Genomic DNA, 64,757 nt, shown 5'->3' on the forward strand with positions numbered 1-64,757 from the left:
ATCCAATAAAAAGTTGCCTTATAACAAGACTCCTTGCTTGAGTGGCACATAGTATATTCTGCAGGTATTTACAGCTCTTACCTAATAGATACAGACAACTGAAAAGGTTCCTTCCTACTTGTCCCTCCCTTCGCCACACCGTCAATGGGAGGAAAAGACGGAACTGTTATGCAGGTAAAGTCGGATGTAACATTTTCATTCAACGAAGTGTGAGGAAATTTTCTGGCTAACACATTATCATAATTACCGTGGAAGCATATGTTATTAAATATTTAATGTCGTGGAGCTATCACACTAAATAACTCCGTGGCGTGTAGCTGAGTTACGAGGCAAGCAAGGCCATTATGGACATCAACGGCATGGAGCGGTTTCCTAAGAGTACTGGGAGGTGACTATTGAAACGGACAGTGACTAAACAGCTATTCCAGATGATAAGATACTGATTTGGGACACTATTTAGATTGGTTTTGTACTCGAGAGATGCGGAGGTGGAGGAGGAGAGGCGACAAAGTATTAAGTAAGGGTTAATCTTTCGACCCCCCTGAGAAAACTCCTGGCGGCGGTGGCGGTGGTGGCGACGGTGGCGATGGTGGCGGCGGCGGCGGTCTTCTGGCGAGGTGCCCGCCGCCACCCTGGAGCCAGTCTCTCCCCCTCGTCCTCCACCTCCCTCTCACGATGTATCTTCCAGGTCTTCTTCCCAGCCATGGCACCAAGTTCTCCCCTCCCGCCTCATGACTGCCCCTCCTTCCCCTGATCCGGCTACTCTTAAAGAATGCACAGCCCGGAGCTCTCTCTGACCTCTGTGATAGGGAAACACCTCACCACACACACACACACACACACACACACACACACACGTCTTGAGGAACTGTATACATAATGAGGTACGAATATAATCATAACCATCACTATTACCATCATGATGATTTCATTATCTATTCATTCATTTATTTATCTGGTCACCCTCATTTTCATCCTCACCTTCATGATAACGACCGACCAGAACTTATAAGTAAATCAAGTGTCACGCCCACTCTCCACCTCACCCTGTCCAGCCTTTTCAACTGTCTCATACAACGCAAGGGACGGTCACCTCTTATTCAGGCCAGGTGGGTGGCACCGCCAACGGTGCTGCAGGCCGAAATGACACAGGCCGCAGCACAGCTCCCCGCTTACGCAGGTGCAACTCTACCACCACCAGCCCCCTCCCACTGGGCCACCACTGCCGCCGTTGTCAGTCAGCGTCGCCCACTCACCATCGCGCTGGTCGAAGTAGTCCCACTCCATGGAGGTGTCGCTATAGTCGTCGCCGTCCAGCTGGTCCACATTCACCTTGAGGCGAAGCACCACACTCTTCCCCGTCACGCCGCCCTCGCCTTCCCTCTCCAGCAGGAGGCTCTGACTCAGCTCACGGCAAAGGGGCGTCAGGGCCTCCTTAAGAGGTTGGTGGTGCTTGTACGGAAGCTCCACCACGTCACCCTCCACCTCTACTTGCGCCACGCCTTGCTCCAGGTGGAGGTGGTGGAGGTGCGTGGGCACGGAGGTGGTGTGGTCCCAGTGGCCGGCCACGCCCATCGAGCACAACTGGTTGTCACCGCACATGTCCAGGTCAGCAACGGACATGGTGCCACCCACGCGGGACGACCTTCGGCTGAGGCTGAGGCCCTCCGGGAAGGGGTCGTCTCCCAGCAAATCCTCGCAGCTGAAGCTGAACATGTGGCGGCGGCGCGGCGAGCCCAGCAGGTCAAGGGTAGAGGGTCGTTTAGGAGCCAACTGCTGAGACCCATTGTTGCTGCAAGACAATTTATGCAGCTCAGCGGCCACCTCAGAGGTGCTGGAGCGCAGGCACTCCCGCACCTGGCGAGTCACTTCGCTGGCTACCATCTCCGGCAGGCGGTGCAGACTGTCGGCCAACGAGTGTTCAATGGCCTGTCTGAGCAGCGCCGAGGAAAAGGGCGGAGAGGGGCCCCGCGGGGCGTCCTCCTGTCCTCCCCCAAGCTCGGTGCTCTCGTCGGTGGAGAAGTAGGCAGAGTCCCGGTGACAGTCGCGCCCCTGGGTGGCAAGGGAAGGACTGCGTCCGCCCAAGTGCTGCTCCACTTCAAAGTCTTGACCAAAAAATACGTTCTGCTGAGTGGGCGTGTTCGAGTCTCGAGCAGGTGAGGGCAGCGCAATGGCTTCAGCGGGGCTCTGGAAGGTGGGTGTGAAGGAGTACACGTTTTTAAATGGCGTGGTGTAAGAGGGCGTGTGGCAGGGCCCGGGCGAGGAAGCGTAGGGCTGGGCGTAAATGGGAGACTCTCGGCCGGAACCGTGGCTGCCGCCTTCTTCCATCTCGAACTGTACCTTCGAAGAGTTTCGAGGGACGGAGATGAAAAGCGGTGAATGCTGTGGACCATTCCTCCTGAAGGCAATATTCCGAACATTTTCTGTCTCATATTCAGAATACTGAGCGTTGGATGACCTGCCATGTTGAGGCTGAGCGTAGGGCGGCGCTGACTCCCGCTGTGCCAGCCTTCCCCGAACACTGTGTGGCGGGTGGCCGCGAGGGGGCAGAGGCGGCAGCGGTGGCCGCTGCGAGAGTACAGGACGAGGGGGCAGCGTCTGTGGTGGTTGTGCTGCCAGTGGGGACATTGGGGTGTTGGGAGTGAGGTGCAGTGTGGGAACTTGTTGCCTTGGGGGTCGTGGCAGGGTGGCCGGTACTAAAGGAGAACAGGGCAGGGAGCGGAAGCCACGACACCTGCGAGGGTAAGGTGAGTCCTGGCGGCCCTGGCCAAGGCTGCCTTTTATGCCTCCTGCAGACATGTCCTCCGGCAGGGTGAGGAGGGTGCTGGCGGGGAAACTGCCGCGCCCCTCCCTCAGTCGCGGCCACGTGAGAAGATTTTTCGGTTCGAGGGCCTCTGAACCATCGCTGGTAGGGTCGTCTGTTGGCGCTGCGCCGTTGGGCTGCGGCTCCTCATAGATGTGCTCATCGGCACTTGACTCACAGCACCAGGCAGGGGAGGAGCCGGTGGGAGTGTCGCAGGCGCGGGACTCGTCGTGGGACAGGTCTGTGGAAGAGGCGTTGCGCGAGGACTCCCTCGAGGAATCAAGCGAGGCGGGGTCAACCGGACAATGGTGCCTGGCCGTGGCGGGGGTGCTGCCGTCCTCGGGGATAAGGTCCCACACTACACAGAGGGAGCGCTGCTCGTGATGGCTGGACCGTTTCTCCTCAAGGCGTGAGTCCAGCGAGTGGCCGAACTTATCAAGTAGCTGCTCAGGCTCCGGCAGCTCGTGGTCGCCGCTAAGGTAGTAAGTGGGCACGAACTTCTTGTTGAGGCGCATCGTCATGGAGACAGCGCGGAAAGACTTGAGCAGAAAGTTTGAGGCGCGGCGTGCGAGGCCAGGGCGGGGCGAGGGCGATGCCCGAGGGCTGTTGTCGTCTCCTTGGCTTGTCGTTATGCTCTCACTCTCAGCGTCGCTACTTGTGCTGCGGTGGCGGCGGCCTCGCCAGGAGCGTCGCTGAAGAAGGTAGGCGGCGAAGTCTGCCGAATCATCGTCAGATTCCGGCGTGGCTGTCCTCGAGGCCCGGCGGGGGTGGGGTGGCGGCAGGCCCCCGCCCGATTGGCCACATCCTCTCCGCCTCGCTTGCCTGTTGGCTTTCTTATCTTCCAGGATTTTGGTCACTGCCTCCTTGAGTACACCCCTGCGTCGTCGCCGCTCCCCCAGGGGCACGGCACTGCTCTCTAGTTCCCCGTCAGTGACTGGTCTGGACCCCAGGCATGGTGAAGCCTGTAGTGTGAGCGGGGGAATGGGCGGAAGGGTGGCTGCGGGGCTCGGAGGCTCAGACTCGTCCCAGGAACAGCTGTTCACCATAGAGCGAGGCAGCTCCTCGCTGTTGGTTCGCTCGCGGGGTGTGAGGGGCCGAGGCTGAGGCGGCGACCAGTGGCCGCTGTAACGCCACTTGGCGGGAGTCTTGCAGCTTGACCCTTGGGAGAGCGGAGACTCCTCGGACTGCTGACCACCACACACGCCGTTTCCATCACCACTAGAGTCACCCTCGCCCATCGTCCGCCCGCCAAAGATACTAAGAAACCCGAGCCTGGGCATGGTGCCCCTCACCCTTGTGGCCGCGGTGGCACACGACCCCTAACACAGATCAGGGCACACCACCACAAGGTCGTGTGGTGGTCCTGTCTTGCGTAATACCCAGGGGCGGGATGCTGGGCGGATGGGTGAGGACGCGGGCAAGGTGCTGTATCTATCCTTGGCGGGAGTCACACAGACAGCGACGCGCTGTTCGTCACATCAAAGTCTCCTGAACACTAACACTCGTCCCGCAGAGTGAGCGTCGACAGTTCTGCGGTTAAGTCCTCACGAAACCTCAGCCGAGGTATCAGGCTACCTCGACCTTCCCCCGCCATACCGGTCCTTTTCAAAACAATTCGTCCTCTGTTCGTGTGCCTGGCAAGATCCCGAAGCCTTGGACGGACGGAGAAAAAAAAGGGCGCCTCAACATGCCTATCCTGGAGGGTACAATGAGGAGCACGCAAGGGCGGCGGGGGTGGTGAGGGCAATAATCGGGTGAGGTGGTGCGAAGTGCTGGGAGTGTGTAAGGGAAGACTCCCGCCAAACCCGCTGCACGGGGCTTACACACACACACACACACACACACACACACACACACACACACTCATGCACACACACACACACACACACACACACACACACACACACACACACACACACACACACTTATGTACATACAGTGGCGTTGTTGATTCCATCGGCTCGTTTCGAGAGTGAAGGGAAGAGGATTACTGTTTAACATTTTACTTTGTGTGTATCAATATACTCTAACCGAAATGAAAAATAGCAGACGTTCAAATGGAGGAAGAGGAGCAGAAACATAATGTCCTGGTGAAAGACGTTGCAAAACTATGAAAGCGGTGGCAAAGGACTAAAAGGAGAAATCTATTTACCTCCATTCATATGCCTTTTCCTGAGTGTGAGGCTCTAATAGTGTGTTCCAACCTCTCCTGGCGCGTACGTAATTCAATGACGACATTTCATTGAGGCTCAAGAAATACTGCTCAGCGCCTCGCTCGCTCAAAGATACAATGGAAGTCAAAGCTGATGGGATGAGAATCGAGAATAGAGAGCCTGCAAAGGGACTCGAACGAGGGACACATAGAACACCACTTCCCTCGGCTAATCACACTTCTTTCACCTCCAGCCTATGACAAAACGATAAAAAATGGTAATAGAGTGGATGAATGAAGCCAAGAAATGCGAAATGTGAAAAGCGTGATTTGGTTTATATATAAGTAAGGGGTGAGTGAAGGGGATGAAAAGGGTGATTTTGTGTTATGTGAAAGGGACAGTGAAGTGGGTTAAGAGGGCAATTTGATGAGTGTAAACGATTCTGTACAAGAATCAAGTTTTGGGTCACGAGTCAGCACCCTTACCTGCCATGCACCACCTGGGGAGGAAGAGGGCGGCGTGGGCGTAGTACCAGAGGAGCACCACCCACGCAAAGACGGCGGCGAGGGGCGGCAGCATGGCGCGGCGTCATGGTGCGGGCGTGTGGTGCCGCGCCCTGGCCCCGCCGCCCTGCTTCCACCCAACGACAAGTAAGGATCGGGTGGCGCCCACGAACAGGTCTGCGGGGAAACTCGTCACTCCGGAGCGGCGAGTGACCACCAATACGACAGGTCCCTTCCACTTCACCTGCTCCACCTATCCACTTCCACCTCCACTCCACCTGGCCACATTGCTCCCATCCCCCCCTCCCCCAACCATCAATGTTCTCACGCTTACAAGGGCACCTCCAACGACTTCAAAACACACACACACACACACACACACACACACACACACACACACACACACACACAAAGGTAACAACTCAAGCTACCCACAGCCATATCAGAGACACCAAGAACGCATTAGAAGACAAATACACAAGAAAAATATGGACCAAGATAAAGTTGTGTTACGGAAAAAAAAAGAAGAAGAAGAAGAAGAAGAATGGGACACAAGATACATTTTGCAGCGTCTAATATTATCCCCTGAAGGCTGATGTGTTACGTAACGTTTCCTACCCTCTCCATTGCATAACCTCGCTCCTCACTCCCATCTGCCCAGCTCCTTCCTGCTTAATCACGCTTTATCACGCTTTCCGGTCGCATCCATATCCCTTTTCGAGGACAGCGTTCCCTTCATTTCCCATTCCCTCGTTTTCCTCCCGATTCCTTCCCATTTTCTTCCTGCACCTGCCTAACCGTTTCCCTTTTCTATTCCTTTCTAGTCCCTTCCTCCACCTGTCTTATCGTTCTCCTTTCTGTTTCTTTCCTCAATCTGTCTTTTATCGTTTTCCTAACTATTCCTTTCCAGTCCCTTCCTTTACCTGTCTCTTCTCGTTTTCCTTTCTATTCATTTCCATTCTTTTTTCCGCCTGTCTCTTCTGGGCCAGCCCATGACAGGTAAGTCGGGCTTAGGTGGAAATGTTTTTTGCGAGTCGATCACCGCAGCAACCTGTCTTGTAACGCCCAGGTGAGGTGCGGTGAGGAAAGGTTCCTTCCTTTCACACACACACACACACACACGAACAATTTTTTTTTTATATATATTTCCGGATTGTTTGTTCCAGAACCCTTCTCTCTCTCTCTCTCTCTCTCTCTCTCTCTCTCTCTCTCTCTCTCTCTCTCTCTCTCTCTCTCTCTCTCTCTCTCTCTCTCTCTCTCTTCTAACGCAAAGAGGTTGAGCTGCTTGTAATTTATCATACGATAGTTTTCTCTACGATGGTATCATTTTCCTAACGCGTCGCTTCAAAATAACTTGACGTCCTTGTAATCAGAGGACCAGAATTGTACTTCGAATTCCAGGTGAGGCCTTGCCAACGAGTTAAACAATAATACCATTACTCCTGGCGTCTTGCACCCGAAGTTCCTCGGTATGATTCCGAGCTTAGTATTAAGGAAGGGAGGAGGAGGAGGAGGAGGAGGAGGAGGAGGAAGAGGAGGACGAGGAGGAGGAGGAGGAGGAGGAGGAGGAGGAGGAGGAGGAGGAGGAAGAGGAGGAGGAGGAGGAGGTAACCGAGATGACGAAGACTGCGGTCGTCTACGACACGTGTGTGTGTGTGTGTGTGTGTGTGTGTGAGAGAGAGAGAGAGAGAGAGAGAGAGAGAGAGAGAGAGAGAGAGAGAGAGAGAGAGAGAATACATCGAAAAAAAAAAAAAATGCTGGGAATGTGTCATTGAAGATGTAGCAACTGTTACCCAGCAGGCGCAGGACGTTGAATCACTGGCGTGGCGGTCACCGGTGTGGTGTCATTTGTCATCCGGTATCCTAAGACATCCCATCCTTAATTTCGCATCGCGGAACCCAATTTTTACTATCACAGAGCAACTAAGTGAAGCATATAAATTTAAAAAAGTACCAAGGAGGTCCTAAAAAGCGATGCAAAGCGGAACAAGTTACAAGAAGAAGTGATTATTGATATCCGAGTTATATACATACATACGTCATCATTTGCTTTCATAATAATATAAATAAACTTGAGTGGGACAGATCCCGACAAGCAGTCGACAAAAGACACGGTACCGTGTCGAAATTCATGTATGTATTCAGGATGGGATGTCTGACGATCTTGGGATGTCTCATGACACCACACCGGGCTGGAGGAGGAGGTGGAGGCGCAGGTGGTGGTGGCCGCGGTTGCTTCTAGAAGACCCATTGTGTAACACTGCACCACCGGGGACCGAAGGTTACTACGCTTTCTAATAACGTCAGCGGTATTATCGTATATCCGCACAATGCAGCTATTCCTGTCCAAAATTCCGTTGCTGTCCTTGACTTTACATTCGGAAGGTGGAGGCTTATATTCTTGCATCGGTGGAGGCGTGCCGGGGTTGACCGTCTGAGGTGGAGTCGGCGGATGAGTGAAGCGACGCGCCTCCTGATGTATGCTCCCCGTTGGTTAGTAGTTAAGTCCGGTACTTTAAAGCCCAATATCAGTTGCCCTAAGAGACGGCGTTTTCCAATACGTGAGACTTATTTTTGCTACCTTCTTCCCATACACCTTATTGAAAAAGTGATGGATCCCTATAAATATAATCCAAGGTGAGCGGTTCAATTTTACGATATCCTTCATATGGAGAGATAAAAACCTGAACCGGGTATTCGAATAAAGAGATCCGTCAAAGCTGTTCCTTCACTGCATTACACTTTTAGTTCTGAAGCGGAAGTTCACATTGACAAAGCTCCAGCATTTTGTTCGTTTTACTTCCTGCTTTGTTGCTTTATTGAGGAACCAACCATATCGAGATAGATAGATAGATAGATAGATAGATAAAGATAGATAGATAGAGAGAGAGAGAGAGAGAGAGAGAGAGAGAAGAGGGGGACAGGTACTACGCATCAAGGTAAGGTATCAGGAGACAAGATATGTGCTATAGGAGGAAGGGGAAGGTGAGTGCAAGGAGGAGACAAAAGACGAGTGAAAGGGAAAGGAAAAAAGGAGAAGGGAGGGAGCAGTGGTAGGTAGAGGTATGAGAGACGAAAAGTGAAAAAGTAACAGATGCAAACAGAAGACATCACGGGAGGGAGAAAAATAGTTAAGGGTTGAGGGAGAAACGAAGATAAAATAAGGAGAACTGGAAGGAGCGAAGGAGGAAGGCAAATGGGCGGGAAGGAGGGGTGGAACCTGAGCCCTTTACCGCCGTGTAGGGTTGTGAGCGTCAAGAAAAAAAAAACATTGTAAATCTGGGGTTATGGAGGAGGAAGAGGAATAGTAGTAGTCGTGTCGTCGTCGTCGAAGTAGTAGTATTAGTATTAGTAGTAGTAGTAGGAGGAGGAGGAGGAGGGAAAAGAGAAGGATATAGAAGAGATGGACCACAATAACAATCACAAAAGGATGAGGATAACAAATATCGATGGAAACTGGAGGTGATAAAAGGAGGAAGATAAAAAATAAATGGAACAGAAAGAAGGCAAATGTTCCATGAATGCTTCAATAGAAAAAGGAAAAAGAAAACACGAACTAATTATAACCGAGTCTGTAAGCATTGAGGTACAGAGGAAAACACTAGCGATGAAGATAAGGATGGAGCGGAGCAAGAGAACAACAAACAAACCCAACAGCGTGAAATAATGATAAATATATTCTTGCAATATTCGAGGAAGTATGATGCACCCCCCCCCCCCCCCAAAAAAAAAAAAAGAGAATGGAGCCGAAGAGTTAATGACTGACGATAGGAAAAAAAAAAAGTCAGTGTGCGAATCATTTACCGTGGGGTTGTAACTGTAGATATTCATTAAAACAACAGATATAAAGAGAGTAAAGTCATCATGTGAAGTGGTTATGCTGCTGATGTGTTTGGTCTGCCCATCAGTCAAGTGTGTGTGTGTGTGTGTGTGTGTGTGTGTGTGTGTGTGTGTGTGTGTGTGTGTGTCTAAAAAGATAATGGTGATGACGACAGATCTTATCAGTTTCCGAAACACAGTACTTGATAACAACAATAATAATAATAATAATAATAATAATAATAATAATAATAATAATAATAACAGTTCTCTTTACTGTGTGGAGCGCTCCCTATATAGATGCGTTTCCCTTTAAACAACAAACTTTAACATTTTCTGTTTACTCACCATTTTCTCGCCCTTTTAACGGGTGACTATTGCAGGACATCGCTCACCTATATTTTCTTCGCCACCTTTTAATGGGTGACTATCCTAGCGCATCACTCACCTGCAAAGAGGGAAAACACTAGTTAAAGGATTATATTATTTTATAGATACATAAAAACTACATGAATACAACATTATAGTTAAATTACAATCTTCAATAAGCATTACCAGTATACACTATTATCATTATTACACACACACACACACACACACACACACACACACACTTATCAGGTCCACATCAAGATAAGCCCCAGTTAAGCCCCCACACTTAGCCCCGTCTCTACACCTTCCCCTCTTCCCTCTTTTTTCCCCTCCACCATCCTTCCACTCCGCCTATATCCCTTCCACTTAACATCCCCCTCTCCCTCACATTATAACCTTTATCGTTCTTCTCTCTTACTCTCTCGCTCTCTCTTCTTTCTGGCCTTCGCTCCTGCTCCTTGTCAATTCTCCCCCCCCACACACATACACACTTTCCCGTGGCCTTCCCCTCCCCCCTGGATAAACATAAATACTGATTGGATATGATGCACTTGTCTTATCAAGCGTTTTAACCTCGAGCAAAGATAGCTGATAACACTACCCCCCCCCCCCACCTCCTCCTCTGTGTGTGTGCGTGATTAACCACGGTCTCATCACGAGTTGAACTCGCTTTCGCCAGCAGGTACCCTCCCGACACGAGCAAGTGCATGCTCTTTGTCGTCGATCTCTGGCCAGGACTTCACACTACACACCCCATCCCCCTTGCTCAAGGGGGGACAGTAACCACTCCTATCAACGGAGAGAATCCGGCCTGAGCGGGGCTCGAACCGCCGCATGTTTGGCCGTGAAGCCTGCAGCGCGGCGCTCTAGCCGATTGAGCTACCGGGGCGGTGTGTGTGTGTGTGTGTGTGTGTGTGTGTGTGTGTGTGTGTGTGTGTGTGTGTGTGTAGGAACAAGCATACAAAGGCTCTCTCCCTCCATTAATCTATTATCTCCCTACCTCCGCCACTTCCTCCTGCACCATACAGTTCTCTTCCTTCCACCTATACGTACCCATTTCTATTCCTCCTACCATGACATTATCACCCTCTTACGCATACTGAACCCATACGTGTGCGGCAATGATACTAAGCAAGGATTCAACTTCATTACAATTATACATGGCCATGGTTCCGGGGCGGGGCAGGGGACAGGAGCAACAGGAGACATGGCAGGGTGGAGTGCTGAATGAGGCAGGGTGGAGTGTGGCATGGGTGGGGTGTGGCGCGATCAGGTGCAACAAGAGTGTGACAACGGATCGGGGTTGTGGTGAGGTGGAGTAAGGTGGGGTTGGGCGCGGCGGGGTTTTGTGTAGAGTGAACAGGTGTTGCGTGGCTGTGTTTGTAAAAGGGAGTCGGAAACAGGTGGGAAGGTAGCTTGATCAGGTGTGGATGAAGTGTGTACCTGCCTGCAATAAGCGACAAGGTACACAATAGTAACTGGAAACTGCTACAAACATTTCGAAATGGCGTGGATGTGACGAAAGGTGAATGGGTGAGTCGCTGTTTCATTGTGGATAAGCGACAACAGGATGAGCGAAAAGTGGGTGAAAAGGCTTGTTTCTGATGGTGGATGAAAGGTAGGCGGGTGAGGCGCTGGCAGTACGTAGATGAAAGAGAAAGAAGTAGGTGAAAGGGATTGGAAGAGGTCTCGGGAAGATGGTAAGGGACCTGTTGATAAGTGGATAAGCGGCAAGCAGGTGAAATTAAATATATCAGGGTGAGAAGCAGAGTAAATATGTAGGAAGATAGCTGTAGATGAGGGCTATGTAAAAAACTGACTATACGCTCGCTCGCTAATAAGAGACTTTGGAAAAACTGATCGAGGTAGAGTAACGTGGATGACTATGAAAGGAAAAGTGTCAAGAGTAGCACGGATTACGCAACGAAGAATTATTGGATCATGAAACAAAAGACAACAGGCGTGCGTCAAGGGGCGAGAAAAAACCCAGGCGAGTGTTACGACGACAATACGAGCGGCATGACGTGACGTGACGATTGTGATACGCGGAACAAAGAAAACAGGAACTAAAGACGAGGTACCCTTTTTTTATTCATTACAATTCCTCAGATGACATTTTTTTACCTATCAGAGTACGAGGTTTGTGTGCGTGACCTTTTTCCCTTTATTGTGTCGTTTTTAAGGAAGGGCTGGTGTAACATCCTGTCTTCGTGTTACTGGTTAAGCGTGTGTTTTCCTTCCCGTGTCGTCACAGACCTTGATTTCCTTCCATTGTATCAGTCTGTTCGTTTGTTCTATCTAGACAATCTTTGCTTTAAAACGTACATGCACATCTAGATTTGTAAGTAGTGTTCTCTGTTACGACTCTTTGCATCTAACTATCTCGTTCTGTCACCTTCTTTGGATTATTGGTCTGTATTTGTTTCCCTTTCTTTCTCTCCATGCTTTCGTCTGTCTGTATGTCTGTCTGTCTGTCTATCTCCCTACCAACACGTCTATATTTGAGCATGTTTCCCTCCTTCCTGGCAGTCCGTTTGTCTTTCTCCTCCACACGCTTCTTTGTATGCATGCTTGTCTGCCTATTTCCCTCCCAGCACGTCAAGCTGTATCTGTCCATGTCCTGCCTGCCTGCCTGCGGCCTTCACTTTCAAGGCAGGCCCCTCCCCCCCCCCTCCTCCATCCCTCCACCTTCACCTCAACAGACACGGAAAACATTGAACCAAGATAAGATAGCACACACACACACACACACACACACACACACACACACACACACACACACACACACACACACACCTCAATATACACTCCATTGCTCGTGGCTCGCATGGGTAGGGAATGTCAAGAAGGCTGTGGGTGAGGTGTGAGGAAAATGTGAATAGAAGTGGATGCGGGGTGTGGTGTGAGGGGAAGGTGTGAGTAGGATAAGGATGTGGAGTGGGCTATGGGTGGAAGGTGTGGGTAAGGCATGGATGTGGGATGGTGCGAGGGAGGATGCGTGGGTGTGGGATGGGTGTACGGGTATAATGATTGGATAGACTGTGGTTGATGGATGGGTGTTTAAATAGGGGCGGTTAGGGTTCTGGTGAGGAGAGGGGTTTATCAGTGGGTTGGTTGTGGGTGGTGTGAGTGACAATGGAGACGTACTACGGACGGTATTATAAGACTTTCGCTTCTCACATCAATTATTTGTAAAGGTCAAAGAAGGGGTCAGTCGGGTTCTAAGGAGTGTTTCTTTAGGTTCACGGTACAGAGGAAGGAGCAAACAACCACCAGGGTCATAAAACTACTGGAAATGTCCCAAACTCTTACGAAAGCCTTGTCAAATATGTGAATTTGGGCGCCGAAATGTCTAGCAATACGCCCCTAAACCTTGCCATTCATATCTTGCATTTCATATTTCTTTCTATACTTTATATTAATCTTTTTTTTATCACGTTTTCCTCTTCGATATTTTACTCTCCTCATTCTCTATACCAAAACGTTGCGTATTACTCCTTCTGTCTCCCACCTCCGTCTGTCTCCCACATCTCTTCAGTATCTGCTCCTGCCAAAGTCCTTTCCTTCGGCATCACTTTCTCACACACACTCCCCTCCCTCTCTCCCCTTTAATGCCCTCATACCAATTATCTCGCTTCCTCCCTCTCTCAATCTTCATAACTTCGTCTTGTCTTTCTTCTCGTTGTTTTTTATTGTTACACTCCTCCCACTTCATTTTTTTTTCTTTCACGCTTTTAATTGCTTTAGTATCTTGCATCACAGTCCTTCAGTAAAGTTTTTGCTCCCTCCTCTTTTATCTCCATTGTTCTCTATATCCGCCATCATTCCCTCTATTCTAAGTCACCTATTTACCCCTTGGTCCTATCCCCTCACGCTCGTCTAATCATTCCTGTACTTTCCCCTTATCCTCCATCCCTAATTTCCTTTATCTCTCATTTGCCTTGATCTTAATTTTCGCACTCCGGTCACTTTCTACTTTACACTCCTCTACCCTTTCCCCTCCCGGCACTCTAAACTTCTCCCCTCACCCTGCAGCAGGCTAATGCGAGGGGAAGCAGGCGTCAAGGGGCAGGCACGCCGCGTCCCTTCCTCCTCTCCCTCCCCTCAAGGAAATTCCGTCAGGCAAGCAGGCACCAGCATGCTCGCCTTCCCCTTGGCACTGGTCTTGGCACTACTACAAGAATAACAAGCACTCCGAACTTTACTACTACTACAAATATTTCTACTACGAATTCTTCTTCTTCTTCTATTACTACTAAGGGATAAACAGCTAGCTATGTTAATACTTGTTAAATAATAAGATGGTGATTTATTATAACTATTTATTGTATAAGTGTGTGTGTGTGTGTGTGTGTGTGTGTGTGTGTGTGTGTGTGTGTGTGTGTGTGTGTGTGTGTGTGAGAGAGAGAGAAAAAAAAGAAAATTCAAGGTTTGACACTCCACCGCCCCCCTTCCCCCATCCCGCCGTACGAACACACACAGACTGACCTTCACAGAAATAATTCCATCAATAACGAGATGATTGAGCTCCTAAGAAGGTCTGAATCGAGGAGGAGGAGGAGGAAAGTTTCGTTAAGTCGGCGCAAAATCTGTGGTCATATGCCGGAGAGAGACAAAAGGGGAAGGAATTATAGGAGAAGGGAACAGATCCCAGGAGACGGGACACAACCCCTGATTAATACCTGGTACCCATTCACTGCTGGGTGGGCAAGGGCGTAGGGTATCGGAAAAGCCGCCCAAATTTTTCCACTCCGCCTGGGAATCGAACCCGGGTTCTCTCGGTTGTGAGCCGAGTGTGCTAACCACTGCACCACGAAGGAGGAGGAGGAGGAGGAGGAGGTCAAGAAAACGGGGAAAAAATAAAAGAACGAGAAAACTAATACGGAGAGAGAAAAGAAAACGAAGAAACTGATGAAGGAGGAGGAGGAGGAGGTAAATAAATATGTGAAGAAAGAATGTTACGAGTGTTAAGAAAGGAAGTAAGAAAGAGCTATTGATTGTGGTGGTGGCAGTGGTGGTGATGGTGGTGGGCATATTACTGATGGAGGTGGTGGTGATAGTAGTGGTGGTGGAAAATGTTAGTAATGACTGGGCGTGGCAGTGGTAGTGCTGATGTCACGCCTCCTCCTCCTCCTCCTCCTGCACCAGCCTTCTCGTCTCCTCCATCTCCACCTCCACCCTCCTTCGCCCGGACCGCCTGCCAGGGTGAGGCGAGGGTTCAACAAAGGTGCCAAGATAGAGCCATGCAACGCGAGGGAGCCAAGCAGGTGCTGTGTCACGTGAAGGGCTGCACACACACACACACACACACACACAGATGCTCCTCAATAGGCATTTCCTCTAGACACCAGCAGCTGTTACGTAATAATAGTGACAATATAATAATAATAATAATAATAATAATAATAATAATAATAATAATAATAATAATAATAATAATAATAATATAATTCAAGATATTTTAGTGGATGTCGGTGTATATTATCAACTTTATTTCTTATTTTTATTCCTTTCCATTATCTTTATCTTGAAATTTACTGCCATTTCTGCTTCTTCTGTTCCTCCTCCTCCTCCCTCTCTTACTTTTCAATTGCTATTCTTCTTACTAACTCGTTTTCATAGCTCCATCCTCTTCTATTATACTCTCCACTTAAATGATCTCTCTCTCTCTCTCTCTCTCTCTCTCTCTCTCTCTCTCTCTCTCTCTCTCTCTCTCTCTCTCTCTCTCTCTCTCTCTCTCTCTCATGCTTATAATATTTTCTTTTTTACTCATTCTCTCTCTCTCTCTCTCTCTCTCTCTCTCTCTCTCTCTCTCTCTCTCTCTCTCTCTCTCTCTCTCTCTCTCTCTCTCTCTCTATAATTTTTATAATATTTTCTCTCTCTCTCTCTCTCTCTCTCTCTCTCTCTCTCTCTCTCTCTCTCTCTCTCTCTCTCTCTCTCTCTCATTCTGACATTTCGCAATGACCCACAAACGTCATCTCATTACACTGCCTCTCTCTGACCACCACCTCTTTCTCCCCCTCCCCGCTCCCCTCCCTTACATGTTCTCATTCTTCCTCTTCCCCAACCACTGTTCACTATGACCCTCGCCTTCCCATCACCCCTCCCCTTCCCTCCCGTTCCCAGCCTCACCCACAATCCACCATCTTACCTGCATCCACCTACCGCTGTTTTCCCACTCATTAACTCATTAACTATTATCTTCCCACACTGCATTTCCTCATTCCCTCGTAACGCAGTCCTTTCTTCCCTCACAGGCCTATTCTTTCTTCTCTCTCTTACTCTTAACATTCATTCTTTTTTCCCCTTCCTCTTCTCAGGCTCTTTCTCCCCTTTTTCTCTTCATTTTAACCTCCATTCTTATTCCATTGCTATACTCCTCATTTTACCTTCTATTCCAGTCTTGCCATTCTCTCTTCCCTCACAGGCCTATCCTTTCTTCTCTCTCTTGTTCTTAACGTTCATTCTTTTTCCCCTTCCTCTTCTCACAGGCTTATTCTCCCCCTTTTCTCTTCATCTTAACCTCCATTCTTATTCCATTGCTATACTCCTCCTTTTACCTTCTATACAACAAACTACCTCTTCCCTTCCTTTATGTTCTTCTCTCTCCTTACCTCATAATTGCATTCTCTTCCTTAATTAGTTGGCTCTTCATTTTCCCATTTTTACGGTTCAGTTTACCTCCCCACCATAAAGTCTATTCCTTATGTTGTCCACTAAATTACCCCATCCCTCTTCTTCCTCTTCCCCTTCATCTTCATCCTATTCTTTCTTTCTTCTCTCACCTTCCTCCTAAACAGACCTCTTTGTCTTCCCTCCACTACGTCTCAGCTGCTCTAAACAAGACCTAATTTTCTCTGCAACATTTTTTCTCCACCTCCTCCTTTCCCTTGTCTCCGTCTTGGTATTCTTTCTTTCTCTTTTTCACTCCCTCTTCTCTGTCTTTATTTTTTCTCCTTCAACATTTCTTTCTTCCTACTACTACTACTACTACTACTACTACTACTACTACTACTACTCTTCCTCTTCCTAGTCTCCGTCTTGGTATTCTCTTTCTTTCTTTTTTTCGTTCTGTTTTCTCCTGTCCTAATTTTCTCTTCTTCAACATTTCTTTCTTCCTCCTCCTACTACTACTACTACTACTACTACTACTACTACTTCTACTTCTACTTCGACTACTACTACTACTACTACTACTACTACTACTACTACTCTTCCTCTTTCTAGTCTTCGTCCTGGTATTTTTTTTTCCCCTTGTTCTTTCTCTCCTCCCCCTCCTCCTCTTTCTAGTCTCCTTCCTGGTATTTCTTTCATTCTTTCTTTTCTTCCTCGTCCTCGCCGTCTTCCTCTTCTTCCTCCTCCTCCTCCTCCTCCTCCCCCCAGCAGGTCCTCAAACACCATCTTAAGGCACAAAGTTGAACCCAAAGTCCCCAGGAGGAGCTCTTCGTCCCCGGCCGTCTTACCCAACCCCAGGCAGCCTCTCCTCCTCTCCCCTCTTGATCTCCTCATCCTCCAACCCAAATCCTCCTTATTGGTCTGTTTTGTCCTACTCCACTCTCCCCTTTTTTCTCTCTCTTCTCTTCTTGTTTGTTTCTACGTATATACCAAGCTCTAATCCTATGCGGTATTGTCCTATCCTATCTATATCCTATCTTATCTTACTGAGTCATCCTAGTTCTATCATATCCTTCTTAGTTTGGACTCACTCATTCTTGCCTCTTTTCTCTCCTCTTCTCATCTTGTTTGTCACTGAGCATACACTTAAGATTTGATCGTATGCAGTGTCATCCTATCCTATCCTTTACCCCATCCTATACAATGTCATCCTATCCTATCCTTTATCGGTTTATCCCATCCTATAAAATGTCATCCTATCCTATCCTTTATCGGTTTACCCCATCCTATACAATGTCATCCTATCCTATCCTTTATCCCATCCAATACAATATTATCCTATCCTATCCTTTATCGGTTTACCCCATCCTATACAATGTCATCCTATCTACCCTTTATCGGTTTATCCCATCCTATACAATGTCATCCTATCCTATCCTTTACCTCATCCAATACAATATCATCCTATCTCCATTATGTTCTTTGTTTGTCCTCAATTGTTTCCACTTCACCCCCTCACCCCCTCCTGCCCTTCCTCTTCCCTCTCCTCTCCTCGTCCTTGAACACCACACCATCCCATCCAATCTCATCCTATCCCCATCACGCCCTTCTCTGTTTGCCTTCACTTTTTCCCCTCGCCGCTCCCTTCTGCCTCGTCCCGCCCCCTTCCCGTGAGTACGTACCCATTCCACCCATCCACCCATCCGGCCCTTCCCTAGCCCTAACCCTGCCTCTCCTCGCTACGTCTCGCTACACAAAGGAAGAGTCGTCGGTGGTATCCATAGGGGGCGCCTCTCCCCACGTGTCTATCTTTCCCACGACGCCTTAGGATGTGTGCTTCCACCTCTATTTCCTCCTCCTCCTCCTTTTTCTCCTTCTTCTCTTTCTTCTATGCTTTAGCTCCTGTTTTGTTTTTTCCTCTTTGCTTCCCTCCTCTTCTGCATACCTCCTCCCCTTCCTCTCTCTCCGCACCAGGTTATATTTACCATCACCAAGTTGTGTCGTGTGGTTGCTCTTCCCTCTCTCTCTTTCTTTTTCTCTCTCCCTCTCTTCCTCACTTGTCACCCTCCACCCCCTCACTCTTACATGCAGCATTACCTCATCCTTATTTCCTCTCACTCACACTTTCACTCTCATTCTCACCTGCCATCTTTCACCCTGTCTCATCCTAGTCTCACTCTCCTCACTCCAAAATCTTACTCTCCCCACTCTTCGTCTTCATTTTGTATAATTAAGTAGCCTAACATATTTTTTTTCTTTCACCAAACACAGAAAGGCCCCAACACACTCTCGGCCTCTCCTCATTTTCACACATTCTTCCATTTCACTCTCGCCTCACTTCCTCGCTCCCTTCATTACCTGGTGTGGGCGCATCAGACTGTGTTACTTGCCCGTGGGAATGTGGGGAGAACCTATCTGGATGCCTCCCTGCCACGCCCTTCACGATAACCTAAACATCCAACCCCCTTATTAAATTATCCCTTATGAACTATCCATACATTCACCCCGCCATTCCTCTACGCCATAATCTAAACATCCCGCCCTATTAACTATCCCATCCCATAATATCCCTTTGCCTCCTTACCTACACTGCCTATTTTTAATCAGGGGTAGAGCAAGAAGAGGAAGTGGGTTAGTGGAGAAGGTACAGCTGTGGAAGAGGAAGGATAGTAGGAGTGTATAGTTTTATGGTGTAGCTTAAATGCCCCTGTCCTCCCCCTCCCCCCCTCACACTCACATACCGCACCCATTCCACTTCATAATGCTCCCACTCATCCTCTTACGCTCTTAGGCAACACTACGTCACGCCACTCCATTAAAGCTCACCCATGCCATTAACGACCCCCTCCCCCCCCCCCTACACTACTATTACTGCCCCACAACACAATGGCGTGATGGCCCTTCCTCTGCCTCCACCCCTATCACCCCCCCCCATCGCGTCCTTCCTTCCGTCCTCTGTATCATGTCACCGCCACCCAATTATCTATTTCAGAATTTCGTTCCTCGTCATCCATCACGCTAGATAGTGTGTGTGTGTGTGTGTGTGTGTGTGTGTGTGTGTGTGTGTGTGTGTGAGAGAGAGAGAGAGAGAGAGAGAGAGAGAGAGAGAGAGAGAGAGAGAGAGAGAGAGAGAGAGATAAAGGAGAGAGGACGCTTCCTTTGTGAGTGTAGGCGTCCAACCACCCACGTTTGACTGACGCACACAAGACAACATAAATGAAAGAGAGAGAGAGAGAGAGAGAGAGAGAGAGAGAGAGAGGTGGGGGGGAGGTATCTACTGCCTACCGTCCGTCCCTACCCTTTCCATGCCAACCTTGCCCATCTCATATCACAAGAAGCGTCCCCAGTAACCCTCAACATCACCCGCAGCGCTCTCCACATCCCTATCTTTCCTCATTCTTATAGGCTGCAACGTTACCAATCCCCAGCTCATCTCATCTCCCTAATCCCTCATTCCTAACCCCACGTGCCACATCCCAATCTTTCCCTACTCTCTTAATGTACTGCAACCTCATCTATTCCCTACATCTCGTCTCGTCTCCCCACCCCGCATTCCTCACCCCACTCTGCACTCCCCAAATTAATTTATCTCAGACTCCCTCACCTCCACCACCCAACCGCCCCCCATCACGGAGACATTCACGTTCCCGTTCCCCATAACCCTTCATAACACTACCTTTAGAAAGCCTCGGAGATGAAGTTGGGGAAGAGGGCGGGGTGGATAGGGGGAAGGGGGGAGGGGGAAAGAAGGGCAGGTGGTAAAGCATCTAGACTGCGGTGGGTTGGCGGTTTGGTGATAGCGGTAGCATCAACCTCAACCGCCCTTCCCCCTCTCTCCTATCCCCATCACCACCCCCATCCCCCACTTGGCCGGCTGGAAGAATGGGGGCCGCGGGGATGAGGAGAAGAGCTACGGTGTGAATTAGCCCATGACGGAGGGAGAGCTGTGAGGGCGATGAGTCAGTGTGGTGGGTGAGTCAGTCAACGCTGTAGAGACTCACGGTGGGTTATGTGAGTCACGCCGCGTGTGAGGAAACATTTCCGTCCCGTGACGCGTGATGTAAGGAAGGGACGGACGGGCGGGAGGAAAGGACCAGGAGGGGGGGCAGGATGCGGGGGAGGAGTGGCAGAGAAGAGAAGGACGAGAAGAAGGGTTCGTAGCGCAGTGGAGTGGACGCGAGACTAGAGACGAGGAAAAGAGAAAGACAGAAGAACCAATGAAATAGAAAGGAAGTTAAGAGGGTAGTGGAGAAGTAGTGGAATAAGGAGTTGGGTAAGGAAAAGAATCAGAAGGGAGGTTGAGAGGGAGGTGGAAAAATAGGGGCATAGGAAGTTGGGTAAGAGAAAGAATCAGAAAGGAGGTTAAGAGAGTAGTGGAAAAACAGGGACATAGGGAGTTAGGTAAGGAAAAAAAAGATGTCAAGAGGATCGCAGGCAAATAGGAGCATAGGGAGTTGGGTAAGAAATAAAGCTGACGAAAGGGAGACAAACGTGTGTGTGTTGAGAAAAAGGGAGAACATAGGAGGTGAACGAGAGTGACGTAAGAACACAAGAAAAGGTGAATAGTGAGAACGGATGGAGGGCAGGAGTGGAAGAATGAAGAGAAGGGAGAAGGAGAGGAGGTTAAAGGAGAAAGGAGAGGAGAGGAAGAATGGAGAAGAGGGAGAAGGAGAGGAAGTTAAAGGAGAACGGAGAGGAGAGGAAGAATGGAGAAGAGGGAAAAGGAGAGGAAGTTAAAAGAGAAAGTAGAGCAGGAGTGGAAGAACTGAGAAGAGGGAGATGGAGAGGAAGCGAAAAGAGAAAGGAGAGGAGTGGAAGAATGGAGAAGAGGGAGGAGAGGAAGTGAGAGGAGAGAGGAGGACAAAGAGACTTACGTTATTGTCCTTTTAAAGTCAGCTGAGGAGGCCGACGATGTGTGTGTGTGTGTGTGTGTGTGTGTGTGTGTGTGTGTGTGTGTGTGTGTGTGTGTGTGTGTGTGTGTGTGTGTGTGTGTGTGTGTGGAGCGAAAAGCCTAATCCTGACCCTCATTCTCCCTTCAGTTCTCTCCTACCTCCATTTCTATATATACATTTCATTTCTTATTGCTTCTTTCCATTCCCTTCATCTTTTCCCTCTCCTTCTCTTCCCTCTTTATGCCTCATTTGCTGTTTGTCTCATCCTTCTTCACATCTCATCTTCCTTCTTTCCTTCCTCCTCTCTTCTTCATCTTCCTTCTTTTCCTTTCCTTCTATTCCCTCTTGACTCCTTTGGTTGTCTCTGTCTCAGCTTCCTCTTATCTCATTTCCTTTTCTTCCTCCTCTCTTCCTTCCACTTCTTCATCTCCCTCCCTCTCTCCCTTCCTTGGTGTGGAGGCTAAGAGAGGCGAGGGAGTCTGAGTCACCAGCATATCATTTCCCGGCACCTCCTCCCACCATACCGACTCCGACCCGCCTCCCCATCCCACCCAGTGCCTCCCCACCCACACCACCGACCAGTGCCACCCATCCCACCCGGCAACATAACCATATGCCTCTCCCACTAACACTACCCACCATAACACTAACCAACAGCCTCCCCCACCTACACAACACCAAAACTCCATCCACGAGGCACTCCACCTAATACTCCACTCCCCTCCACACGCTATCCCACCTCTCCCTTCCACCACTCGTCCACCACTTGTGCTTAAGGACCGCCCCTCTCTCATCCTTCCCCCCTTACATGATTCGCCCACGTGCATAGCTCATGACAGACGAGAGGTGAGAGGTGGTGGGGTGGTGATGGGGAAGAGGGGTGTTAATGGGGAATGGGTAATGATGGAGATGATGGCGCCACTGTAGGGGAATGGAGGAATGTAGGGAATGACGTAAGATGGGAGAATGAAGGAGGAGGAGGAGAAGGAGGAGGAGGAGGAGGAGGAATAGAAGAAAGACGAGATAAATGGGATGGAATCGATGTGAAAGGAAGGCAAAATGATGATAATGATGAGAGAGAGAGAGAGAGAGAGAGAGAGAGAGAGTAGTAAGGAAGGGCCTGAGGGGGTACTTCAATAAACATGAGCCGCGCCCCATCACCCTCCTTTCCCTTCTTTCCCCTCACCTGGAGTTCCCGCCAATAAACAAACATTGCAGAGAGAGAGAGAGAGAGAGATTGAAGGACATTAGTATTCTCTCTCTCTCTCTCTCTCTCTCCATTTTTTTTCGTTCCAATCATCGCCTAACCATTTTTCCTGCTTACTCCCCTATTCCCCTCCTCCTCCTCCTCCCTCCCGTTCCGTAAGGCATGGAACTCGCAGCCAGGTAAACGAGGCCAGGGAAGGGTCAGCAGGGAGGGAAGGGGAAGGGAGAGAAAGGTAACGACTTGGGTGTGGCGGCTGGGAAAGTAAAGGGAGGAGGAGGAGGAGGAGGAGGAATGTGAGGCTTCAAAGGTCTCCCAAGGGACATTTCTTCTCCACAGTGGTGTTATTCAAGGCCTGCTGCTGCTGATGATGATGATAGTGCTGGTCTTTCTCCTCCTCCTGCTACGCCTCGCAACGGCAGATGTATGCTGATGAGTCGTCTTAAGGACAAGCTAACTCAGGAGAAGCACTCCCTCCATGTCTTTATTCCCTTTTCTTTCTGCTATTTTCTCTATTTTCTATTTCTATATTTCTTTTTATTCTGCTTCTTCTCTTTCTACTTCTTCCTCTTTTTCTTCTTCTTATCGCCCGTTTGACCTATTAAAATTTGAATACCTCTCTTACACATGAGCTATATAGTGTTGCATCTTCTTCTTCCTCCTCCTACTCTTCTTCTTCTCGCTGTTGTCCCATTAAAATTTCCATACCTCTCTCACACACGAGCTAGAGTGTTAGATCTTGTGTTTCCTGCAGCGGTGTGTCTGAGGGAGGCGCGGGAGGTACAGGGAGGAGCCTGGGCCCTGTTACTTTCTCTATCCAATACCTGTGCCAACTACCCGCGCAAAATATTACACCCCTGCAGCAGGTAAAACTGGCTTTTGTGTTCTGGCTTTCCGTGTTTCCACCACATTTTTCTTTTTCTTTTCTTTCATTTTTTTTTTCTCTTCCTCCTACTCTTCTTTATCAGCAACAATACTTCTTCCCCTTCCTCCTCCTCCTCTCAATTACTCCAGTTGGTCATTTCTCATTTCTTAAATTTCCTTCCTCTCCTTTTATACTCTTTAATGTTCTTCAATTCACCTTCCCCTCCTCTCTCCTTTCCTGTTCTTTCTCTTTTTTACTCTCTCATTGGAACCGGAAACAAACAAAAGCTTCATCAACGTAATAAGAACTCACATGAAGAACTACACTAGAGCGCACACACACACACACACACACACACACACACACACACACACACACACACACACACAATGCTTCCTTAATGCCAGGCACGCGCCTTCCTCTCCTTCCTTCTCTAACTCCTCATTCGTGTCAGACTCCTTGTTCTATTTCTCTCCGGTCTCCTTCCTCTTATTTCCTCTTCCTGTCCATTCTTTCTCTTTTTATGTTCTTATTTACCTAACCTCAACTATTTCCGGGTGTTACCTTATTTTTTTTTCCTTCTCATACAATTCTTCCTTTTCTTCTTCCTGTTTCTCCCCTTCTACCTCGACCTATTTCTAGCTGATATATATCCTCGTCTTTGCCTGGCCGCCGTCCCTCCTCCTACTCTTCCTCTTGCTCCTCCTCCTCCTCCTCCTCCCCATTCGTGCCAAAAATACCCCTGAACAGCCTGTGGTTAAGTTTCTTATGCGCCTCACTAAACCATCTTCTCCCTAACCTATCCTGTCAAACCTCCACAACCACAACATAAATTACTACATTATCCTACCTTATCCTACATTGCCATATCTTTCCTCACACTCCCTCCCTCTCCTCTAACCCTCCCATCCACCCCTCACTCGCCCTACCCAGCAAGAAACGCCATCCTAACCCAACCGAACCCAACCCAACACGAGCCACCACACCCTCTCCCCATTTTCACCAAGCCCCGCCCGCCCTTGCATGTGCTCGGCGGCTCCGGTTACGCCCCTCCTGCCCGCCGCCCCACGGTAAAAATATTCCCCCCGGCTGAAAGGGAAACTGTAAAATCTGGGGAAGGAAAAGATACGTGCACAAAAATACGCCGTGACGCTCCCCGTGTCTGGCTGAGGTGCGCAAAATAATGAACGTAATTACAGTGCAGGTGAAGGTGTGTGAGGGTGAACGGCGAGGCGATTGTGCGGATTTGTGGTGATGGTGATGGTAGCGGTGATGGTTATGGTGTAGCAAGCCGTATAGTCACGTCCTAAACTTTTACTGCTATTTGCTATTGTTACTGTTGTGTACTGAGCAACGGGAGTATCTTAGCAGCACTATCATCATCATCACCATCATCTTAATCATATCAGTAAGGGCATTTTTTTATTTTATTCAGCAAGCAACAAAAAAAGCCCACTAGACGCTGCTCCAACAAAAGAAAGGAAAGGAATGGAATGGAAAGGAAAGGAATGGAATGGAAAGGAAAGGAAGAGAAAGGAAAGGAAGGTAATGGAAGGAAAAGAGGGATAGGAGGGAGTGAAGGGATAGAAAGGAAAGGAAACGACAGAGGCAAGGGAATGAGGAGAGGAGATTGATGGGAGGGAGTGAAGATGGAAGGAAAGGAGCATAGGAAGAGGATAGGAGAGACCAGGTACAGTATATAGTAGTAGTAGTAAATTTTAGAAGTAGTAGTAGTTGTTATTGTTGTTGCTGTCGTAATTACCATGTATTTAGCATGTCTAACATCACGAGGCACATGACACACCCGTCTGGGGATGAATGGCCGCGAGGAGGATGAGATGAGTGTAGAGCGGTGACATCACTCCCAGCCTGAGAGGAGGACTGCCACACCCACCTCCCGTAACTTCCCTCATTCCATTATCTCCCTTACCTTCCCTAATGTCCTTACCTTGCCTCATATCCTTATCCTCTGTTATACTCCCTTGTGATATTACCTTACCCTACCTTTAATCCCATCACCTTGTATCACTATTTTTCCTTGCCCTCATTGAACATACTACCTTCCTATACCCTCCCTACACTTCCTTACACACTTTCGTCCATTCCTTACCTCCACACGTTCCTCCTTTTCCTTTACCTCCTCCTCCTCCTCCCCCTTCTCCAGGGTCTCCCTTTCATTAACTTTAATCCTTCCCAACTTCCTTGCTTATCAAAGTCTATAGACCCTAAATTGCCTGCATGTTTCCTCTCTCTCTCTCTCTCTCTCTCTCTCTCTCTCTCTCTCTCTCTCTCTCTCTCTCTCTCTCTCTCTCTCTCTCTCTCTCAAAGTTTACAAATACGTTTCCTGCCTCCTACCAGCTCTCTCTACTCTCTCTCCTACCCCTTTCCCTCCGGTTAAAGCACATTCCCTCCCTCCACCCCACAGCAGCGAAAAGCAGACAACCTTAATTAACTTGCGGAATTTGCAGAGTAAACAAACGGAGAAAAGAGAAAATATGAGAGGCATTAAGGAGAGCATTATGTATTCTGTTACCTTTTCTATCGCAAATAATAACAACAACAACAACAACAACAACAACAACAACAACAACAATAATAATAATAATAATAATAATAATAATAATAATAATAATAATAATAATAATAATAATAATAATAATAGTAATAATAACAGAACAGATTTTCCACCTCTCAGAAAGCTGTCAGAGATGTTTACCTCACTGGAAAGGATGTTAAAATTTCAAGGGGCAGGAAAGGAAGAGACGAGACAGGGAAGGAAAGTACTAAAACTAAATAAAGAAAAGGGAACGACAGGAAAGGAATGGAATGGTAAGGAAGGAAAAAAATGGAATGGAAGGAGAAGAGGGATAGGAGGGAGTGAAGGAGTAGAAAGGAAAGGAAGGGAAGGGAAGGGGAGGAAAGAGGCAAGGGAATGAGAGGAGGAGATTGATGGGAGGGAGTGGAGAGGGAAGGGAAGGGGGAGAGGTGGAGTTGGAGGGGGAGGAGGGATGTGATGATGTAAGACGATAGATTTAGATAAATGATAAATATGTGACTAGAGGGATTTGACAGTCATAAATCAAGATGAGAGAGAATTACAAGGTGGTGAGGTACTTGTGAGGGTTCAAAGGTGAGGATTACAACTGGGAACAAGAGGAAGGAAGCAAGAAGTGAGAAAGAGATAATAAATGGCAAGAGTAAAGAAAGAAGGAATAGGAGAAGCAAGAAGAGACGAAGTTGTAATCTGAGCATGAAAAAAGGAAAGGTAAAATAAAAGGGGGTGGATAAGAGGACATAAACGGTGCTCTCTGAAAGGTTAGGAGAGGCTGAGGAAAGGGGTGAGCCATTAAAGTAGATAGGGGATGATGATTGAAAGGGTGAAGGGGGGGGGGGGTGAGGGAGGGCACGAGGTGATGGGTGGGTGGCGGCATGAGGGAGGGTTGAAATTGTGGAAAAAGTGAAGTTACGACATATATGGGCAATAAGAGGTTAGAGGTTATGAGAGGTGGGCTGAAGGAGGGAGGGAAAGGTGATGGGGGTGAAGGGTGAGTGGTGAAGGGGTGAAAATGGTGGATGTGAGGGAGGGGGGACGGGGATGGTGAGGATGAGAGAGGGTGATGAGGGTGAACGAAGGTGAAGGTGAAGGTTGAAAATGATAAAAGGTGAGGGAGGGTGGTGGCGAGGATGACAGAGGGTGATGAGGGTGAACAAAGGTGAAGGTGAAGGTTGAAAATGATAAAAGGTGAGGGCGGGTGATGGCGGGCATGAAAGAGGGTGATGAGGGGGAACAAAGGTGATGGAGGTGAAAAAGATAAAGTGAGGAAGGGTGAAGGGGTGATAGGGGATGGTGATGAGAGGGGAATGAGGGTGAAAGAGGGTGATGGGGGTGAACGGAGGTGATACTGTGAACGAAGGTGATGGGGTGAGCCAGTAGCGTCTTTGTGGAATATTGGTGAACGAGTTTAGGTAAGATCACACGGGGCTCGGTTCGAATCTGGAGAAGGGGCAATAAGCTCTTGTCGCACGTAACCTCTTCGATAACAAATCACCAAATGGATAATCTGGTAAACCGATAAAAGGTACTCTGTGGTAACCTGGATATCACAACACACGATATAGACACAAGGGTCAAAGAGTCGGATCAGAGCACCAAGGCAACGCGCATTAGTGTACGCCCAAACGGTGCAGCTTTCTTTAATTCGCAGGTGTGTCAACAGGTAAGTGCTCCGATTGAGGTTGGGATTAACTAACGCCAGATTTTTCAACGTCACGTCATATCAGTATTTATTAACTTATGTGGTTAGTCTGGCTTTGTACTTATATTTTAAGGACGGATTTAGAGGTGTTGGATATTCAGAGTTAACATATTAAAAACTTAGACGTATAAAGTGATAAAAAAAAAAAAAAATAACCACGCCTTGAAAGCAGGTTAAAATTATATCTCAGCCACATTATAGTTATTAAAGGCTAATACGACGTTTGATCAATTACGCGTAAATCAACACCTTCAAGGCAGAATATGAACAAGTAAAACGAGAAATTGGAGGAAGAGGAGACGAGGAGGTGGAGGATGTGCAGGAGGAAGAGGAAGAAGTGAAGAATGAGGAAGTCGAAGATAAGTCGCCGTTATCATAAATGCGGAGGAAACGACACACACACACACACACACACACACACACACACACACACACACACAGTTCACTCAAATAGTTTTATGCAACCAAAGTTTCCAATCAATATCAGCCAATATTTACCACTCTCAAACTACCGTACTTGTGTGTGTGTGTGTGTGTGTGTGTGTGTGTGTGTGTGTGTGTGTGTGTGTGTGTGTGTCGTACCCTCCAACCAAAAGTCTCGAAAATTATGTAAACACGGAGGCTACCCCCAGACTCCCTCTCCCCCTTCACTTCCCCGTCCAATCTTTCTTTCCCTTCCCTCCCTCTCTTTCCTCCATTCCTCCCTCCTTCTCTGAGTTCTCTCCCTCCCCACGGATCGTTAGGTATTCGCAGCAACCTTCCGCCCTATGTTTCTTCCCCCCTCTTGCCCCACTCCCCTTCCTCCTCCCTAACATTCAGTGAAGGGAAGGGAGGTGAGAGAGGGGGAGATAAGAGGAAATTGCACGATGTTTTAGTTGTCATTTTTTCCCCCTTTACTTTTTGTCACTCGCGTTTTTCTTCGTCGAACACCTCCTCCTCCTCCTCCATCTCTGTCTCTTTCTTCTTTTCCTTCCTCCCTCTCTACACCTCCTCCATCTTTGTTTCTCCCTTCTTCTTTTCCACCCTCCCTCTCTACACCTCCTCATCCACCTCCTCCATCTTTGTCTCTCCCTTCTTCTTTTCCTTCCTCCCTCTGTACACTTCCTCATCCACCTCCTCCATCTTTGTCTCCCCCTTCATCTTTTCCACCCTCCCTCTCTACACCTCCTCATCCACCTCCTCCATCTTTGTCTCTCCCTTCTTCTTTTCCTTCCTCCCTCTCTACACCTCCTCATCCACCTCCTCCATCTTTGTTTCTCCCTTCTTCTTCTCCACCCTCCCTATCTACACCTCCTCATCCACCTCCTCCATCTTTGTCTCTCCCTTCTTCTTTTCCTTCCTCCCTCTCTACACCTCCTCATCCACCTCCTCCATCTTTGTTTCTCCCTTCTTCTTCTCCACCCTCCCTCTCTACACCTCCTCATCCACCTCCTCCATCTTTGTCTCTCCCTTCTTCTTTTCCTTCCTCCCTCTCTACACCTCCTCATCCACCTCCTCCATCTTTGTCTCTCCCTTCTTCTTTTCCTTCCTCCCTCTCTCCTCTCCCCACCTCCTCCATCTTTGTTTATTCCTTCTTTTTTTCCTCCCTCCCTCTCCTAAGTTGCCGGTGATAGTGTGGTTAGTGAGAATTTAATTAGTTACAAAATGGTTAAATTAATGAAGGGATGGATTTTCATATTGTCACATACTTAAAACACAAAAACTTATAATATATCAAAGAGCCTTAAAATATATGAGTATGTACGAGATTTAAGGCAGGAAGGTATAAGCTTAACATAAAAACCGAAGGGGGTGATTTGTTGTGGGGGAAGGAGAGGAGGGGGGAGCAGTTTGTGGTTAGGATGGGGATGGGGTATGGAAGGGGAGGGAAAGGGAATAAAGAGTGGTGGCAGTGGTAGGTGGACAAGGTGGTGATGACATTTCTCCTCCACCACCACTACCATCACCACCTCCTTTTACTTCTTCCCTTCGAACTGCCAGCTATCATCACCATTATCGCGCACCACCATCAACATCAACACCATCACCACCACGACCACAGCCAGAACACCTTTCCTACCACACGTTTTCAAATAACCAATATCGAGGCTTTAAAAGAAAATGAAGGAAAAAAATTGGAGATGGGAGGCTACGACGGTGCACACACACACACACACACACACACACACACACACACACACACACACACACACGAATTGACTTTAACTTTCGAAAATTTAATCAGTCAAATGGGGGAAATGACAGGAAGGAAAGGAAAAAAATAAAAATGGAAAGTATAAAAAAGGAAAAATGGAAGAATGAAAGAAAGGAAGGAAAGAAGGAAGGAAGGGAAGGAAAGGAAGGAAACACAAGTGAAGAAGGGGAGTAATTATTTCTTCTTCGCCTCCTTTCGGTGCGTCTGTCTCTTAAAGGAGAACTGAATCGAAGAGAAGGGAGGTTATGGTGGTGGTGGAGAGGCGGAAAGATCGGGGAATATCGATGGTAAAGAAGGGCCTAGAGAGAAGAGTGGACTGATAATGAGGGAGGAAGGGAAAGGGAAGAAGAAACTGAAAATCGGGAGGTGAACATGAATGGAAATATCGGAAAGAAGTTACGAAGAGATTGGAACGGAGAAAATATAAACAAGATACGAAAAAAAACACGAAAGAGATATAAACAGGAAGGCGAAAGAAGGATGGAGAAGAGGGAAGCGAGGCGGAAAAATGGACAGAAACGCCTTGGGTTCCCAGACACTAAATATTGGTTAAATTGCTCTAAATGAATTGGCGAAGATAAAAAAAGAAAAAAATATCGAGGGTTGGAAGAAAATACTGAGGTGTGTGTGTGTGTGTGTGTGTGTGTGTGTGTGTGTGTGTGTGTGTGTGTGGTAGTGGAGGACATGCTGGGTGAACTAAATTATTGTGGCGAGGTGTGGCGAAACATGGCGCTGTGGAGGAGGTCTGGAGCAGTGTGTGGATGCGGTGGAGAGTTGGAGTGGCGAGGTGAGGTGAAGTGAAGTGGTGAGGTGAGGTGGAGTGGTGGGGATGAGTGATGGAGGAAGAGGATGTGGTTGCAGGAGAGCGGCGGTGGTGTGAAGATACGAGAGAGCAGTGGCATGACCTAGCGGTGCTGTGCTGTGGAATGTGGTGGAACTCTCATGGCTGTTTGGCGCGGAGAGAAGTGGAATGTGAAATGGTAGAATGAAACTTGGAATGGAAGGACGAGGTGAGAGGCGAAATGAAAAGATAGGATTAAGTAAAGAAGTATGGGATAAACTGGAGAGAAGTGGACATGTGGATAGAGAATGAAGCTGAAGAGAGAAAAGAAGGGAATGAAGAAGTGGGGTAAAAAACAGTATGGAAGAAAGTGGAGAGAAGTGGAATAGTGTGAAGGTGGAATGAAGCTAAAGAGAGAAAAGAAAGGAAGAGGTGAAGTGAAGGTACGATAATATAAGAAGTATGGAAGAAAGTGGAGAGAAGTGGAATAGTGTGAAGGTGGAATGAAGCTAAAGAGAGAAAAGTAAGGAAGGAAGAGGTGAGTGAAGGTACGACAATATAAAGAAGTATGGGAGAAAGTGGAGAGAAGTGGAATAGTGTGAAGGTGTAATGAAGCTAAAGAAGAAAAAAAAGAAGGAATGAAGAGATGGGGTGGAGGTACGATAATATAAGAAGTATGGAAGAAAGTGGAGAGAAGTGGAATAGTGTAAAGGTGGAATGAAGCTCGAAAATGAAGAAAGGCATGAAGGAGGGGTGAGATGGAGGTAGGATAATGTCAAGAGAATATGGGAGAAAGTGGAATGCAGGGAGTGCGAAGTTGAAAAAAAGTGGAAGATGGTGGAGGCGGAATGAGGGCAAACGTGCAGTGTGTAGGCGTGGTGGCGGAGGGAGGAGGAGAGTGGAGGTGACGTCGAGATGTGGTGGAGGAGGGTCGAGGGAGGTGGAGGGGAGTAGAGGGAGGTGGAGCAGTAATTGAAGTCCGGGTGGAGGATTCTCAGCGCAGACCAGACGTAGGAGGAGGAGGAGGAGGAGGAGGAGGAGGAGGAGGAGGTGGTGGTGAGGATGAGTAGGAGGTGGTACAATGAGTCACACACACACACACACACACACACACACACACACACACACACACGCACACACACACATACAGCAAGGGAAGCAAAATAAGGGAGGATGAGTCAGTCACAGGAAAGAGGGAAAAAGAGAAGCAAGTAAGAGATTACATAAAACAAGGAAACATATGGACACAGGAACAAATATGGAAGCGAGAGAGAAAAAGTAAAAGTAGTGACGAAAGAAACCATGAGAGAGGTCGAAAGAGAGGGAAAAGAGGCAAGGAAAATATATGCATGAGACAGGAGGAAAAATGTCGTCATGGAAGAGGACTCACGAGGAAAATAAAAACCAGGAATTACAGCGTGGAAAATGTCAGAAAAATGGAGATGGAGAAAGGAAACCAGCGGGATGAAACGAAAACACGGGGCGGAAAACACAGCGGAAACCTAACCTAACCACCACCATAAAAATACAAAACAGGAAAAGGATTGTTGTTGAGAAAGATTAATAAAACGAACCAAACATTGCGGAATATAAAACGCGAATCTAATCACAATAAACCAAACAGGAAAAGGAATGTTAATGATGAAAAGAGAAAAAAACATCGCGGAATATACAACGCAAATCTAATCAAAATAAACCAAACAGGAAAAGGAATGTTAATGATGAAAAGAGAAAAAAAACATCGCGGAATATACAACGCAAATCTAGTCACAATAAACCGAACAGGAAAAGGAATGTTAATGATGAAAAGAGAAAAAAACATCGCGAAATATACAACGCAAATCTAATCACAATAAACCAAACAGGAAGAGGAATGTTAATGATGAAAAGAGAAAAAAACATCGCGAAATATACAACGCAAATCTAATCACAATAAACCAAACAGGAAGAGGAATGTTAATGATGAAAGGAGAAAAAAAAACCGCGGAATATACAACGCAAATCTAATCAAAATAAACCAAACAGGAAAAGGAATGTTAATGATGAAAGGAGAAAAAAACATCGCGGAATATACAACGCAAATCTAGTCACAATAAATCGAACAGGAAAGGAATGTTAATGATGAAGAGAAAAAAAACATCGCGGAATATACAACGCAAATCTAGTCACAATAAACCGAACAGGAAAGGGAATGTTAATGATGAAACGGGGAACCAATCATCGCGGGACTTAACGGAAACTTAACCACGACAACGGAAACAAACAGGAAGAGGAAGATAAGAAGATAAAAAAAAAAATACGAAACAAACATAGCGGAAAAAATAACGGAAAACTAACCACGACAACAAAACCAGACAGGAATAGGAAGAAAAAAGCTAAAAATAAATAAAAAACGAGAAAATACAACGCGGAAAATACAACGGAAACCAAACCACGACAACAATAACAAACGGGAAACGGACTTAGATAAAAAAAAAATAATAGACCACTGAAAACACGAAAAACAAAAAAAAATCATTATAAAACAAAAATAAACCACAACATGGCCGGAAATACTATAAATACCTAACCACGACAAAGCAAAACAAAAACAGGGCGAGTACCATTATACATTATCCCTCCCCCACCCATCCCCGAAAAAGAGGGAAGCTAACGGGAAAAGGTGAAAAGTAAACAAGATCACGCGATAACATTAGAGAGGGGGAAAGGTGAGGCGAGGGGGTGTACAGGTAGACAGTACGGTACCATTAGCATGAAATTAATTAAGGTATGGAAAGTATCACGCACTTCTTTTTTTTTCCCCCTCCATCCCCTACACACGTTACCCGGCAGTCCCCTCCTCCGTCCACCTGTTCCTAATTAACCTGTCCAACACCTGCCTACTAGTGTCCTCATCAGCCCCACCCTGTTACCTTTCCCTCCGTATACTGTTAACGGAGGGAATATCTACCCTTTCCCTTACTCCCCCCTCTATTAACCTCTATTTACTTGCTAATGACCCCCTTTCCCCCCTCAATCTGTTCCCCTTACACTATTACCTCCTCCTCTTCTCTTCTTTTTTTTTCATTTTCCATATTTCTTTTCCCTTTTTTTTCTACTTATTTTGCTTCTCCTTCCTTTTCTTCTTTTCTTCTTCTTCCTCCTCCTCCTCCTCCTCCTCCTCCCTGTCCTCGTTCCCACACTTCCCTCGCCATTCTCCTCTTTATCTCCGGCTTTCTATGCCTCACCCTCCTTGCTATTCTACCTGCACCTCTTGCACACTTTCCTTTGTCCTTAGTTGAACGCCTACCCATACCCTTGTCGCTCTACATAACCTACGCCTACACCCATATCCTGTCTATCTTTCTCTGTTTGTCTGTCTGCCTGTCTGTCTTTTGTATGTATGTATGTATGTATGCCTCCCTCTCTGTCTGTCTATCTCTCTCTTTTCTGTGCTTCACCTTATCCCTTATTATTATTATCATCTTTCTTTAGTCATTAATATGTATGTATGTATTTTGTATGCCTCTGTCTGTCTGCCTCTTTCCTCAGTGTACTTCATCCTATCTCTTCTTCATATTATCTTTCTTTGGCCGTTAACCCATTCCCTTTTCACCAACTCCCACCTTTTCTTCCCTCCTCTCCCTCGCCCTTTCCCGCGTATCGCAACTATCCCCTGATCCCCCCTATTCTCCGTACTCATTCTTTTTCCCTCCCTTTTCTCTACCCATGCAGGCAATTAACCCCCATTAATCCGTCTATTGTTTTAACCCTCCCTCTTTTTATACCTGTCCCTATAGCCTATTTTTATTTAGCCTTTCCCTCGACCTATTCTGCTCCTGTAGCCTATACTTATTCAGACTTTCCTACTCCCTTCTTCATCCTAGATTTTTCCTTCTGTCCTCCTTTTCTGATTCCATGTCCCGCCTTCGCCCTCCAAAAACCATGACGTAGCTACATGTAAAGGCCTCTCCCCTTTCTTTGGGTGCCTCCGCCTTCGCTATCTCCCTCTCCTTCTATATATACCTCCGCCTTCAATATCTTATGCGCCGTCACCAGTGTTCCTCCTCCTCCACTCCTCCTTATCGTCCTCCTTCACCTCCTCCTCGTCGTCCTCCTTCACCTCCTCCTCGTCGTCCTCCTTCATCTTCTCATCCTCTTCCTTATCACGTATCTTCCGCTTCTGGTCTTTCAACACCGTTACTTCTATCTCCTCTACACCACCACCGCCACCGCCACCACCACCACTTCCTCCTCCAACTCCTCCTCCTCCTCCTCCTCGCCAGCCAGCCGCAGCCCCGCAGCAATCGATAGACTCGTCCACAAAAGGCATACACGCACTTCATACCCTGGCACACACACACACACACACACACACACACACACACACACACACACACACAGACAGACAGACAGACAGACAGAGACACACACACACACACACACACACACACACACACACACACACACACACACACACACACACACACACACACACACACACACACACACACACACACACACACACACACACACACAGACGAACAAACACTTAAAAATGTTCCAAGAAGCGGTGATACGTCGAATTATCTATGTCATTGTCCTGTACACTAGATTGTGTAAGCATGCGCGCGCACACACACACACACACACACACACACACACACACACGAGACACGATACGACACACCAGCACATTCCTTACACCTTCTTCGATCGATACTACGAGACAGGAATGTTGTGTGTGTGTGTGTGTGTGTGTGTGTGCCTCATCCTGACCCACATAGACGCAACACTATATGCTGAACCCAATGCGACCCCTGCCAGCTATAGCACGCAAATCTGCACATTACGTTGGAACACACACACACACACACACACACACACACACACACACACACACACACAAACACACACACACACAATTACCCAGGTTGATCGTGTGAGTCATCGCAAAAGGTACCACCTGGTGTGTGTTTTCTCTCTCTCTCTCTCTCTCTCTCTCTCTCTCTCTCTCTCTCTCTCTCTCTCTCTCTCTCTGCCGTGACCTTCATCCATAGGGCTCTCCTGCGTCTGCTGATGTCGTTATTAATATCGGGAATTTTTGTGGTAATTCCCTTTTGATTTCATTGGGACGCTTTTCATATCTTCGTTCTTTTAAAATACTTCTTTCTGAGATTATTTTTGCATCCGTTTCTATATTGCCAAGTTGACGGTTTTCCAATCTTTACCCCTGACTCCGTGCTGCCTCGGTCATACATATTTTATTACTGGTTTTCATTTTTTTCACTCCATGTTTCTTTTTTTTAGTTTCCAATCAATGTCTGGTTTTCTGTATTGAGGACATCCGATTAAAATACTTTTTTTCGAATAGCTTACGTGGCTTAATATTCATGACGTGGTTACTCGCTTTATTCTCATTACTTTATGTTATGGCCTTAAAAACTATGATTCAAATGGGGCTCAGGCGTATTAAGTGCAAAGAGCCTGACTTGCTGGTTCACCTACTACTGATGCTTCGTTCTGCACAGGTGTAAAGTGAGGAGTGAGGCAGACACGGATGGCGGGCAGGTGTTTTCATGCGGCTGACTGTATAAGTGGCATACATAAAACCATAAAGTGGAATGAAAACGTCCTGCTGGCGGTATATAATGAAGGGCTGACCATATGGTGCAACGAGTCCAATATGGTGCTATGGGTAAGTACGTATTGATAGCGTTACATAATGCAGCTCTAATAATGACTAATGAATGGCTAATAGCGTGCCCCATATGACTGGCGGTGATATGCACTGTTAATGTTGCGATATGTGGAACTTATGTTAGGAGGGTAAGGGAGCGATGGGGAGTGGAAAAATAAGGGGTCAGTTAAGGGGCTATTACACTGGGCAAATTTTCCGTGGATCTTCAGTCAAACCACGATTTCCGATGGCGTGGTTCTCATATTTCCGTGGTTTTCTGACGTGTCCACGATCTTTCAAAGCTACGGTATATTTCCCCGAAGGACGACGGTATTATTCACCATCATCATCATCAGCAGCAGCAATAACAAGAAACAAATGAGAACCACGCTAGCGGAAATCGTGGTTTGACTGAAGATCCACGGAAAATTTGCCCAGTGTAATAGCCCCTTTAGGAGGAGAATGGCCAAGTGATGGTGGTGGGGAGGTTAAGGTGTTGCGTAGTAGCGATGTGTGCGGAGCTGTTGCATAAAGTATCGGAAATGACACGGATCGCAGGAAGACTAATTGCAGTATACGTCTGATGAACACCCCGATAGGCAGGGCCGGCGGCGTGATGTATGCTGGTCTTGCTGCGTTATGCACGGCTCGGGGCGTGTAGGAGGCGTGGCAAACAACACGTCAGACATCGCCGGCAGGAAGGAATGCCAAGGTTAATCACGTAACTCAAGCGGTTCTATTCCAGGTACAAATTCCTTATGTCTTAAACACGTCTTCCTTAAATCACATGTAAGCCGAAAAACAGTTATAAATGGTACATACATTCCACACATACATGATACCTAGCCTTACACACACACACACACACACACACACACACTATTAAGGTTGTAGCACGAACAGAACAAATAACGTTACCCGATATTACGGATAGACTGCTAGGTAAGTATTGTCTTTGGTCAAATATTATGATGAATGTTTATGGCAAGTAAGCATCAAAACGGAACATTGTATTGTAGGTGTGCATAATTTGTTTACTTGTTTGCTTGTGTTTGCTTCGGCTGCATTTACCGGAACTCCCTCCCTCCCTCTCTTTTTCTCCCACCCTTCCTCCTCTTTGTTGAGTCATTTTTCCCTGTGCCTCGATGTTGCAAAAACGGTTTGTTAAATGGAGCGGCTACATCATGCATGACAGAGAAGTAAGATTCTCCGCTTTCAGTCTGGATTATGCTTTTCTCTCTCTCTCTCTCTCTCTCTCTCTCTCTCTCTCTCTCTCTCTCTCTCTCTCTCTCTCTCTCTCTCTCTCTCTCTCTCTCTCTCTCTCATCTGTGTCTAAATAGCTGACTAGAAAGCGTGTCTGATTCCTTCAAGACGAGGTAGGCACAGGTAAAGAAACTCCTTCACCTTCACACACCTGCCACTCAACACACCACCACCACCTTTCCTTCCCTTCCCTTCACCTTCACCACCTCTGCACACCTGGCACGGTACAGCACCACCACCGCCTTTCACCTTAACCCGCCTTCACAAACATGGCTCTGCATACACCACTGCCTCCTTCCCTTCCCTTTCTCACTTTCCTCCACTTCCACCACCTCCACCTTACTACTTATCACGGAACATCAGCACCTTCTTTCCTTCCACTTTCGTACTTCTAACACTGTACACAACCACCTCTTCCTTCCCTTCCTCTTCAACTTTACACATTCAATACAGTACAGAACACTCTCCTCCTTCCTTCTCTTCCTCTTCACACGTTCAATACAGTACAGAACACTCTCCTCCTTCCTTCTCTTCCTCTTCCATTCACTTCACAGACCTAGTACAGCACACCACCTCCTCTTCCTTCCCTTCCTCTTCCACTTTGCATAGTTAGTACAGCAAAAAAAACATCCTCCTTCCCATCTTGCATTCCCTCCCCCCTTCATCTCTTAAACATCTGCAAGCTAGCTACGTTACTGTCTTTCCCCTTCCTCACTTTCCTTCCCCTTCACAACTCCACACAACTGGGAGATAAAAATGACTACCTCCACCATTTCTTCCTCACTTCATTCTCCCTTCACCTTCACACACTCCCTCCTCTCTTCCATGAGTTTTCCTTTTTTTCACTTCAACTTAAAACACTAGTATTGTTCATAGCTTCCTTTCCCTCCCCTTCCTATTTTCTTTCTCGAGAATGATAAGAACTGGCGTCTCTCTCTCTCTCTCTCTCTCTCTCTCTCTCTCTCTCTCTCTCTCTCTCTCTCTCTCTCTCTCTCTCTCTCTCTCTCTCTCTCTCTCTCTCTCTCTCTCGTTCGCTTCAAAGTGAATAAAAAAAACGGAGGGAACAGATGCGAAAGACGGAAAAAGAAAAACACGATAATGGAAAAATATAAAGATAAATAAAAGGAATGAAGAGACGGAAGAGAACGCTTTGGTTTTTGCAGAAGAGATGGAATGAAAGAGGAACAGGAAGAAGCGAAGGAAGAGAGGAAAGGGAGAGGAGAGAGATGGGATGAAAGAGGAACATGAGGAAGCAAAGGAAGAGAGAGGAAGGGGAGAGGAGAGAGATGGGATGAAAGAGGAACATGAGGAAGCGAAGGAAGAGAGAGGAAGGGGAGATGGGATGAAAGAGGAACAGGAAGAAGCGAAGGAAGAGAGGAAAGGGAGAGGAGAGAGATGGGATGAAAGAGGAACATGAGGAAGAGAAGGAAAAGAGAGGAAGGGGAGAGGAGAGAGATGGGATGAAAGAGGAGCATGAAGAGGGGAGAGAGTGGAAGGAAGAGAAGGAGAAATATGAAAATGGATACACGGAAGGGGAAGGGGGAACACTGGAGACTGATGAGAGGGGAAGGAAAGGAGAGGAGAGGAAAGGGAGGGAGAGAGGGAAGCACAAGAGAGGAGGGAAGGTGGGAGGAAAGTTAAACACAAGCCGTACAAATCCCTTCACTTCCTCCCCCGCTACACACACACACACACACACACACACACACAGGGAGAGAGAGAGAGAGAGAGAGAGAGAGAGAGAGAGAGAGAGAGAGAGAGAGAGAGAGAGAGAGAGAGAGAGAGAGATTAACAAAAGAAAAGTAGAAAGCACATAACTAGAGGAGGAAAAGGTATAAGAGGTAGAGTTGGAAAAGGAGGAGGAGGAGGATTAGGAGAGGATTTAGAGTATTGCTGAGATAGAGAAGAAAGGATTAGGGTGTGACAGGAAGAGAAAAGGAGATGAAGGAGAGAGGGAGGGAGGGAGATACCCGGCACGCGTCTCTCTCTCTCTCTCTCTCTCTCTCTCTCTCTCTCTCTCTCTCTCTCTCTCTCTCTCTCTCTCTCTCTCTCTCTCTCTCTCAAATGTTCATAACGGAAAGAGATTGGTAACAAATGACTGGCAAATACACACACACACACACACACACACACACAGACAGACACAGACAGACAGACACAGACAGACAGACAGACAGACAGACAGACAGACAGACACACACACACACACACACACACACACACACACACACACACACACACACACACACACACACTCACCATTGGCGTGGGCGGGGGTCGTGGCGGCGGCGGTGTGGTGGGGGTCGTCCATGGTGGCTGGGGCGTGGGGGGGCACCACTCCGGGGGTCTGGGCCACGGGGGGCATGCTATACACTCCCTCACTCCGCCACTTGGTAAAGCTAACTCACGCTAACCTCACAAGTGGCTCGCTCTCTTATTCACTTATTTCCTCTTTTTTTCACTTTTTGTATGGTTCACTTTTTTATGATGTTCACTTGTTTCAATTTTGTTTATTTTTTCTTTTAAATTTAGCTTTCTCAGTTTCGTCTAATTATATAAGGCACTAATCCGGGGAAATACCTGTAATATATATAAAAATTCGGTACTTTAATATAATCTTTCACAATATATATTTTTTCCTATTTCTTCAGTTCCTTTTTTAGTGTGTGTGCGCATGTATTTATTCCTTTAAAATCAGTCGTGTTCCGTAATGATATCAGAGTTTCATTTTTTAGTGTGATTTTTCTCGTCAGCTGCAGTCTTTCTTTTTACTCCCGAACAGATTTAACCCGATTTTGTGCGTGCCCGTTTCTCTGTCTGTCTGCCGCCTCTGTGTGCCGAGAAAATATGAATACACACGCTCGTTTGGCCGTAAAATATACCGTAAATGCGATTGTGTTTGGGAAAAATGACGACGCACACACATGTAGAGTAACTGAGGCGAGGATGCGAGGAAAGGGAAAAAAATAGTGAGAAAGGGAAACTAAGATATAGATAGATAGATAGATAGATAGATAGAGATAGATAGATAGATAGATAGATAGATAGATAGAGAGAGAGAGAGAGAGAGAGAGAGAGAGAGAGAGAGAGAGAGAGAGAATATTCAAGGTAAGACGTGGGAGGTAAAGATAAAATTGTGGATACAGATGGAGATAGAGTGGAGAAACTGATAAAAAAAAAGAAATTGAAGGAGAGAGAGAGAGAGAGAGAGAAGGAAGGTATTAAGGTAAAATAAATATAGGAAAATAGAAAAAGAGGAAGAGGAGGAAGGTAAAGGTATTAAGGTAAAATAAATATAGGAAAAAAAAAGAGGAAGAGGGGGAAGGTAAACGCAATAAAGAGGAGAGAGAGAAGCAGAACAGCAGACAACACACAATGAGATAAACACAATTAACCACTGCAGTCATCACCATCACCATCATTATCACCACCATCCACTGCAGTCATCACCATCACCATCATCATTATCACCACCATCCACTGCAGTCATCACCATCACCATCATCATTATCACCACCATCCACTGCAGTCATCACCATCACCATCATTATCACCACCATCCACTGCAGTCATCACCATCACCATCATTATCACCACCATCCACTGCAGTCATCACCATCATCATCATCATCATTATCACCACCATCACCACCACTCCTACATTCGCCTTCCGTCCTTCATTCTTCAGTTGCGTCCTCCAACGGTGGTTTACATTCCTGAGGCCCATCACGCTCCCCCTTCCCCCTTCACTCCACCTCCCTCCCTCCTCCATCACCACCCCTTCCCTTTCCCCTCCCCTCCATTACAGCTCCTCCCTTCTTGCTCGTGTTCTCTTATCCCCTCTTCCTTCTCATTCCCCTCTTTTCCTCTCTTCTTCCCTTCCCTTTCCTCCGCCTCCTCCATGACTCCTTGCATGTCAGGTGTTCGTCGGCAGGTAAGAGAAGTAAGTTTACTTTATTCCCCTAACAACGTACACTTAGCTATGTTTACAGGCGCGTCTCTCTCTCTCTCTCTCTCTCTCTCTCTCTCTCTCTCTCTCTCTCATGGTGTGTGTGTGTGTGTGTGTGTGTGTGTGTGTGTGTGTGTGTGTGTGTTTCGCCCGTTTACAAATATTACTTCCGATTCATTCTTAATTTTCCTAATGTATTTCACTACCCTACAATTTCCTATTCCGTAACAACGCCACGTCATCTCTCCTCCACATCAGCACGATAACCATCAACACCACCGCCTCCTCCTCCTCCTCCTTCACATCACCCGGGCGCGACAAACACCTCGATGCGTCACACAGATTCCTCGGACGCAAGTGGGGACTTCCGGCGGCGAGAAGCAAATATCTTTCCCTGGGCGGAGGCGACGGCGGCGGCGGTGGAATCATGGGAGGAATGCATGAGTAGGAGGTAAAGGAGTGGAGTAAAGTGGCAAATGTAGAATGGAGTGAAAGCTAAGTGGGAGGGGCAACTGATGGTTTCCGAGACAGGGTCATTATTATTATTATTGTCGTTGCTGTTATTGATGAGGAGGAGGGTGACTTTCTACACTGTGGTCGTCGTCATTTCATCTATGAACACTGAACAATTCCCACACCTGCAGGATCTGAGGGTGTGGTGCGAGGCGCTGCTCGCCAGAACGGCAGTTTCCATTCACTGGTCTTGCCTGGCGCCGTGCATGCAGGCTGAGGGTGGGTCACTGTGTCACCGACCGCCCAGCAAGAGCCGCCACCCAACCCACAGCGCCAGGCACCCCGCTCCATCCAGTCCCTCGCTGGCATGAAGAGTCCTCCGCTGCTCCGGGTGCTCCCCTCCCCTGCATATCTCCGTGTGGAGGGGCACTGCATGGCCCACGTCCACCCATCACTAAGGTGTGCAGGGCAGGTGGCAGAGTTTCCTGCTCACAGATATTGTTGGCACCCCACACATGCTCATGCCAGCCGCCCCCTCCTTATTCCTGCCGCTGCCGCTGTATGAATGGAGGTGTCAGTCAGGGTGAGCTGAGGGTCTGGTGCCCTTTAACTGCATGTAGAGAGAGTGTCGGAGCAGGGAGGGAAAACAGCTTGTCAAACAAGCCAAGTACTCCTTTTATCTCCCTCCTGTACACTCCCACGCCGCCCGCAGACACTCCCACCCTTTCAGCAAGGGTCACGCCCCTCACGGCGGCGGTGCGGGAAGGTGACCTCGGTCCTCTCGGCGCGCTGACGTGCCGTAAGGGAGGCAGGACGCTCTGAGGGAGGGAACTCGCCGCTACCCGGAAGCCTCGCTGGATGAATGGTCCGCCTGGACGCCAGCGAGGCGCGACAAAGTAATTACGGACAGGTGGGGCTGCTCGGCGTGCTGCGGCGGCGGCCAGCACACGGTAGCCTTAAAGTTCTGTGGTGCCGCGAAGTGGACGGCCGCCCCTTGCCGCCCGCCACACAGGGTGATGACGCCAGCGCCGGGTCGAGGACCAACCTCTAGGCGTCCTTGACGAGCATGTGGCGCCGCCGCCTCCTGCTGGCTGTCGATGTCACGCCGCCACTCACACCCACACAACCAGCCCTGCCTGCAGCCTCCTTTGTTCTGTGAGGCGACCCAACACCCGGAGCATGGCAGGAGCGGCCTCGGGCATCTCTCATGACCGGCCTGCACCACCAGACATCCGGGCAAACACCTCACTCCGGGCAGGGAAAGTCTCGCCGCCAGGCACTCCTACGGGGCCGGAGGTGAGACGGGTAGGCACGGTAGCGGCCCCTGTGATGTGTCCACGGCGAGACATGAGCTGCAGCGAAGGGCATCGCGCGGTGATGGTATCCAAGGCAGTTAACCTCCTTGTTACACTGACACAGCTGTACACCCACACCTGCCCGACACACCCTCGCCCAATCACACCCCAGCACACCGGCACTGCAGCGTCGCCGCCGGCAAGCCGCTGCACACCGTGTCCTCGTCACGCCTCGCCGGACAAATATGTTTTCCCTCCGCTGCCTCGCCGCGGAAAGGAGGCTGCAGGCGGCGGCGGGGCGGAGGAGGGCGGGGAAGAAAGGAGAGCGAGGGAAGCGGGAGGGACGGCTGTATCATGAGTCAAGCAAGCGAGGAAGGAGTGGGAAGGAATGAAGGAGGATGCGATTGGGAAGAGGGAAAGCGAGGGCAGGCGCAGCTGAGGCCCTGGGAACACAGCCACCACCGTCTACATAAACTTCCGTGAGAGGCAACATTCACGTTCGTGTATTGCCCTCTCCCCCACGGTTTCTTCCCGTCTGGCATCCCCGAGGCGTCACGTCTGGGGCTCGCGTGACTGGCGGTTTTCATGTGCTGCCTTTCAGTAGTCCCCGCCCATCGTCACCCCTTCCCGCCCGAAGACGACCTACTGCACTCCACGTCGCTATACCTCCTCACCCCGCTTTCTCGCTAACCCTGCATGCCTCTCCTAACTCATGTCACGCAATCCGCACTGCACTGTTCTCCAATCATTTCCTAAGCATGCCTTTCTTCCCTTACTTCCCCCACTATCTACCACTCCCATATCCTCTTCCTTTCCTTCTCCCCATACACCCTTACGCAGTCCTTGTCTTTCTTATGGTCCTATCCCTCACCTCCTTTTGTCCCCACCACCTGAACTGACACCATAGCTTTCCCTTCCTGTTCTTTTCCTCTTCTCGATCTTCCTCCATCTTCGCCTCATCCCCCATCGACGTCCTCCGCCCCGTCACTTCCCGCTCCGTCTCCTGCACACACGGCGGGTTCGCAAGCAATCAAGATACACTATAAGACTGGTCCGTTCAGTGTGTGTGTGTGTGTGTGTGTGTGTGTGTGTGTGTGTGTGTGTGACCAACTGGCAGCATAATGGCTAAGTCAAAGCTGCCTCATAATGTTGGCATGTTAGGTGGAACGAACGCTAAGCCACACGGGCCCTTTCACACACACACACACACACACGCGGAGAGAGAGAGAGAGAGAGAGAGAGAGAGAGAGAGAGAGAGAGAGAGAGAGAGAGAGAGAGAGAGAGAGAGAGAGAGAGAATATAACTTTACAACACCGGTGAGAAAATAACGGAAGAAAGAGGAAAAGGAAGAAGTCAAGATAAGAGTGAAAGAAGGAAGCGAGAACAAGATAAAGTAGGAGGAAGACTTCTCCGGATGCCACAAAAACAAACACACTTCCTCACATTCTCACCACTACCATCTCCATTACCACCTTCACTACCACCATCATCCGCTCACCACCAAACTCATCCCCAACTAACCCTCCCCATGCAACCCTTTATCCCCTACCCTCCTCAGTGCCACCCCACCACCACCACCATACAATGCATCCATCACCACCACCTCCACCACCACCATCATCCGCTTTCCACCAAACTCATCCCAACTAACCCTCCCTTTACCCCCCCCCCCCCTCTGTACCACCCCCATACTTACAATGAGTACTTTTCACCACCACCATCACCTCCACAACCACTAACTCATTATCCAACTGACCTTCTAAATGCAAGACCTTATCCTCTCCTCCCACACACAATAGCCACCACAACCCACACCATCACCACGCCTACAAAGAAAACTTTCCACCATCACCACCATACAATGCACCCCTCACCATCACCATCACCGCCACCACCACCACAATCTTAGTTGAATAGCAAAATTACCAGTTATGTGGGTCGTGAAGTTACGTGACACAACAGAAAAGAGAGAGAGAGAGAGAGAGAGAGAGAGAGAGAGAGAGAGAGAGAGAGAGAATGGAAATTGATAGAGAAGGCGTGTTGGTGGGGAGGGAGATGGAAGGGTTGGGTGTGTAGCGAGCAGAGGGCGTGGCAGGAAAGGAAAGCAGGGAGGAGGAAGAGGAGAGGGAATGGAGGAGTAGGAGGAGGAGGAGGAGGAGGAAGTGAGAAATGACGAAGTGCAGCTGCAGATAAGATATGAGTTTGAGAAATGAATGAATGAAGGGAAATGGAGGAGAGGAAGAGTGAAATGAGATGGAGAGGAAAGAAGAAAGGAAAGGGAGAGGAGAAGGAGAGAGAAGAGAGAGAGAGAGAGAGAGAGAGAGAGAGAGAGAGAGAGAGAGAGAGAGAGAGAGAGAGAGAGAGAGAGAGAGAGAGAGAGAGGGGACGCAGGTGGAAAGTATTATGCGGGGGAAGAACGACAGCAATGAAGGAAAGAGAGGGGAAGGATGGGTGAAGAGGTGAGGGGGAGAGAGGAGGAGGGGGGAAGCAAGCAAGGAAGGAAGGAAGATGGAGGGAGAGGAAGCACATGTGAGGGAAGCGCGTGTCACTGTAACATGAAGGAGACGTCATTTTAACACACCACCACCTCCTCCTCCTCCTCCTCCTCCTCCTTCTCGTCTTCCTCGTACAGCGCATCAGGGAGTTGTCAAGCTCTTTAACTCATCCCAGGACGCCTCTGTCACCACGGGGAGATAGTAAGGAGGAGGAGGAGGAGGAGGAGGAGGAGGAGGAGGATGTAATGGTGACGCAGAAGCCTTTTACAAGCGACGGTGTGACATGAGGAAGAAAGGATGTGAAGGGAAAGGAGGGCAAGTTTAGGAAGTGGAGGAAGGGAAGAAAAAGAAATGAGAATAGAAGGGAAGATTATAAATTGGGAAACGTTGGGAAGAGAAGAGGAGGGAAGTAAAGGAAAAGGGAGTAGAGAGTAAGAGTGAGGAAGGTTAGGGAAGTAAATGGAATGAAATAGAAGAAGGGAAGGAAGAGGAATAGAAGGGAATATGTAGGGAAAGAAAGATGAGGGAAGAGGAAGAAAAGAGTAGAAGGTAAGAATGAGGAAGGGAAGGAAAGGGAATAGAAGGGAAAATGTAGGGAAAGGAAGGTGAGGGAAGAGAAAGAAAAGAGTAGAAGGTAAGAGTGAGGAAGGGAAGGGAAGGGAAGGGAAGAGAAGGGAAGGGAAGGGAAGAGAAGTGAAGGGAAAGGAACGAATAATAAACAGACAAACGCACAGACAGACAAACAGCGGATGTCGGGAATAATAACAAAAAATAACCCTCCGCCCTCCACCCTTTACACACACACACACACACACACACACACACACACACACACGCCGGTAACATCACGAAAACTTTCCTTACATAAGCCCTTCTTTTTCTCCCTCAATTCCTCCTCCTCCTCCTCCTCCTCAATCTTCCTTCCTCCTCGCCCTGCATCTCTTCATCTCTCCACCTTCTCCTCCTTGATGCATTCCTCAACTACAACAAGGAAATAAATCAATAGAAAATTAATCTTAAACCCAAAGTGATAAAGAAGCATCGCAGCAGATGGGAACTTAATATTGTCAGGAGGAGGAGGAGGAGGAGGAGGAAGGCTTAGATGAATGGGGAGAAAGGTTGTGTTGAGTATGACTAAATTCCTGGCTCCCCTTCCCTCCCTCTCCCCACTTCCCCAACTCTCCTCCCTTCATCTCCCGAGCCTTCTCCATCACTTTAAATTCCTCACCATCTCTCCATTCCTCATCTTGTCCTCCTTCCTCGGCGCTCTCATCACTTCAGATCACGTCTCATTCTTGTTGTTCTCCATCACCTCACGTCTCTTCTCTTCTCTCCCTCTCCTCTTCTCTCTTCTTTTGTTTCGTTCGACTTTAGTTTCTTTTCTTACCCATATCTCTGTCTTTTCTTCATTTCCCATTCTTCCTGCTTTCTTCCTCAATGCATTTTTCACTTTCTTTTCTTTTCCATCTCTCCCTCACATTTTTCTTCATCTACCCTTCTTCCTCCTTTCTCTTTATGTTTTTACCATCTCCCTCAATGTATTTTTTCTTTATTTCTTAACTTCCCTATCTCCCCCTTTCTCTTTTCTTCATCTACCCTTCTTCCTCTTTTCTCCTTCACTTTTTACAATCCCTCCTTCAAAGCATTTTTTTTTTTACTTCTCCATTCCTCTCCCTCTCCTTTGTTCATCACCCTTTTTCCTCCTTTCTCATTTACTTCTTTACCAACTTTCCTTCAATGTAATTTTCTTCGTATCTTCCCCTTTCTTCCTTCCCTTCACGTCATCTTCATCCACCTCCTCCTCACCTGCCGTTACCTCTTCTTTCCTCCTCCTCCTCCACCTCTCCCTCACCTCGCTTCCTCCCCTCTTGATCTCCTCCGCCTCTCCTCCGCTTCCTCCTGGACAAAAATCCTCGAAAAAGGGACGTCTCTGTCATCTCTTCCTGACGGGGACAAGAATCTCTGTCTCCAAGTCTCCTCCTCCTCCTCCTCCTCCTCCTCCTCATCCAGGCCAACTGAGTCACAACGGAGCTTCGTGTGATAGATTGAAGTGTATTTTGGTGCCGCTGTGTGTGTGTGTGTGTGTGTGTGTGTGTGTGTGTGTGTGTGTGTGTGTGTGTGTGTGTGTGTGTGTGTGTGTGTGTGTGTGTGTGTGCGCTGTTTCATTCTCATCATACTTATCCGCTCTCAATATTCCTCCCACAGCACACTTCCTCCTCGTTCGCTTCTCGTTATTCCAAACACAACTGTACCTTGCTCTCTCTCTCTCTCTCTCTCTCTCTCTCTCTCTCTCTCTCTCTCTGTAAGCTAAGAACAAATATATATACAATTTTTTTACATTCCGTAAGTGCGAGAGTATAATTCAACCGTAAATCTTAGTAAAGCTTGTGTGTGTGTGTGTGTGTGTGTGTGTGTGTGTGTGTGTGTGTGTGTGTGTGTGTGTGTGTGAACTGTGAAGTAAGCAAAGAATAATGAATGGAAAAGACGGAAAGAGATGAAAATGAGAAACTAAACTGGAAGAAGCTAAAAAGAAGAGAAGAAGGGAAGTAGAGGAGAGGAAGAAGAATAAATTAAAAAGGGGAGCAAGAGAAAAATCAACAAAGAACAAAATTACAGAAAAAAAAACATGAGGGCGAGAACAGGTAATGCCGGGGAAGGGAAGCCGAAGGAGGGAAGCATAGGAAAGAGGAAGAAGGGAAGAGGAAGAGGAAGAGGAAGAGGGAGGGAAGAGAAAGGGTCGCATGTTGCCGTGATAGTCGCTGAGTTCGTCCGTTCACGATTTTTGGAAACATGAATTATGGAGACGAAGTGGACTGACCCCCCCCCCCTCACCCCCCCTACCCACCTCAACCTTTCCTTTACTTCCTTTCCTCTTCGTCCTCCTCCACGTCTTCCTTCTACTCCCATCTTCTCTCTCCCATTCTATTTCCTTTCCTTCCTCTCAGCTTTCGTCTGGTCCTCCTACGTCTATTACTACTTCCATATTTTTTTTTTGTATTTTCTGTTTTCTCCGTTTCCTCTCTCTCTCTCTCTCTCTCTCTCTCTCTCTCTCTCTCTCTCTCTCTCTCTCTCTCTCTCGTCCCATCAGCACCTTCTCCCTCCAGTTTTTCTTCTCCATAATATTTTTCCTCTTCTCCGTTTTTTCACTTTCTCCTTTTCTTTCCTCCCCTTATTTACGTTCCGCCTACACCTTCTCCTCCTCCTCCTCCTCCTCCTCCTCCTCCACGTCTTAACCTCAGCACGTCCTCTCCGTGTCCTCCACCTCTCCTCCCACACACTCCAGGTTCTCCTCCATCGCAAGCCTCCTCCACACCCTCACACACTCCTTTTTTTTTTTGTTTCCTCGCAGCGCCGCACAAAAAGTGGTTAAATACTCGGTAATGGGCGGAGGCAAGACTTTCACGGCGCGGGAAGAAAACAGGCGAAGGAGGAGGAGGAGGAGGAGGAAAAGAAGAAGAGAATTAAAGAGAAAACAACCACCAGAATTTTACTTTACCAACAGGAGTTTTCTGGACACGTACACAAACACACACACACACACACACACACACACACACACACACACACGAGAGAGAGAGAGAGAGAGAGAGAGAGAGAGAGAGAGAGAGAGAGAGAGAGAGAATGATGGGAGGGAGGGAGATTTTTGAGGTATTACACACAAAAAAAAAGCGGTGACATGAGGATGGGAAGAGGAGGCAAATGATGATAGATGGAGGAGGAGGAGGAGGAGGAGGAGGAGGAGCAGGTGTATCTTGCTTCTGGAGTGCTGACATAGCGGCGCCCTTCTTTACTCCCTCCTTCCCTCCATCTCTCTCCCCCTCCCTCCTTCTGCCAGGTGTTGCACGGGGAGAACGGTACAATCAGCGAGTGGCCAGGTGAGGGCTGAGAGCGGGAGGAGGGACAGGGAGGGAAGGAAGAATGGAGGAAAGAAAAGTTGAAAGGTAAGAGCTTTTGCATGAAGGGAGGAAAGGAATGGAGGAATGCAGGGGAGGGGAAAATGGGTAACTGAGGGTGGGAAGGGATAGCAGGGGAATGGGGAATGACGGGCACTGAGGATTGGGGTCAGGGGGGAGGAAGGGGGGTGGAGGCTGTCCTGTCCTCGCAAGACTTGAATAACATGAATAACGACAATGAGGAAGTGGAGAGGTGGGGAAAGGGGGGAGGGGGGTCAAGAATGTGCTGTCCTCATTTCTCCTTGTCTGTTATTAACATTAGTAGTAGTGGTGGTGATAGTAGTAGTAGTAGTAGTAGTAGTAGTAGTAGTAGTAGTAGTAGTAGCATGAGTTGTGGTAGCAGTAACATATGATAATTAGAAAACAGAAGGAGAGACAGACAGTAGGGAAGGGAGAGAGATGTGAAGGGTGGTTGAGAGAGGAGGGAGGGGAGGGAAACGGTACAGGGAAGGAGAGAGGGACACAGTGAGGGAGGGGTGGAAGGAGAGGGCTACCGGCGGTCGAAATTGAGCCTCTATACAAGCAACTCGAGCCATGCCGCCTGCTGATACACACACACACACACACACACACACACACACACACACACACACACACACACACACACACACACACACACACACACACAGAGCTTCGTGACTGCACCAAGGTCAGTTTCTGTCATCGTTATTAAGAACGAGTCTTCTTCAATCCTCTTTCTCCCCGCCTTTTCTTATACTTCTATTTTCTTCTCCGCTCTCCTCCTCCTCCTCCTCCTCCTCTTCCACCGACTCTTCCCCATCGGTCGGCTGGTCACTCACACCGGTCCCTCATGCAAAAACCACATGAGCTAGGAAGTGGCGTAGTGGTGGAGGGAATAACCGATGGACTGATGGAGGGGGGGTGGGGGGTGAAGGTTGTGGCTAGTGGAGGGGTGGAGGGGGAAAGACGAGGTAGGTTGTAAATAATGAATTGGGGAAGAGGTGGAGAGAAGAGTGGAGTAGCAGTGGAGGGATGGAAGTGAAGGTAGTGGAATAGTGGATTAAGATGCGAATGGAGTGTTGATTTGAAGGTTATGGTCTTTCTTTTCTTCTTTTTTCACATGAGACAGTGGTTGACTCAATGGCCCAAGGCAGTGGTCCTTACACAACTGCTACCTCCCTCCCCTCCCTGCCTTCCCAACCTAACCTTTTAACTATTTCACATCTACTACCTACCACACACTTTACACTTTCCCTCCCTTACACACACTGAAGATTGGGCTATCCATTATTTCCTAAGTATCACCCTCACTTTCATTAACCTAACCTTACATAACACAGCTGCTGCCTACCGCTCCTTTCACCCTATATTCCTTTATACACTCAAAATTAAACTATCCATCATCCCCTATCAGACTCCATCCCACCAACTTGTCTTTCCCCATGATATATTTTCTTGTCGACCTTCAAACATCCACACTACACCTATTTTCATTACACTAACTCAATTATCTACACCTATTACATTCAACCTATTTCCATTACCTTTATATCCATTACACCTATTAACACTATACCTATTCCCTTACACTTCTTTCCATTAATTCCTTTACTCATTGCCCCCTAATCCTGTCAATTCCCCCCCCCCCCCCCCCCCGTCGTAGCCATAACACATCCTTTACCACCTCCTTACTGTCAACCTCTACCCCTTAACCCCCCCCCCCCCTCCCTGATCTCCCGACAAGAAGCCAGCTCTCATAAACCCTTCTTTTACATCCCCCTTCCCCCCCTCCCCCAACGTATCCCCAACCACGTGTCCAAGAAATCTCTCCCCCTCCCCCTTCCCCTCCCTGCCCCCAATTAGCATGTCCTCATATCCTCGTTGTACCCGAACTTACGACACCACTACAGTCTTTCCTCTCCCCTCCCCACTCCATGCCCCTACCGCCTTACTCATCCCTCCAGCCCCTCCCCACCAAAAGACAGCCTCCAATACCCCCTCACATTATGACACCACTACAGTCCCTCCACTCCTCCACCCACGAGAATGGCTCCATGCCCCGAACTTACCCCCAAGCCCCTCCCCACAACAAGACAGCCTACATTCCCCCGACCTTTTGACACAACTTCAACCATGGAGGTATTAAGTGACTGCAACCCTTCCCGCCCCTTTCCCCGTACCCCCACCACCGTATTCACCCCTCCAGCCCCTCTCCACAGGACAGCCTTCATTCTCCCCCCTTAACTTATGACACCACTCTATCTCCTCCCCACCTCCACCTCCCTCCCCTTATGACATTACTCAAGTCCCCATCACAAACCACGTGCCCAGTGCCCATCTATACCCCGGCCCCAGCTCGTGCCGGGCGCCTCGTGACACTACTACAATCCCCATCCCACAACCACGTGCCCAGTGCCCCCGCCCCGCCCCGCCCCGCCCTGCACCTCGCGTCACAGTCCGAGTCACGGCTAAATATAATCTTGCAGTGAAGCGACGATGCAGTGTACCGCTTGCTGAGGGGGGGCGGGGGGTGGGGGGGGTCAAGGGAAGTCATGAGGTCAGAGAACGGTCATGAGGGGGTGTAGAGGGTTAAAGGGGTGAGGGGGCAGGTTACAGGGGGTGTGGGGGATGGGTAGTGGGGGACGGTTGCAGTGCAAGCGTTGGGAAGTATAGGTTGGATCTGAGGGCTGATATGGGGGTTAGAGTAGGGGGTCGGAAATGGGTATGGCGGCAGGGAAGGGGACATGGTGCGGTAAGGATTAGAGTGGCAAGGTACTGCAGGGTAACGGTGGTCAGAGGGGCAAGGGTGGGTCAGGGGGACAAACGGTGGTGCGAAGAGGTAGATAGGGGAAGGAGGTACGGAAGGGACAGAGGTAAGGAGGAGAAAGGAAGGTAAGGGAGGGCAAGGAGGGGTAAGGAGGGTTCGGGGACAACGGTAAGGGGGGGTGAGGGAGGGTCAGGGGACTGTGAGATTATTTGGTTCACTTCTGCGACGTTGGCAAACTGTGCGTGTTGCCGCGTAGGGCTAGGCAGGCAGGGAGGCGGCGGCGTGCGATTCTCTCGTCCATTCGGCTCCTCACTTTCTCGGCCCCTTGGCTTCTAGGCCGCTCGGCACCTCCTCACCGTACCACAAAGTCGTGTAAGCCGCCAGCTGAGAACGTGATTGCCATCAGGGTTCGCTGGCACAGGGAGGCTGAGTCTAACACTTCTAGGAGACTTACCGAGCTCTGAGGTTCCTCAAAAGATCCTTAAGTCTCCGTGCTAGCACCGTAGGTCCCCTAAAAGTCACAAACAAGTATCTACAAAGTCTTTGATAAGACCTCCAGCCTCAAATAGAAGCAATTTCGTACAGTCTCCAAGTAGTCAAAATAGTCTTCAGTAGCCCCAAAGTCCCATATAGATCTGCAGGATCGAACTTCCCCTCGACCCCTAGAATCTTCAACTTGTGGCCCCGACAGACTCCCGCTAGTCCTTGACTCCAACCGGCCCGGCTCAGTGACAGTCATGGTGTCAACAGCCTCAAGACGACTCGTGCTGCCTGACAACGAAGCTTTGAGTGACCTTTCGCCCGCCCACGCCCATGCCGGCGACTGGCTCCTGTGAGCGGGGGAACAAACAGAGGGGCATGATGACCGAAGGAATTAACAAACAATAAAGTAGGTGAAGGCAAGTGGTGACATGCACAGACGGACTGCGGTGTGCTGACGAAGAGATGAACATGGTAAGATAAAGGGGAAAAAAGTATATGAAATCAGTGAGAAAGTTTGTCAGACGAGACGTATAGTCAGTCAGTGACAGAACCAAAGATAGGCAGGACAGTGAATAAGATGGATGGAGACACACATTGGACAGGTAAGACATGGGTGCGAGTGGAGGACGGTGGTGGGCGGACTGACAGATAAGCAGGACAGGTTGGCTGACAATGACAAGACAGACATGCATCCAGACAGACAGGCTGGAAGGTAGGCTGGCTGGCGGGGTTTTTGACCGAGGAGCAAAGGACGGAGCGCTGAGCGGAAGTCTTGTGGACACACCGCCGTCCGGGGCAGGAGCACTGAATACCTAGCACCTGCCACTCACGCCGGCTTCCTGCCCAAGAGGTAACCACCATCCACCTCGCACCACACACCTCAACCTTGCCGCGTCACATCCACCATAAACACTAAACAAACCAAGCACTCCAAGGCTTTTAGCCAACTCAAACAATATCCCACTACTGCTCAATACATGTGACCCTTATACCAACGTACACTTCTCCCATAACGCTAAGAATACCAAACTAAGGCTAAGCGCAATATAACCACCCCAACCTCCATGACCAACCCCACCACCTCACGGCATGATGGCAGCATCAATAGTGGAGCGATGGAGTGAAGTGGTGGTGGTGGTGGTGGGGCGGAACAGACCAGCTGCGCCTTCCTTCTAATTAAACACCTGACGAGTGATACCTTATCAGGCGTCAAACCCAACTTAAGTAGTAAGGTAAACACTTTTCGTACCCCCTCCCTTTACGCAGGTCATACCATGTCGGCCCCTGTCTGATACTGCACTTCCCACCCCTTCGCATCTTCCACTCTCCTCTTATCTTTCTCCCCCATCCCCCCTCTTACCTCTCTGTCCAGGACATTTTACCCTTATCATGACACAGTTTCCCCGCCATACAGTGTTACCTTCCCTATCTTGCCCACTTGTCATTCTCTTTCCTATCTTTCCCTTTCCCTTTACCCTTCCTTTTTCCCCTTTTAGCCCCTTCATACCACTCTTACTACTACATTCCATATCTCACAAAGCTACCCTTTTCTCCTACCGCCCACCTTGATTTTTTTTCTTATTCATTAATTTTATAAATTTTGTACTCCGATGCAGCCTTCCAACACCTTCCCTTCATTCCTCTGCTTCGCCGTTCCCTGCCCCTCCCGCCCCCCTCACACCGGCCCCGGCATCGACCAGCAACACAGCGGGCCATGCGGGTTCTGGAGGACCACGCGGCCGTCTCACCACCTCTCTCAGACGGTCACAGTATCGATTGTGTGTAGCTCAAGTAAACAGTGTGACGAGGAGGGGGGAGAGGGGGCGGGGGGCAAAATCGACTTCGACACAGATACTGGCTGATTGAAACACACACACACACACACACACACACACACATACAAACGAAGAAAGAAGGCAAGAGAAAGCATGTCAAGTTAGGAAAAATGACATGTGGGGAGGAACTTAAAGGGAGGGAAGGGGGGGCGACTGCGGGGGGGGGGGGGGGGGTAAAGGTAGGACATGGAACGGGGGGAGAGGAGTGATTCAAAGGTCACTCCCCCAATCAGTCATCTGGAGGGTCTAGCGGGGAGCTGGGGAGTTCGTGTGAGTAAGCACGTTGCCTGAGGGCGGGGTGATACGGGGCGGAGCGGGGCGACGGGGCGGGGGCGACGGGGCGGGTGTCTGCAAAGCAATAAGAACCACTACGCCGTGTTTGCAAGGCTGAGGGTGGCTTCTAACGCCCCGCCCCGCCCCGTCCTGAAGCACGCCCACTTTGAATGAAGCTCTGCCCTTCCTTCCTTCCTTCCTATCTTCAGCGTCATCATCAGTTTCCGTCCCCAAATACCAACTACAATGTTCTCTTTTGTCCCCGGCCGGAAAACATGATTAATAGTGGAGTAGCGATGTGTGTGTGTGTGTGTGTGTGTGTGTGTGTGTGTGTGTGTGTGTGTGTGTGTGTGTGTGTGTGTGAGCGACCATGGGCGGACGACGCACTCACAAAACGGTACTGCGCCCACACACACACACACACACACACGGTGACTTTCCACTCAGTGAACACCAAAAAACCACACGCCACAACCCACTGATTGCTCACGGAACACAACAGTCACCTCGAACTGACAGACAGACAGACACAGCCTCTAGACACCACGGTACCAACTCCTCCTCTTCCTCTTCCTCCTCCTCCTCCTCCTCGTCCTGGTCCTCCTTCAAGATCCGTCCTCGAGACACCACACTCAAATATCACCACGTCGCAACCTTGTCCATCCATGTCTAGAGGGCGAGGTTGGGATGAGGGATGAGGGCGGATGGGTCTAGAGTTTTTGGGCTGGTTCTGATGGGCTGGGCGAGGCGCTGCGGACCTGGGGCTGAGGACGTGGCTAGGGCTGGGTGCTGGGGACAGTTCCGTGCCCCGCCACCCTCGGCAACACTCACCACTAATACAGATGATCGCAGCTGGGGAGGCGGTGCACGCGTTCCTACACTCACCCACAGCTGGCCCTGCCCCGCGCCTCGCCCCATGCCCTCCAGCGCCGCCCCGTCACTTGCCACAACACTTCTATACACTCAAGCAGCCTCATATGGGCAGTACACACACGTACACACGCTATGAAGTACACACTGAGATAGGAACGACACACACGTGCACGGCGGCGGCGTACACCACACACGGCAGCCGGGAACCAACTAATGTCTGGCGGCCCGGCGTGTTTAGAGACTGACGGCAGGAGGCTGGGGCGGGGGAGGGCCGGGCCTCTGTCTGTGCCACGGCCGCCACGCCTTACCCAACACCCCCACGCCTCCTAGCAGGGACACACGACGCCCTCACCTCCCCTACAAGCCCCCCTTAACACCTGAAACGCGCCCTGAAACCCCTTTGAAAGACCGAGAAAAATTCCTACTCCGCTACCTTCCGCTGACGGGGCTGAGATGCCAGACACCACCACCACCTCTACCTTCACCACCACCACCACCACCTCCACCGCCCAGCAACCCGCCTCACTGGGCCAAACTCTTACTAATCTCCCGAAATTTCCTTCCGCCCAATACCGCGATAAAAGATGTCCCATGACACGACACACAAATGCGACGGTGAAGCTAAAGGGAGGAGAGGGCGAGACAGGGAGAGAGGTACTGGAGAGGCTGGCACCCCTCCCCTTCTCCTCCCTCCGTACAGAGAAGAAGTGACGTCACCTAGTTGGCTTCCCGTCTAAAATAAGAATATCCGTCCCCCCACGACCCCCAGGTAGCGCGGGGAGGTTCAAGGTGTCCCCAGATGACCATATCCTAGGACTCCACACCCCAGGTCACTGTCGCGCCTGACCCAAGCCAAAACAATCCCTTCAGATCCCCATGTCAGTGCCTCGCTTCCCCAAATCCCAAAGTGCCGCATTCTTGACGTTTTCTTACCGACAGTTAGTGATTTCTCGTCCCTAGCCACCAGGTCAACACTTCATGTCCACACCAAAATGATTCCTTCAGCTCCCCATGTCAAAGCCTCGCCTTCCCTTAGTTCCCAAGTGACCCATTTTTTGACATTTCCTTACCAACAGCTAGTGATTTCTCCTCGTCCCCAGCCCCCAAGGTCAGCACTCCACAGCCCCTGCCTTTCAGCACCACCCCAGAGTAAACAAACATGACTGGACAAAACAAAAACCAACAAACACTGATGGACCTCATTACTCCTTTTAAAGCACACCGCCATGAATCACGCTCCCTCCCTCCCACACACACACACACACACACACACACACACACACACACACACACACGAGTTATACTTTGGTGACCAGCCGTTCCACTATTCAACCAACGTAACCATTCTCCCCAACCCATCGTCTGGCCGTCCCTTACCCTCCCAGCCCCCGCCCCGCCCAGTGTCCTACAGGAAGTGCCCCGGGCGGTCACCACGCGGCAGGAATCAGCAGTAGTAGCACGAGGAGTAAGGGTTAAGGTACACTCTCACTCACACTCTCACTTCTCCCTAATCAAATACCAGTCAGGCAAAAACGAAAGCATGACACCATTAAAGCAGGAACTCTCATTATAAGGTATCAGGATTTCTTTTACCTGTTTACCCTCTGCCTATATATGTCCTCAGTCCCTTAAAGGTATCCAGTCTGCCAGCTCCTTTCTACACCTCAAGATGTCTACTGTGCCTGTTCTCAACCTCCCCACTGCTTCTACGTAACCCAGCAAGCTCCCCCCCACCCCACCCCCACCCCGTTCCTCTGGCTTCTTATCAACCTCCTACCCCTACATAATCTAGCATGCTCGCACCCCAATCTTCCGGCCTTTTCCACGCCTCACCCACAGACATCAAGGCAGGGACACAATGTTTGGTCTTGAGGCAGTAACGTCTAGCCTTTTTACCCCTTCGTACGCTGCCCTTTATTCCACCTCCTGCCCTTCTTCCGACTAAGCTCCAGCCGTTATATACCTCCCTCTTCCTCTTCCTCCTCCCCCTTCCTCCGTTCTCCAGCCATGATCCTGCTGCCCTTAGTAACGCCCACATCCCCGGTGAGGAGAGAGTTGAAGGGGAGGAAGAATAACAAACAATACCACCCCTCTTCCCCACTCTCTTTATCTCTCTCCCTCTCTTATTTCACTCCTTCCTCTTCCTATCTTTACTTTCCCTTCCACGGTCCCCTGTTTCTTCCCTCATACTGTTCCACCTCCCTCTCTCCACTTTCCTGTTCGTATTTCCCTTATTAAGATGCCCCCTCCCTTTCACTTTCCCTTTCACCCTCCTTCCTTTCCTTCACCTCTTCCTCCTCTTTTCCTCTCCCTCCAACTGTTGGCCTTCTTACTTTCCCTCTCACCCTCACCCCTTCCTCTTTCTTTCCTCTCACTCTAAAGTTTGTCTTTCTTACTTTCTCTCTCAACATTCTCCCTTGCTTCAATGCTCTCTCCCTCGCTTTCCTCCAATCTCCACTCACCTTTCACCTCTCCCTCCTCTCCTTCCCTCCCTCCAAGACTAGGCGCCTCAGGAGAGTAAGAAGCCGCGGGGAGAGAGGTAAAACAGGAAACGTAAGAGGAGGGTAAAGAAAAGAAAAAAAGAGAAGGTACGTTAGATTTGAATGTTTCGTGTAGGAGGGAAGATTGGCGGAAGGCAAGGTGAGGGAGGGAGGAAGGGAGGGAGGAAGGGAGGCAAGTTGGGGTGAAGTTGGAGGTGAAGAGGGTAAGTTGTTGCTGTTTTTTGTGTTGTCATTATTATTAGACTTCTTTTTGTCGTTAAAGTTGATAATGGTGATGAATCTTAACTTAGACCTAAACCACATTAATGAAGACTTGCGAGAGAGAGAGAGAGAGAGAGAGAGAGAGAGAGAGAGAGAAGGTGGGGGAAGGGGCATCACGTGAGAGGTGAGAGAGGGCAGCCAAAGAGCAAGACAGGAAGGAGGAACCTGGGGATGGAAGGGGTGAGAGTCAGAGGGAGAAGGGGGGGGGGGGAGAAGAGGAGCAACAGCCAGGTAGAAAGTGAGAGGGGCAGGTGACACACAGGTAAGAGGGTAAACGTGTGAGGCGAGGAAAGATTAAGGGAAGTGGCGGGAGGTGAGATGTAAGGGAGGGGAGAGGAAGGTAGCAAGGAAGGGGACCAACTAGTGAGGCAATAGGGGAGTAGGAAAAGGAAGGCAATGAGGGTACACGTTAGGGGTGAGGGAGAATGAGGGGAGCAGGTGGCGGGGTGAAGAAGGGAAGTGGGGTGATGGGAAAGGGAAGTAGAGCAAAGGGAGAGCAGCAAGTAGTGGTACAGAAGGGGAGGAGGGGAGGAAAGGCAATGAGCAAAGAGGCAGCAAATGCGGGAGGGAAAAATTATAGGAGGAGGAGACGGAGGGAATGAGGGAGCGAGGCCAGCTATTGAGAAATGGAGGCTGGTATGAAAGAAGACGGGGTGGGGGTGGGGGTGGGGGGAGAAACATACGATGGGGAGGAGGACATGAGGGGTAAGGGAGGAGGGGGGAAAGTAAAAATAAATGAGAGCAAGCGATTGGAGAGGAAAATAAGGTATAGAAGGAGAGGAAGGTAAGTTATGTGTTATGGGGGAGGGAGGGAGGGAGGGAAAGAGGGAAGAGGAGGAGGAGAAAGAGGAAACGTGGAACAAAAAGAAGGGAAGAAAGAGGGAGAAAGAGGAAAGGTGTGTAAGAGGAAGCATAAGGTGAGGAAGGGGGTGAAAGAAGAGGGGAGATGGGCCACAAAGGAGGGAGGAAAGAGAAGTTGGTAAGAGTAGGACAAGAGGTGAGGAAAGGAAGGAAAGGAGGAAAGGAGAGAGGAAAGGTGTGTAAGAGGAAAGCATAAGGTGTGGAAGGGGGTGAAAGAAGAGGGGAGAAAGAGGGCAGATGGACAACAAAGGAGAGAGGAAAGAGAAGTTGGTAAGAGTAAGGCGGGAGGTGAGGAAAGGAAGGAAAGGAGAAAAGGAAAGAGGGAGAAAGAGGAAAGGTGTGTAAAAGGAAGCATAAGGTGTGGAAGGGGGTGAAAGAAGAGGGGAGAAAGAGGGCAGATGGACAACAAAGGAGAGAGGAAAGAGAGGTTGGTAAGAGCAGGGCAGGAGGTGAGGAAAGGAAAGACAGGTGGTGAAAGTGAGAGCCTTACCTGGGGAGAGCAAATTCAGGTGAGATAAGTGGTGGTGGTGGTGGTGGTGGATAGGAAGGGTGTTGGGTAATGGTATGGTAACTGACAAGGGATGGTCACACAATTGGTGGTGGTGGTGATGGCGATGGTGGTGCAATATTAGCGGTGTTGGTGATGGTTAGCGGTGGTGATGGAGGTGTAGATCCTAACTATAGTGACGGATGCATTCATTATACCTCCCCTCCCTCCTTCCCTCCCCTCCATCTCTCTCCCTCACTCCCTCTCCCTCCTACCCCACTTCATCCCCTTCACAAGTTCCCACGGCCCCTCCCTCCCTCCCTCTCTCTCTCCCTTCCTTCCTCCATCCCTCCAAACGTTCGCTTGTCTATCTAATCGCCTGCAATACAACACTAAAATCGCAATATCTCCAACTCTCTCTCTCTCTCTCTCTCTCTCTCTCTCTCTCTCTCTCTCTCTCTCTCTCTCTCTCTCTCTCTCTCTCTCTCTCTCTCTCTCTCTCTCTCTCTAACGTGGTCAATGGGACAAGTTTTATAACGGCCTTATTGCCTCCCTCCCTCCGTTCCTTCCTCCCTTCCTCCCTCCTACCCTCCCTCCCCTGGTCTACGTCTTATCACCTCTTCCATATCACCGGTGCTTGGAGAAGATAAGAAAAGGAGAGATTACAACGTGGGGAAGTCTGTGATGTGAGGAGGAGGAGGAGGAGGAGGAGGAGGATAAAAAGAGAAAGATAAAATAATAAGGAGAAATAACAAGAACAAAAAAGAGGAAAAAGAGGAATAGGAATAAAGAAGAAAAAGGAGGAGGAGAACGACAAGAAGAACGAGAAAGATGAAATACCAAATAAACAATAATAAAAAAGAGAGGAAGAGAAAAGGGAATAGGAGGAAAAGGATGAGGTGGAGGAGGAAGAGGACGGAAGCAGGTTGGGGTTTTGACAGTCAGGACAGGTTGGAAAAAATGGGCGATGAAGGGGAGAGAGTGGGAGGGGATGGGGGAAGGGGGAAGGTAAGGTAAGTGTCATGGTGATGGGGAAGGTAAATGGGGGGCTAGGGGGGAAGAGGAAGCTGGCAAGGGCAAATAGGTGGCAATGCTTGTCATCGTTATTTGCATCACTCCTACTTCCTTCTTCTTTGTCGCCTCTTCTTCCTTTCTCTTTCATCCCTCTCTCCCTCTCCCTCTCCCTCTCTTCCTCTTGCTCCGTTTCATCTACTCAAATTATGTTCCTTCTTCGTCGCCTCTTCTTCCTTTCTCTTTAATCCCTCTCTCCCTCTCTTTCTCTTCCTCTTGCTCCGTTTCATCTACTCAAATTATGTTCCTTCTTCTTTCTTTCTCTTCTCTCCCCCTCTTCTCTTCCTCTTCCCTCTCCTCTTCTCTTCCTTCATCTCACTCAATCAAATTTTCTTCCTTCTTCCCTCTCTTCCCTCTCTCTTTAATCCCTCTCTCCCTCTCTCTTTCTCTTCCTCTTGCTCCGTTTCATCTACTCAAATTATGTAGCTTTAAACTTTCCTCCCAAACTTATTTCCATTCTTCTTTAATTTAATCGCGTTTCTTCTCATCTTTCCCTCCATCTCACTTTCCTTATATACCTTTGTCTCCTCTCATCCTCTTCCTGCCTCTTTTTAAACTTTCCTCTCTAACTTATTTTCTCTTTTCTTTTTTCTTCATCTTTATTTGTATCATCTACATTTTTTTTTCTTTCTTCGTCCCCTTTTCTTACTTTCTTTTTAATCCCTCTCTCTCTCTCCCTCTTTCCCTTTTTCCTCCTCCGTTTCCTCTACCCATGCGATGTAGCTTAAAACTTTCCTCCCTAACTTATTTTCATTCTTCTTTAATCTAATTGTGTCTCTTCTCTTGTTTCTCTCCATCCCATTTTCCTTTTATACTTCTGCCTCCTGTCCTCCTCCTCCTCCTCTCTCTCTGTAAACTTTTCTCCCATATTAATTTTCTCTCTTCTCTATTCTAATCGTGTTCTTTCTCTTGTTTCGTTCCACCCATCTTCTTTGTATGTCCCTTGTCTCCTCTCCTTCTCTCCCCTCTCTCTCATTCTCTCCTTCCTCCCTCTCTATAAACTTTCTGTCACAGTTTACATCTTTGACAGTAGTTTTCCTATATATCTTTCCTACTTCATTCTTTCTATTTTTTTCTCCTTATCATTAGCATATGTTCCTCCTCCTCCTACTCCATCCTGTCCAAACATCCCTTATCGTAGTTCCACTCCCTAATACTCTGTTTCTCATCACTTCCCTTCGTATGTTCTCAACTTCTTTTCATACATACCTCTAACTCCATTTCTAAGCGCCCTTCTTCTGACGACCCACCACCAAGCCCTTCATCTTTCTGTCCTACCTCTGTCCCTTTCCATTTTCTAACTGTCTATTTGAGTCATTGGATAAACCTACAATTACTTTTCATTTTCCCTTTTCTTTGTTTCTCTAATTACAGTTGATTCACACCCTTTCATTACTCTCTCATCACATCCGCTTAGTTTATCTCCTCCTCCTCCTCCTCCGCTTGTTCTCCGCCAGCTGCCCTCTCATTCCCCCTCTCCCACACGCCCCTCAGTACCCAAACACCAGCCCGGCCTGTTGCGTCACACCTCCCTTTACACCTATGACATCACCACCGCCACAGCCACCACCACCACCAAACGCCAGCTACACTTTCACACTTGGCATCCCCACCTACAGTCCAACACCGCCACATCATCTATAGCATCAGCGCATCCAAAAATCACCATCATGCTAATATTGGTGCCAGTAATATAAACATCAAACTATTTCTCTCTCTCTCTCTCTCTCTCTCTCTCTCTCTCTCTCTCTCTCTCTCTCTCTCTCTCTCTCTCTCTCTCTCATATCAATAAATTCCACCACTATCTTCACCTTTTTTAAACACACACACACACACACACACACACACACACACACACACACACACACACACACACACACACACACACACACACACCTGTCTATACATACGTAATTATCTTGTTACACAGGTGTGGTGTGAAAAAGTGACACACATACGCCCGCACACACCTTTTTTAAACACACACACACACACACACACACACACACACACACACACACACACACACACACACTTTTCTCACCATACTCTGGTTACCATACACACATATGCTGCTGCCACCATCACCTCCACCACAACCACTACCTCCACCAAAACCTTCACCACCACCACCACCACAACCTCCACTTTATACCAACGCTGCAACACACAACGACCACACACACATCACGTCTTACTGCCATCACCACCACTGCTAGAACCACTACAACATTCGTAACACCACCACCACCACCGTAACCTCCACCACGCACGGGTACATCACCGACACAATGCTAAAAAATCAACATAAAATCACCACGTTTCAGGATGTTACGCCAGGACTTCCGGCAGCCATTACCCAGACGACAGGGAAAAAAGATAACAAAGAAAACAAATATATGAAAATAAACGTGTACATAGATAACAAAAGGAAAATATGGATGAAAGGAAAACAAAGAAATATGAGAGCATTATTCAAAAGAGCAGTTCCTAAAAAGTTGGCAAGAAAAAAAATAAGAAGAGAATGAGGATAAGAATAACAAGAACTATAAAAAAGGAGGAGAACGAGGAGGGCAGAGATAATGAGAAGGAGGAGGAGGATGAGGAAGAAGAGGAGGAAACAAAGACAACCACAACAATAACATCAACAACAACAACAATACCATCATAATCAAGAACAAAAACACCACCACCACCACCAACAACAACAACAACAGTATCTCTCGACCATCATTTATCACAGCCGTAAGTCTTGCATAAGAAGAAAATTAAACAAAAATGAATGGATAAGATTACGTGTCGATAACGAGTTTTTTTTTATATCTTTTTCATTCGCTCGGAACTGATCTTTTCGTTCAATTAAATACGTGACTCATTCCTCCTCCTCCTCCTCCTCACACTGCAATATCAACTCGCACATTCTTTACTTGCTCCTTTATTCCTTTGCCTTCTTTCCCCTCCCACTTATCATCCCCTTTCCCCTTGCCCTTCTCCAACCCCTCACGATACTCCCCTTTCCCCTTACCTACTTCCCTTCCTTTCCCTAACCTAACCTGCGTGTCTCCCTCCCTCTACCCTGTTTCATTTTCTTTTCATTAACTTCACCCCCCCCCCCTCCATATAAAATTATGTGACACGCTACTATTCTCTCTCTCTCTCTCTCTCTCTCTCTCTCTCTCTCTCTCTCTCTCTCTCTCTCTCTCTCTCTCTCTCTCTCTCATCCTCTTGACCTACTTGTCCTTCCCCTCTTCACTCTTCCATTATCCAGGTAACTAATTAGACCACCTCTCTTGTCACCTTTATTCCCTTAACCAGTAATACACTACCTGCCCTTTGTGTCCTACCTGTCCTACCTTATCTTCTTACCTTTAATCAACGTAAAAGACTACCTGCCCCTACCTTCCTACTACAACGCCCACGATTCGCCTTCCGACTTTTCCTTTCATCTTTTTTTTTCCTTTATTTCCCTTTCCGCCCATTCTTTACTTATTTCCTACCTTCCTTTCCCCTCCGTTACAGCTCTTCTTCCCTCCCCCCTCCGTTTCCTCACCCCCTCCCCAGAGTCCACCCTTCACACATGCAACTGACCCATATTTTCCCTCAGACATCCTAATGGTATCCTTCCACCCCCTTCCATTACGCCTCCCTTCCCATTATTGACCCTCCTTTTATCTTCCCCTCCCCGACATTCAAGCCCCATCTCTTTCCCCCCATTCCCATTACCCCTCCTTTCCTAGTATTGACCCCCTCGAAATATTGGACCCATATATCCTTCCCCTACCATTCCCCTCCCCCTCTATCCCATCACTCTTCCACAGCAGCTCTGATTGCAAGTGTTTCAATCATCCAATAAAGTGAGG

At 48.6% G+C, this 64,757-nt stretch overlaps 2 protein-coding genes across 26 annotated transcripts in view; both read right to left on the reverse strand.

The window, feature by feature from the left end:
• LOC126992984 (uncharacterized) overlaps nucleotides 1-4,261 on the reverse strand; it is a 117,144-nt gene extending 112,883 nt beyond the window's left edge. For 2 of the 15 annotated variants that reach the window (XM_050851940.1, XM_050851832.1), the window contains exon 1: nucleotides 1,257-4,255. In XM_050851940.1, the coding sequence (XP_050707897.1) occupies nucleotides 1,257-4,083 (2,827 nt within the window). In that variant the 5' untranslated portion in view covers nucleotides 4,084-4,255. Of the gene's footprint in view, nucleotides 1-1,256 lie in introns of all 15 variants that reach the window. The other 13 variants (XM_050852187.1, XM_050852457.1, XM_050852652.1 and 10 more) reach the window with 11 other exon arrangements.
• A 35,317-nt stretch (nucleotides 4,262-39,578) lies between these two features.
• Nucleotides 39,579-59,533, reverse strand: LOC126993599 (BCL-6 corepressor-like protein 1). Of its 11 annotated transcripts, none has more exons than XR_007748115.1 (2): nucleotides 55,883-56,277; nucleotides 39,579-39,959 (listed from the first exon to the last, which is right to left on the reverse strand). XR_007748115.1 is itself a non-coding variant. In XM_050852783.1 (2 exons), the coding sequence occupies exon 1, from the start codon at nucleotides 59,531-59,533 to the stop codon at nucleotides 58,592-58,594; it is 942 nt and encodes a 313-aa protein (XP_050708740.1). In that variant the 3' UTR covers nucleotides 39,597-39,959; nucleotides 56,290-58,591. The 11 variants fall into 11 exon arrangements, 1 of the variants encoding a protein (XP_050708740.1); XR_007748154.1 differs by having other exon boundaries at nucleotides 55,862-56,277; XR_007748187.1 differs by having other exon boundaries at nucleotides 55,842-56,277.
• Between the last annotated feature and the right edge of the window lie 5,224 nt (nucleotides 59,534-64,757).

The sequence above is a fragment of the Eriocheir sinensis genome, chromosome 1, assembly GCF_024679095.1.
Source record: "Eriocheir sinensis breed Jianghai 21 chromosome 1, ASM2467909v1, whole genome shotgun sequence".
NCBI lineage: Eukaryota > Metazoa > Arthropoda > Malacostraca > Decapoda > Varunidae > Eriocheir > Eriocheir sinensis.

Excerpts from the sequence above, each read along its gene's own strand:
- LOC126993599 (XM_050852783.1), bottom strand. The coding sequence starts at position 59,533 with ATGCTTTCCTCTTACACACCTTTCCTCTCTCCTTTCCTCCTTTCCTTC.